The sequence below is a fragment of the Dermacentor variabilis genome, chromosome 8, assembly GCF_050947875.1.
Source record: "Dermacentor variabilis isolate Ectoservices chromosome 8, ASM5094787v1, whole genome shotgun sequence".
Lineage (NCBI taxonomy): Eukaryota > Metazoa > Arthropoda > Arachnida > Ixodida > Ixodidae > Dermacentor > Dermacentor variabilis.
In genome coordinates this window covers 15,016,374-15,088,462 of record NC_134575.1, presented here as the reverse complement: position 1 = coordinate 15,088,462, position 72,089 = coordinate 15,016,374, and the positions used below count along the sequence as shown (strand labels likewise).

Sequence of the window (72,089 nt, the reverse complement as noted above, 5' to 3'; positions counted from 1 at the left end):
CAGAAGTGAGTCATATACAGAGTTTGCGTATAGGCTTATGTCGAACATGCAGGAGTGGCTCAAAGAAGAGAAAGCGTTTGGTGACCACGATAAAGTTCTGCAGTGTTTCGGGCTAGAACAGTTTTATAGTCGGTTACCGGAGAACGTGCGATACTGGGTCTTGGATAGGCCAGACGTGAGTACGGTGGCTAGAGCCGCTGAGCTAGCCGAGGAGTTTGTGACGCGTCGAGCTCGCGGAGCTAAGGACGGTCAAAAGGGTGAATTTGGCTCGAAGTTTGAGAGGCCGAAGTTCACGCCCATGAGATTAAAGGGGGACACGCGTAGTGCGGATGCGAGCGAAAGCAGTCCGACCAAACGTAAAGAGACGGCGGCAGCCAAACGCAGAAAGCGGTTCGAGATGAGGCGAGCGCGCTTGTGTTATACGTGCCAGAAGCCGGGTCACTTTTCGGCGCAGTGTCCGGAAACAACACCAAAAGTTGTGTTTTTTTCAATAGGCAGCACTGACGAGAACATGAAGCTTCTCGAGCCTTACATGCGAGACCTCCTCGTGAACGGGAAAGAGTGCCGAGTGCTTCGCGATTCCGCAGCTACGATGGATGTAGTTCACCCGTCTTACGTAGAACCCCATATGTTCACGGGCGAGTGCGCATGGATCAAGCAAGCCGTGGAAGCTCATAGCGTGTGTCTGCCGGTAGCAAAAGTGCTTATTGAAGGACCTTTCGGAGCGCTTGAGACGGAGGCGGCAGTGTCATCTATGCTGCCACCCCAGTACCCGTACCTATTTTCAAACAGGTCCGATCACCTCCTGCGCGAGAAGGGGCTTTTGTTTGGTGAAGCTAGTGTTCAGGCCTTAACCAGATCGAAGGTTCGGGAGCTCGCTGCAAAGGCGGTAGTTGCGGGGCCGACGTTATCAAACAACGAAAAAGGGTCAGAGGCGCAGCAAGCTGATATTCCGAGCACGCCCGAACTGAATAAACTTGAGTCTGTAACGTTAAAGGCGCCTGATACTGGAGAGGAAACGCCCGACGCGGGAAAGTTAGAAGAGCTATCTACTGATTTGCTCATCGCGCCTACGTCAGACGGACTTGATAGGTTGCTAAAAGTCAGCCGGACGGCTTTGATAGCCGAGCAAAAAAAGGATGGCAGCCTGGAAAACGTGCGCTGCAATGTCAAAGAAGGTATCGCCAGACTATACAAAAGGGTTCACTGTTCAGTGCGATGCTAGTGAGCGAGGCATGGGCGTTGTACTGTGCCAACGGGAAAATGGAGAAGTAGAACACCCCGTCCTGTATGCTAGTCGTAAGCTGTCCAGTCGTGAGCAGGCGTATAGCGCCACCGAGAAAGAGTGTGCGTGTCTCGTGTGGGCCGTTCAGAAATTGTCATGCTATCTAGCCGGCTCGAGGTTTATCATTGAGACGGATCACTGCCCTCTCCAATGGCTGCAGACCATCTCTCCCAAAAATGGCCGCCTCCTGCGCTGGAGCCTCGCTTTACAACAATATTCCTTTGAGGTACGTTACAAAAAGGGGAGTCTCAACGGTAACGCCGATGGCTTAAGTCGAAGCCCCTAACGTAGGAATCAGCCTCAAAATTGTTTGTTACTGATGTTTTTTTTCCTGAGGCAGGATTTTTTTTAACATATTGCTTTTGTTTAGTGTTTCAAAGTGATGATATGCTTTCTAGTGCAATTTTTCAATTTGTGGACGCGTTCTGAGTGATGCTAGACTACTGTAAGGAACTAGGCAGTGGTATAAAAAGGGGAAAGAGCCTGGCAGGGCTTAGTGAGGGTTGTGCCGTGCTTGCTGACTGAGCGGTTGAGTTTCAGCGTAGTTCTAACGCTTGCCGGGAACGAGAACAAAAATGTGAACTCTCCCGAAGTCACTTTGCAGTGTCCCGTGCGAACCTGAACGAGAGAACGAGGCCTTCTCTGTGCGCTGCGCTCAAGAAACGTCGAGGGACGCCCGACTTCGGTTATGAGCATCATCGAGCGACATCCCTCCGGACAGCGGATGCAGTCCCCTGTCCATCGGGATCTCCTTCCCCCGGCGGGGCGGTCTGTTGCGTTTCGCCTGCGACACGTGGTTTTGCCGGCGCGACTGCGGCGGGGCGGCAGACATTTTGGCCCGATCGTCGTCGCCACAACACTCATCGCCAGGTGTTTCCAGGCGCGACTGCGGCGATGCGACCGCCTAGGGATCATCCTCGCATTCCAGTCATTGTGCCCGAAACAGGCGATGCCAAAGCAGGGATCTCATTCCAGTCATTGTGCCCGAAACAGGCGATGCCAAAGCAGGGATCTCGTTCCAGTCATTATGCCCGAAACAGGCGATGCCAAAGCAGGGACCATCCTCTCATTACAGTCATTGTGTCCGACCGGCAGCGCCACGACAGGGTGCTACGAGATCGTGCTCGACATGGTGCTACGGCATCGCTACGACAGTGTGCGTCACCATTAGCCCATTGTACATTCACGTGCTCGTCTTTTGAGGGGTTCCTTCTTGCCCTCAACTGCGAGAGTATAAAAACAGCTGCCCCCGGACGCCAAAAGGGAGGGCTCCGATTTCTTCTGTTGAGTGAAGTGCTCTCCCGTCTCTCTACTTCGGTCAACCTGACCGCCAACTCTTTGCGATGTTAAAATAAACAAGTTGTTTCGTTGTTACCAGTCGACTCATGCTTTGCCGGGACCTTCGGATGCTTCCAGTTGTACCCCAGGCCGCCAGGCCAACGCTACCCTTGGGGCTTGCGACCCAGGTACAACCACGGGCGTCAGCGCCGAGTTCCCAACAGATCGTACCAGCAGTCGGATCCAAACAGCGCCCAAAACTTTCGCGCTCGCTTTGAAACAGTTGGTCGTCTGTTCTTGCTTTTTTTCGCTTGATCATGCATCGTAGGTGAGTAAAGATGTAATATGCGTGAATGGAAACATCTTATGAAGATTTTACTATGACAACACGTTATTTGCGTAGCCATATCCACGTTTTAGACGAAGCCTCTTACAACACCAGCCAACACGAGCCTCGCAGACACATATACCGTCATTCCCATGACAGCACGGTGCCCCCTTGAGAAACTCCCATAGACGGTGGCGCCAGATTACCCTCTAGGTTTTATAGTGAGAAACTCTATGTCCATAGGGCTATAAACGTTTTTTTTTCATACGACACCACTGTATGAGAGCTTTGAAAGCACAGGGACGCCTATGCCAGGAAGTCCTACAGTATGGAACAGGTGAGGTCGACAACCAGCTTGCCGTTTTACATGACCGAAGTAAAAATAATGTACTTTCGAAGAAATGCAGCTGGTAAGAGTGCTAAAAGCACAGCATAGCCCAACTATGGGATTTCTGTATGAAATTTTGTGTCGGTCCTCAAGAAGACAAAGTCCCTTGTGCAATCAGCTGAGCCGTGTGCCCTGTAAGGACTTCGCCTTATCTAAATGCAGGTCAGGGACGTAACTAGCCTTCTTTAGAAGCACTCTGGCAAGTCATGAAAGGACAATGAAGAAGTCGTCTGCTTTGTTATTTCCTTGAGTCTTGCTGAAGAACAGGATCCTGCGAAAGAATATGAACAAAGCTGCTTGTGTTGCCTTGAAGATGAACCTGCTCTCCAAATATAGTTATAGTATTCGTGAACTACAGCAGTGTCCATAGTAGCCAATTACTGTCCTGCTTAAAACGTATCGGACTGTATTTGAAGATTGTTTTTAATAAAGGTTGCGAAGCGATATCACATCAAAGAAAGTGTGGAATTCAATAGGAGTCACCCATGATAAGTTTACATCCATATATAAAACAATTTTGAGTGCGCTGCAGTTTGTTCCGCTAATAATTTTCCCTTTTCTCTCAAAATTTTGTAATGGTGGATCAGACTCATTTAAAAAATTATATATATATATATATATATATATATATATATATATATATATATATATATATATATATATATATATATATATCTGCTGACTGCGTCTGTTTGCAGATTTTTTTGTTGTGCACGAGCATAAGCTCGGTATTCTCACAGTGACATATTCTGCTTGCTGGAAAATATATCTCTGCATGTTTTCACTCACCATGGCACTATGCAACTTGAAAATTCAATACGTACAAGCTTTCTACAGCAAATCAGTTATATAAATTGAACGTCAACGCCTGTAATATACAAACGGTGTATTCCGTCCGAAACGCGGGGTGATAACGTGCGAACAGTTGATTCGTCTCCAACAAGCCTAATTTAACAAATGCAAGGTGCCAAGACAGAAACAGAATTGTATAAGCGTAGCTTAAGAGAAACATCAGCGTTATACGTGCATAAATCTAAATATGGCTCAGATTGAGATAGCTCGTTACACTTGCCTCCCTCCGTCTCCCTCTCCCCCAGTTTCATCGGTGATTAAAGTTCTGTGCCAGCATGCTCACTCAAGAGTACACTTGCGCGTACTATATAACATTCTGTTTTACTACAACAATTCATCGCGTAGGACATGTTTCTGCAGTTGGGACAGAAATTGGGATGTGAGGACAGAAGTTCCGACGTGGCAATAGACGCTTTCTGTCACGACGACAACGGTTATGGCATTATTAGGTGGCAAAATATTCATCCATTTGACTTTAGCACGAAGCTAGAGAGGGAACCTATACCGTTTCCTCAATAAAAAAGGCTTGGCACTTTCGAAAAGTTCGTACTGATCCAGGGGATCGAACCAGGACCAACGTTTGTCCGAAGCGGTGGCTCTGTAAGCACAACTAATGGGTCGTTCTGACCTCATGACAGCTGCTTTATGTCGCGAAGTTAGAAAGCTGCCATTCTTTCTTGCGGTGAAAAAACAAAGTACTTACAACGTGGCAGAACAGTTTCCTTCACAACTGTTTTCCAGATTTCCTTGCAAACCTTAAAGGGACACTAAAGCGAAACAATAAGTCAGTTTAGACTAACGAAGCATTGTTTCAGAACCGTGCGGCAGTCATTTCAAAAAATTAGTTTGATTATTAGATGAGAAAATGAAGGTCCAAGTATCAGTATTTGCATTTCGCGCCGAAACCCCAGCGCGGTACGTCAGCGTGGCGTCAGGGATTCTAAAGCATGTTTTCGCATTTGGGCCGCGTTGGCTAAATAAAGGCTCACGAAACTTGCCATATTTAATATTTGGTTCCTTTAGAACACGATTTAGTCCATCTGTACCGCTACATTTAATTAGTAGGCCCTAGAATATACCATCAAAATCCAAGACGTCACAGCCCCCAGGTGCGGGAACTTAAGTAGGTGTCGCCACCCTTATTTAGTTCTTGCGCTTTTTCTGGCTTACCAAACGTCTAATCATTGTAAGAATGGTGTTTTTGGTGTTTTAGAACGGTAATTTACTGCTGCAGAAGAAATCATTTTTTCACTTTATTGCCCCTTTAATATCAGTATCATGTAGGTGGTGCATTGTAATTTTGTCTTACGCTGCATTCAAAGGCTCGTTCTCGCCTCTCGCAACGAAAATAGCACTGATGTCCGCACTGATGTCAACGCGGCCAATATAAGCGATTAATTGTAATTGTTTCCACTACTACGCGAAAAATACACTGACTGCACAACTCCTGGAAATAATCCCTTCGACACATCAGGAAATACAACATATTCATTCTAAGTGCAACAGCTAGAAGTGCAAGAAAAGAATACATTTAAATCATGAAAATTACAACGATAAAAGCATTCGACGAAATGCCTCCATTTGTGGCTCGTAATCAAATTAGCAGCACTCACGTGACTGCAGTGGAACTCGCATGAAGAAAATGCGCTAGATAACTAGTGAAGGTAACTAGCATTGGACAGAAACAGCGCACAACAAGGAGATGCTAAATGATCGACACTAACACTCATCAATATCGCTTAAAAGGTGTATGAGAATTTTATGCGGGGAGGCAGTCGTGGCAGTTATGCCACGTTCGTCAAAACGATTTATGAGCATTGTTGTCTGGAATGATAGCAACTTATCGCCATATTTTGCTGGGCAGGATAGCAGATGCCAGGGATGCTGTTTTCTATGGCAATGCTGCAAATGTCCGTGCGTAAAATTAAACAAGACAATGCATTAGCTCTGTGTTGTTGTGGCTAAGCGGTATGCCCAGGACAGACGAATAAAGTAAATCGGCCCGACATACAATATTCAAAAAATAGGAAGCAAGTCAGACGTATGGGCGCGTCGAAAATATTTGCGAACGCATGAACGACGCATCTTGGCATACAAGTATCTTGTATATATTTGAGTTTTATGTAATGCCCCAGTCTATACTATGTAGCCGTAGTTGAGAGAGAGAGAGGGAACTAAACTTTTATTTTCCGAAACGATAAACCGAGTCAGAACACGGTTAACCCTAGGTGGGAGGATTCCTTATTCCAAGAACCCTCTGGCTTGGGCTGCGTCCTTGGCCCGGGCGACGAGACTGCGTTAGTCGTCCAGGTCATCAGAGGAAAGCTTGGCCGCCCACGCTTCAGTTGTCGTATGAATCTGTGGTGAGTTGGGGTGCTGTTTTTGTTCTTCTATGGGGCGGCTTTCGTTGGAGTCGTCTTGTAGAGCTTGTGAGGTAGGGTCTGCGGATGTGTCACGCAGTCGGCAATCCTAGACCATATTTTGCAGGGTGTCTGGAACGTAGCAATGGGGGCATGTGTACGAGTACTGCGTAGGATACAGTCCGTGCATGATTATTCCGTGTACGTGGGTGTTGGTCTGTAGGCGGCGCAGGATGACTTCTTCCTCTTTGCTCAGATTCTTGTGCGGTAAAGCGTATGTTCTTCTGCTCAGTCCGTGGCGTTGCAAAGGCCACGAGTACTTTAGGGCGATGTCATCAACGTTGGTGGCCGGCTTAGTGTGGGATGGCAGGAAAGCCCGGCTGGTATGCTCGCGGGCAGCGGCGTGTGCCGCCTCATTTCTTGTCATGCCCTGATGGCCTGGAACCCAGTTGATGTAGGTGTCGGGGAGCGGGGCGCGTGCGATGTGATTTCTTAGTATTTTGAGCGCGGTTTCTGATACGCGTCCTTTTTGATAGTTGCGAGCTGCTGCTTGGGAGTCTGTTAGTATTACTGCTACATCATGGCAAGTTGTTATTGCCAGAGCGATTGCCGTTTCCTCTGCAGTCTCGGGGGCTCTTGCTCGGATGGTGACAGCTCTTGGTTCTTTGCCTTGGTGATCCGTGACGCTTAGGGCAAAGGCGTTTCGTTTAATATACCGGGCAGCATCGGTATACCTCGTATCAGGGTCTCTCCCGTATTTCTTGCTGAGTGCGCGGATTCTGCTTTGCCGACGCTCCTTATGATAAGTTGGATGCTTATTGCGCGGTATACTTGCAACGCTGATGCAGTCCCGGACTGCAAGTGGGACTCTTGCTTTCTGGTCTGTGTCTGCAATGAAGCTTTCTTTGTATTTGTGGTAGCGCGAAAGTGCACGTCCGGCGGGTGTGAGCTTGAGCCGCTCTAGTTGGCTGATCTTATGAGCCTCGATAAGCTCTTCCCACGTATTGTGGAGGCCGAGCTTGAGGAGTTTCTCTGTTGATGCCATGGGTGGGAGCGTCAAGGCTACTTTGATTGCCTTTCGAATGACAACAGTTAGTTTCTTGATTTCTGCCGGCTTGAGCGTCAAGTATGGAGTTCCGTAGGTGATACGGCTAGTTAGGAGAGCTTGAATTATGCTTAGTGTGTCGTGCTCCTTGAGTCCGCTTCTCTGGTTTGGGATCCTCTTGACGAAGTGCGTAACTTGTGACAGTGTGCGTTGGAGACGCGGGAGAGCGCCCGCCCCTGATCCGTCCTTGTGGATGTGAAGTCCGAGAACGCGAAGAGAGTCGACTGTAGGGATCTTGGTTCCGTTGAGCGAGACGCTAGGATCGGGTTCGATATAGTTAGGCGGTCTTCCTCGTGTCCGTGCTCTCAGGACGAAAAGCATTGCAAATGACACATTTACCGCCAATCGGCCTAACGCAGCAATTCCTATCAAAGAGTTCAACGACATGATACGACTTTCAGGAGGCGTTCCGAACGCGTACTTCTCATGACAGCGTATCTAAAACACCGAGTGCCTGAAACTTGCTAACAATTATAATGGCGTCATTTCCGAGGAGTAACATGCGGGCTTCTGGTACATATTTGGGTTTCGAGTGACGAAATATAGCCTGAGTTTTCTTCCCAAGAATTACAAAGTGATTCCGCTTGGACCAATATAACAATAGTATGAGCGACAATTTACCAAACAGACCATTTAGTGTCGTAAAGACCGCACAATATACTAACTATACAATGGCCGGGATAGAAAGAATGCCCGCTATATGATCATGACCTGTCAGCGCAACACCGCGAAGAAGACGAAAAAGTACAGACGATCACAGCCACTGTTTTTTTGTCTTTGTCTAATTGCTGGGCTGACAGATCATAAACATATTCCAACTGACCCAGTCCTTCTTACATGGGCCCTATATATAGCAGTTCACATGAAGGCCAAAAGTGAGCCACCCTGTTGTTCTTCCGAAAGAAGGACTTTTATTTTAAGTTCTTGTCTCAAATTCCGGCAAAGCGACTACTGTGCTGCAAGTGAAAGCGCAGTTTATCGCTTGCACTTCCTTTTACTATATTTTCTTCAAGATTTCGTAGTACAATTTCATGATACGTCTAGTCAAAGGCTTTTCTAAAATCTATCTGTGTGCCTAGTACGATTTCTTTATCTTGCAAGACATATTTGATGAATTCTTTTTGTGCGAGTCAAGATTGCTCAGGAGATTTTTGTTTTAAGAAACCACACTGAGGCTTTCTTGCCGACAACGACAGCAACCAGAAAACAACATTATTAACTGTGATAATGCGTGCGTTTACCAAGAAGATTAGAAGTGGTTGTACCACCGGTCAGAATTCGTAGCAAGCTATCGTACCGTTCTTACTCATTATTTTTCACTTCGAGTGTCCGACGCAGGTGATAAAGGCGAAGCGAGTTTGCAGAGCCAATGATGAAGGGTGGAAACAATTGAACCCAAATGTATCACTGTAATAAATGGTTCCTCGGTCTAAGATGTGAAGCGGATTATCTCGGCTGGTTAAGCTAGTAACCGTCAAAGAAGAATCGTGGTTACCCCCAGGCGAACACAATAATAGCAACAAGGTTAGAGGAAGTACTCTAACGATGTCGGCAAGATGACGTCGAGGCATTGTCCCGACAGAGACCTCGAAACGTGCTACGAAGTCCGATGGCTTCACCTCTGCTACCGGTGCACGAGCTTCCCTTCTCCGACATGGTACGGCGCACTGTACATTCCTGCAAGCCGAAGAAAGTGGTTACCGCGACTGTGGAAAGTCACCCTGGTTTAGATGGAGGCACGAAGCAAGGGCCTGATGCTTGACGGCTTCTCTCCTGTCCCGGGAGCACTTTCAAACTCATGCAATGCAGACGTAGATGTAGATCATTTCGATATACTGGCACGTGCTCAATGGCTGGCTCCTCTTTCTCTGCCGTATTCGTTTTTCTTTTACAGCAAACTCTATATGGCTAGCTGATTCATCCGCCCGCCCATCCGTATGCCGTTCCCCTGCACGCCGACAACTTCTCCGGCACTACCCCACGCGCATGCGCGAAAAAAAGAGAAAGAAACAGAGGCACATGATTAGCCAACACCACCTAGAGAGCACAAGAATTGTTTAGTCCAATCCCTGACGTCACGCTACCTGGCCCGAAATTTCATTAACAAGGTTGGCGTGATGAAAGCGGTGACGTCAAAATCACTGCTGCCTACTCGGGAGCATCCGCATTAGATGCTATGGCAGTCGAGCCAGGTAACATGACGTCTTGGATCGGACTGAAAAGGCCTGCCGATACCTAGGTTGTGCTCGTTGAGCTGCACCAGTAGTGACGTCGTTGCTCTCCGTCGCAGCCTAGCGCGCGCCCAGTATCTCTCCGGCTCCGAAATGGGTATGCCACGCGTCATAGCACTCCTGAGGAGCAGGCAGCTTTCGATCACCAACGGCGCGAGCATAACCGGGAACGCGCTTGTGTAAGCTGTGCCGTTGCTGCAGCCCCCGCAAGAAAAAAGGCTTGTGCAGCCGAGCGCAAGCAGCAACTGCGTACCGAGGATCCGGCAGCCTACCAAGCCGTCGTCTATGAACAGTCTGGATTAGCCCAGTGATAAACACCGGGGCCGCACGTTTCAGCTTCGCTGGTTAACCATCCGTGCGGAGTGCTTGGCAATGATTTTGTTCAAATGCGAAGCTTTGTTTCTGAAAACATACGAATGGGTATACTATGCAGCTTCGTGCTACATATATGCGGATGGATGACAGTTTTTACAGCGAAACTGTGTATGGATAGGATAAAAAAATGCGTTCGTGATGTTGACAAAAACGATAGGCAGGAGTGTTGAACGTTGTTTCTTCATGTCTCTTCCGGACCGTTTGTGTGCTAAGCACTTAGCTGAGCACTCCACGGTTTCATTTAGCGCCTCATGCAAGCATAATTGTTGCCATCATCGAAGTATTACACTGGGGTGCTCGAAAAACTGCTCCAGTATGTTTTCATCGCCTTCTTATGGCTGGCCCGCTCAGATAACGACATTCGCGCCCTTGACACATCACAGGTCGTTGGGTCTCGTTCCCTGAGTGTAACTTTTCAGTGACCCTTTCTGATTTGCAGCTTCGGTCACTGAGTATCTGCCATTGGGCAAGTGCCGCTCTTCACTGAACCTCTCCGACACTAACCTAGGTAACTATGTGCCACTTAGTATGCGTCGTACTTCGATGGCTATAAAGATATTTAAAGATTTCTTCCGTGCTTGTGCGAAATTGAAATCGCGTCAAATATATTCAGAGAAACTTCTTTGAATGCATATTCACCCAAACATCAGGCACGGACTTCGCGGAGGCACCGCGGAATGACCCAGGCTGTTCACAGGGAAGCGCGAGAGATGAGCCCCTGATGAACCCGCCTCTCATGCGTAATGAGTCTCTGCAGTCACAGTATAGCGTGTCGCTACTTTTCTTCATTGCTACTCGCATTAACATGGACTTATATCGGCAATTGGATTGTGTCTTAATCTTTTTTGTCATACCTTAGAGAAATGTTTTTATCACCTTTGTTTTAGCCACGCCTTATAGAAATGTTGCACACGTGTCTGCTTTTTTTGAGGAAAAAAGAAAGTGCCCGCGTTGTAACACTTGCCTCCAACAATTTTGTTTTGAAGCTTGGGTGGGCCTGCTTGTTGGGAAACTAAATGGTGAGAGAAGACAGGTGGCGGTTTATTCCGTTTCAACGCCTAATTTCGAGTATTAAAAATAGATTTTTTTCGCTTCTACTGAGCCATTGTGCCTTACTTGCTCAAAAAAAAAACGAATCGAGAAAAAGCGCATAGCATGCACACTTGGCCAAGCGACGATCAGTTTTGTTAGGATTGCAGTACAATAACACCAGGCAGTCTTAGCAGCGCGACTCAAATGTACGTCATCGCATTACTCTGACCTTTGCTTGGGCAGAGGCTGTGCACTATTGTGCTATTGACGCAAGAGAAAAGTTTTCTGGGCCGGATAACGTATCATCGCATGCGGCTGATCTTTACACAAACGCAATACCGTTAAAAGAACTGAAGCTGAGTAAAAAATAATCCGAAGATAGCCCACAAGCGCTTTGTGATTCTATTGTTCAAGATAGTTCTTTCGGTAGCTGTATTTAATTCGATGCGGCAGCAAGCTCTCCATGCTAGCATAGAAACCATATGCGCAAAATCACATTGTATGGTTGCAATTGAAGCAGAGATGTCAAAACGGAAATAAATCTTTTTTGGACCGAATAAGACAACGTTCACTATGTGTGCCGGTGTACGTGAGGGAAACATTCCGCCGCACGCAGCATATGACCTACAGTTTCGTATATTCGATTCCTAGCTCTTTCCGGCAACTTGGCAGACACAACTTTCCATTTGGTTTATGCAGTATCAGCACTCACGCCATTGCGGGAGCGATCAGCTATTGTGCATATTTTGTCCTCGTTGCTTTTCTAAGCGCTGCCCGTGGATTACTTCCTTGTATAAACTTGCGCACGTATGCACACTCTCACAGATCTCGGAGAAAAAAGCAGGAGTTGCTGGCTTCCTTGCTCTGACCATCCTGTAACTGCTTGATCAGATGTCAAACTCAAGAGGCTCGCACAGCCGCCGATCACAAGAAAGTAAATGACAGGAGCTAGAGGCAGTGCACCGCTGCCAGTGCCCGACCCAGCTCAAAAAATAAAAAGAAAACAGATTAGTTCAGGCGCGAAAGAAAAGGCAATATCTATTTATTTTAGTCTTCATTCATTTAGTATCTACCTTCCCTCAAATATCTTTTGTTTCGTAAAACGATTCGTTTAAATGCACAACGCGAAGTGACCCAAATTGTCGCCAAAGGGGCTTACTGAAGAGTGGCACATTCCCAATGGCAAATGTTCTGTGAACCAAGTAGGTGTCCGAGGTTGATCAGGAGCAGGCCATAACCAATTCTACAACGCGAAGTGACCCAAGCTGTCACCAAAGAGGCTTACTGCAATGGCAAATACTCTGTGACCTAAGGAGGTGTCAGAGGTTGATTAGGAGCAGGCCATAATAAATTCTACAATGCGAAGTGACCCAAGTTGTCGCCAAAGAGGCTTACTGAATATTGGGACATAGCGAATGGCGAATGCTCTGTGACCCAAGTAGATGTCAGAGGTTCATTAGGAGCAGGCCATAACCAATTATACAATGCGCAGTGACCCATGATGTCGCCAAAAAGGCTTACTGAAGAGTGGCACGTGCCCAATGGCAAATACTCTGTGACCCAAGTAGGTGTCAGACGTCAACAATTCCACAATACCCAGGCGTCAATGGTTCAATCAAAAGTGGCACGTAACTACTGTCGCATGCCTAGTGATACAAGTTGGCCTGATGCTTCCAAGTTCCTTCAGCACAGCAATCCACTGCTCTATCTATTAGACCATGGACTACTTAGTCACTCAAGTTGGTGGCAAAATGGTTAGAGACCTAGACAGGAAGGTTGAAAGTCGCCTGAAAGTGCATAATAATAATAATAATATTTGGGGTTTTACGTGCCAAAACCACTTTCTGATTATGAGGCACGCCGTAGTGGAGGACTTCGGAAATTTTGACCACCTGGAGTTCTTTAACGTGCACCTAAATCTAAGCACACGGGTGTTTTCGCATTTCGCCCCCATCGAAATGCGGCCGCCGTGGCCGGGATGCCCGAAAGTGCATAAAGTATCCTAAGAGTGCTGCTGATCGCACAAAGATATATATACATATTATGTTAGTGCGATCATGATGATGATGCTGATGAAAAGCAATCGTGAGCAAGTAGATCGTGGAGACGCATTTGGGAAATCCTAAGAAGCTACTGAATATTTCAACCTCGTAAACCATAGCCTCGACGTCCTGATCTTAGCATCTTACATTCAAACCTTGGGACGTTGAAATTCTCATACAAAAGGGGCTAATATTCAGCTAGCTTCTTCACGAATGTGACCTATAGTTCTTGAAAACTAACTTCATTAAAGTTAACCCGTTCCACGTGTGGTTGAAACGTAAGGCTGCCCTGGTCCTATTGCAAAGTAATTTAGCCAGGGTATTCGGAAATATCAACAAACACTGAACAATTGTTCCATTTAAGTGATCTCCTACTATGACAAACCTATAAACGCCTACTTTACAAACTCTTAAGTAATGCTCCCTAAATAAACGAAACTGCTACAAGTGCGAAAATATATGCTATCGCCCTAGTGGACATTATCATGTTGTGTAGTGTTAAAGACCCCTGCGAAAAGAGGTAATCGTTTCGTTCACTGATTAGGCTTAACGCCCTAAAGGTACAACGAATCCATTAGGGACGTTGAAGTGGCGGCTCGGCGAATTATATACAACCACAAGGACATATTTAATGTAGCCAAATGTTTGTTACATTACAACTTATACATTAAGCGCCGATGAAAATGCTGCCACCGAAGCCAGGAATCGATAAAATAACCTCTTGGCTTGCAGCACAACGACTTAGGAACGTTTCTATTGCGGCAGATCCTATGAATTGTTCCTTTGTTCAGTTCTAATAAAATTCAATATAAAAACGACATATTTTACCCTGATCCTTAGATATTGTCTAAAAAACAGGATCTTTTTTTATTCATGATTACCTGCAGTGCATTCAAAGCCCGAGCTTTGTCTTCAACAATTCTATCGCACGTCTCGCCATATCGTGCAAGTTTTAGGATGTCTGTGTGCCGCGCACACAGCCTATGATGCGCAATAGAAGCGGCAGCGCAAGTTTAACTACGCATAAAAAGCTAGAATGGTTGGTTGTTCAGCAAACATGCATGAGTCAGCAGAATAAACGACTATAGGGTCTTGTGGGAAGGATGAGCGCAGTCATTTTTGTGAAACGAAACGCAGAAAATAGCTCTCATAAATGAGTTACTGATTGCTGGATACACCTTTCGGTCGGAAAGTAGATTATTATTGCCGCTAAATATCACTAAATTGCCCAGAAAAGGGCATACCGAAACGTTCTTTTTAACTTTAATAAATTTTATGGAAGCTTGCGTTTCAGCATTACATTTTTTTAATCGAAATGTAAAAGGAGCTGTAAGTTTGGTATGCTACCAAACTTACCAAACTATTTTAAAGCAACCCGCCCAACCAAAAATCAAAAGCTACTAAAATGGAGAACAGGAACAGATCTCGCTATAAAATAGTTTGCTTGTGGCGCAATAAGCCGCAATATTGTGCTCCAAATAAACGTTCTGCGAAATTAAACTGTTGTATATAATGTATTCTATAAGCACACTCCAGGTGAATTTCACATGTCTTCGTCGACGTATACATATAGAGATGACGGCGTCGATGTGCTGGTTCGTGTGGTTGTTTCGGTATACTAGGTAGATAGATGTTATCTTATTGAAACACCAAGGTTCATCTGACCAGGTTACTGGTCTTGACTATTTAATTGTGAAAGTTGCGGCGATGCCAGCGCTAAAGGGACTGTCATAAAGCATTACCGTCAAGTGTACAACTTTTACTGTAAATTGTTAATAAATGCATTATAACATTAGGGCTCAAAATCTGAAAGTCTCTTTAGTAGTACTGGCGGCAGTGCTCTTTACCGTCCTAAGATTTCACTGCACCCTGATAGCGTTCACAGATTCCCGTCAGTCTTATAAGAAAAGGTTTAAAAATATGACCGACGATTACGCTTCTTGGTATTGCGATCTTTGAGCGCAGCTGCTGCCTTATTGCAACAACAGGCAGCCGTATAGAGAACACGCAGTGCCGAGCGGAGGCGGTTCTACGTTGCGGATTGGGCAGCACACATCCGCCGCTGTCGAGCCGGCGCTCCGGCGACGCGCCATCACGCCATCAACATGGTCTGAGGCGGGATGAGGAAACGGGTGGAGAACAGGGGCATTGAGTAGAGGTCACACACTCATTCACTGACAGACAGGCCTCAATGTGGCCGCACAAGGTTGGGGTGGGAAGTAGAAGGGGACGAAACGCTACAACTGTCTTTCGAGTCATCGCAACGGCACTGCGCCATGTAAGGGGAGGTATAGGGCAAGAGTGGAGGCGGGAGAAGGACAGCCAGGCGCAAGCACTGCGAGAGGAGACAGATGCCACCGAGGAACGTGCCCCGCAAGCGGGGAAATGAGAGGCAGGGCTGAGAGCCGCACAGCCACGCGACGCGGAAACAGAGAGGCGGAGCACCGTGGATCACGCATGAGGCTGCAAGGAGCGCCGCCGCCGGCACCGCGGCAGTGCCGCAACAGCGCCAGAAGCGACGGCAAGGGCGGAGTGGACGGTAGCGGCGAGAGTCACCGCAACGGCGCTGCGCGGAGGGAGGGCGCGAGAGGAGAGGCATGGGTGAGATCACACGTGATCCGGCTTTGGAGGACAAGGGGAGAGCAAGACTCACGCCGCGGGCGACAGATGGCAGCTGGAGCGTGCGCCGCTAGAGCAGCGCGCGGATGATGAGATTGATGACCGTGATTACGGCGCGGCCGACGGCGATGTGAAACGCGGGAACGGGCGCCATAGAGCTCCGCTCTAAAAATTCACCGGCAGTAACCACACTCCGTAATGTGAATTTTGAGCGTTAGCTGTTTAGTCGTTTGGAATTCGCGATCTATTGTGAGAAATAATTTCATTCTGGACGACACGGTCCTCTCGGCAGCGGCGCTGAGCTTCTGCTCGGGCAGTTCGTGTAGCAGCAGAAGAAGCATTTCCACCGGTTGCGTCACTCATTGTTCAGAAATAAAACGCGAACAAAGAAACACGTGGCGCGTCCGGATCCTATTCTCTAGCGGCCGCAGCGACGGCGGCGGCGGCGGCGGTGCTATGAGTTCGGCGCCCACTCCAGCACTATTTTTCCATAGTGCTCGCGCATGCCTGGTCGCCACCGTTGACCACGTCTCGTTTGGGGATTTAACTTTCCTTCTCACGTGCCCTTTCGCCATACATTCACCCTCTGATTTCCTCCTCGCGCTCTCTGCGCTCTCGCCGTCTTTCATCTGCGTTAACAGTAAGGTTAGCTACAACGCATGGCAAGACGATGACAAAAGAAGGCTCTTTTGTGGACAAAAGAACCTTCTTTTGTCTTCGCCTTGTGTTGCGCTGTAAGGAACCTTACTATGAATCCCAACCAACTGGCCCAACTTGCCGTATTGATGCATTATCTTTCATCTGCAGCTGCGCTCGTTCGCTCGGGTACGAGGGACGCCGACGCTCAACGCAGGAGCGGGCACCTAAGAATGGCGCTCATAAAAAGTGAAATTTTCAACTTCGTTAGTCTGATCTAATGCTGTATTGACGTGTGACGAGGACCCGCCATGGCGATGCGTTGCAAAGCACACGGCTATTCCAGCACACGGTAACACGGCCATGGAATGAAGTAGTGGCTATTTGATTGGGGGGAAATGCCTAGGCGCCCATTAACCATGCGTAGGATGAATGCTAAAGAACTACAGGTGGTAAAGATTGACCCGGAATTCCTCAGCGCGGCGTTCCTCATAATCAGACCATGGTTTTAGCCTGCAAATCCCCGTAATTTCATATTAACGCGAGACGCCTGTAACGTCACCGGCGGCGTTCAGGACGCTCCACACGTTTCTGTCGGGAGCCACATGTACTAAATGTACGCCGCCATCAAGATGATGATGATGACGATGATTTACTGGCATCCCCTTTGAAACGGGGCGGTGACAGTCACCTAGCCTGCTTAATTTAAACAGGCATGCTATACGTGCTTTTACCTAGCATTTTTGTACATCTCCTCAATCTTCATTTCTTTCCTCTTCATGATCTGCCTTGTACTAGTAGCTATGACTGTAAGAGATCTGGTCGTAACAATTTCTTCCCTACATTTTTTTCTCCATTACTAGTGTCTACGGGAGCTGCAGTGGGGGTGGTTCAGCCAGCATGGGAATTATGGGAAGTCCAAGCCCATTTGCCTAAACTTCGTCATTCTGGCTTCAAACGGATTCGTAACATTGTAAACTCGTCACTTTCAATAAAGCGCGGCGTAATGAATGAATAAGCACGCTACGTTATTAAAATTGTGCGACGGTAGGATTCGACGCAGCACCTCTAGCACAGAAGCCCGATATTGAAATTATAAAGATGAAACCACACGTCTATAGTGAGGGGGTGGAAACTCCCTCCTTCCCATGTAGTAATGTTTTGTAATTTCATTGTATGTAATGAGGGTCAAAGCATGCAAAAAGGAGATATGCACGCTTGAACATATGCTCTGGGAGTGTGGGTCGCTCGGCCCTGGCATTTCCCGGAATCGGTTTTTAGGAATGATAAGATCTCCAGATCATATCCCTCAAGTCCTGGCTGTCCAGTACGCCCGTGATAGGGCTAGGAGGCTTGACCTCCCGGTCCCAACATGGGACTAGCCAGGCGGGTGGCAACACCTTGTAGAGGACCAGAATAATGTTCTTTCCTCCTCCTCCTCCTCCTCCTCCCACACGTACGCTTGGCGGCGAGCTCGTGTCCATGCGCCTCGCGCATTCGCAGAGGGCGCAGGACAGATCGTGCGCGTCGAAGCAAGGCGCAAGCCCAGATATCCTCTCCAGACAAATATAGAACTCCAGCTCACCAGTAGCTTGCAGCACTGCCCAAGGTACGAGGCGTGTACAGGCAACATCCTTGCGCAGCGGTAAATATTTCCGGGCGTGACTGACTGATTGTTCGCTCACTAGGGAGCTTTGTTTTTCCTTGCTGTATGAAACGGCACAGCGATGCGTGACATGTTGTGGCCTTTGCGCGTGCACGTCGTATACTTAGAATTAGTGAGGTGGTTACCACCGGTAACCACAATAGCCACACCAACCGGGGATCACCTATAGCAACATGGCAGCGCCCTAGCGCGGCGACCACCCGCTTCGATAGAAATTCGCGCTTGTTACTTGAAGAAGTGGCAATATCAGTTATCGTTTAATCTCATCTCAAGCTCATGTCAAAAGTAGTCGGCATGTATTGTCGTAATTATTCAGACTGGCTTTTTGTTTTCACGCTGTGAGGACTACAGACACGGTGCCAAGACTTAAGAATGGTTTGATTTCTAGTTATCAAACGGCGCCACGGCATGAGCACTGGAAGAAAGGTGGTTTGAGTCAGTATGCGAAGCGAGCGGTGCAGCTTTTATCTGTAGGTTGTGTGTGCTAGGGTCGTAGCTACACCGTCTAGAGCAGCAGAATGACAAGCTAATAAAGTGGATTAGAAAGCCAGAAAGAGAACTCAAGCAGGAACAGAAGCAGAGAAAGGAAGTAGAAGAAAAGCTAGCCAACGTGGAAATGAGCCTTCATGATTACATTGCGCTTAGTGTTACACTGACGAACGTAAAGGACAGGACGCGCACGTACGTGGCGCGAACTACCGACTGTTTATTACACGTAATAAACCATTGGTAGTTTGCGCTACGTACATCCACGTCCTGTCCTTTAGGTTCGTCAGTGTAACACTAAGCGCAATATCCGCAACGTCCACCAACTAGCCCAGTTCATTGGTTTTACTAAGTGGAAAGGAAACAGAGGGCCCCTATTCCCCAAAGCAATGGTGAACGCTTCGATGCAAGTACTGGGAATGGCGCTGGCTCCGAAGCAAGAACAGCTAATCAAACCGAAACTACCATCATCAGCATCATTTATTTTTTCTTAAGGACCCCTGTCGGGGTATTACATAAGGGGTGTTACAGAAGATAAGGACAGAAACAAAGATATGGTTACAATTTCTTATAAAACTAAGCCTGTGGATTCGTATTAGAACAAATAAAAAAATAAAAAAAATGAATATAAGGCAAAAGCAAATCAGCAGAACAGTCACAATGTGAGACAATCGCAAAAGAATGAAGGCACAGTACGGTCATATAAGGTTAGGTTATAAGTGATTAGTAAGCAGCTGATTGAAGATAATGGGGTTGCGCTCATTGACAACTCTATCTGGTAAGTTGTTCCACTCTATAATGGCGCTAGGCAAAAACTATTTATTAAAGAAAAATGTCGAACCATGCAAGCGCTGGATGCTGCAAGAGTTAAAAAGGTGACAAGATGTACGGGTTGCTGGGATTAGAAGCCTTCCACGCAGTTCTGTGAAGTTACAATAAAGTCGCTGGAAAAAGCACAGTTTTGCAATTTTCCGATGCAACACCAATGTTTCGAGTCCTAGAGATTATTTAATTGCACTGACACTTTCTTCACGGCTGTACCTGGAAGTGATGAATCTAGCGGCAAGATTTTGCATTGATTCTAATATATTAATTAAGCAAGCTTGGTGCGGGCTCCAAATAGCTGAGGCGTATTCAAGTTTACTTCGGATAAACGTTTCCACGCCGGAAAGCAGTGGCGGAAACGTTCGTGGCGGTCACGAAATGTCTGTCACTGACGTGCGGGCCTCGGAAAAAGACAACAAAGCAAAGGGCAGGGATTAGACAGGAAGGGAGGGCACCGCAGCCTCATTTGCAGCTCTCGGCGACGAGGAGGAGCAAATCAGTCGAGTTGTCATTGTTGGGGATTCCAACATGCGTATGGTAGAACCGATGATACAAAGAAGGTATGTGCAGGTAAACGAGTCCAGGTTTGCTCGCTTCCGAGAAAACCGATTAGGGAGGTGATAGCGGAAGCCAAGGAACACATGCGCGACACTATGGAGGTGGGGCACGTAGTGGTGATAGTGTGTGGAATGATCGACGCACTTCATGGACGAGGGGCAGCGATCGCTCAGCAAATAGCCAGAGGGGTCACCGACCTGCGGAATGTTTCAAAGGAAGTACAAATAGCAGTGTGCTCGGTGCAAAAGGTTGAAAGACAGGGGTAGGCAATTGAAAGGGCAGTGTTTGCAGGAAACGTAGAAATTGGGACGGTAATGGATTGGTAATTGGAAGGTAATGAATTTTATGGTTGTTCACATAAACCCAGAAGTCCACCGAGCACGCCGCGAAGGCGCTTTTGTGCATGACGGGACACATTCAACGAAATTGTAGCAGCACCGGTTGGACGGCCATTTGCAGTGAAGGCTGCAGCTTTTTTAGACGGGCCCCAGGCAATCAGGAAGGAACATTAAGTATTGAGCAGTAAAGCGCTGAATTAGACCACTAGCAGTTAGGAAAAGACGCACAAAGGATACGAATAGAGAAGGTAAAATTTGTTACATAAACACGCAGGGCGATCGCAAGCAGGAAAAATGGCTGGAAATTCAAACGCACCTGATTGATGAGGTGATTAGCGTGTACGCCGTGACTGAAACCCATCTACGAGATTTGTAGCAGGCTCCTGTCGTTGACAATATTATATGGGAAGGGTGCAACAGAACCACTGGGTGAAGGAAAGGCCGTGCCGTAAGCATGCTTATTAGGCGAGGTCTCAAGTGGTAAAGGGTAGAATAGACATGTAGGACGCGATTATGGATTAGCGGCACATGACAAGGCAGAAAGACGTGGCCGGATCGCGTAGTTTGCTCTAGAACAGTAGAAAGCCCCGCAATCACCGCGGCTTTGCGGAAACTACGTGCCTTTTCTGCACGAGATGTCGTGGTGCTGACGGATTCCAAGTCAGCATTACAAAGATTACATCGGGGCCTACCTCTAGAGAAATTGACAAGGCAGTCTCTGGCACTGATTGACGACCTCACGAGCAAAGGATTTACCATAAGGTTTCAGTGGATTCCATCACACGTAGGAATTGATGGAAACGAGGAAGCTGACGCCCTTGCACGCCTAGCGCTGACATGTGTCCCAAAAGTGAAAGCTCCAAAAGCTTTTCAAAACCCTAAGGATGCAATCCGCCTTCACTTTAGACAGATGCACAAGAATCCACATGAATCCTGTGTGACTCATGGATTTACACGCGAACAAGCGACGCTTTTATACCGCATCAGGACCGACTCCGCATACACCCCAGCTTGGTTATTCAAGACTGGGCTTCGCGCTTCCCCACTCTGTGTTTTCTGTGGTGACATTGGTGACATCGAACATTTCATTTGGCTATGCCCACAGTTTGACGCAGAAAGAAAAGCGTTGGTCGACAACCTGCAAAAGAGCGGTCTCACGCACAGGACCTTTGAAGACGTTGTTTTCCCCGGAGGGCCCGCGGCATTCAGGAAGAGAGCGCAACGCCTGCTGATAGCCTTCCTGCGAGACACGGGGCTCATCGACACCTGGTGACACATCCCTGATCTCAACTTGAAGGAGGATCAGGCGGAACAATTGCCGGCTATGTATGCCAGGCTAACCCCGCCTGCTACAACTTCACCACCACCACCACCACCACCACCTACCTCACCTATGAATAGGTAGTGGTAGCACAGATAAAGATAAGGAACTGACTGATTGCTTCAGAAGTGACGTTAGTGAAATAAAAAAATTAGGCCAGGTGATTTCACCGGGAGATATGAACGCGCACATGGATGATTCGGATAGATACACTAATTACAACGATTCTGTAGTGCTGAATCTCTGCGATGAACAGAACCTTATAGCAGTTAACAGGTAGAATAAGCGTCATGGACAGGTAACGTGGCAATGTGGAAAGATGCAGTCAGGTATAGACTACGCCTTAGTCTCAGAACTTGTGTATGAACAATTAGAGCAAATGATAATTGACGAACATGGAAAACAGCCTGGGTAGTGATTATAGACGTTTAACATTATAGTTTGAGAGAGACAGATGCTAACGCAAAGCACGAACCAATAGCACCACAATATCTGAAAATGAATGAAAAGCAAATAACACAGATCACAAATAACATAGAGGAGAAAATGGAGATTTTTCCTACAGCAGTCCGAAAATTTAGGGAACTGGTAGACGTTATGCAGCGGGAAATAAGACAGGCATGGCAAAAAATTCTTTTTGATTGTAGTGAGGAAACCACGTAAGTGATGGAACAAGGAAATAAAGCCGGCTATAGACGAGCGTAAGCAGGCGTCTAGGGATCACCGAGAAGCCAAAAAGTTGGGATTACATGAAGTTATGTTCCTTAGAAGAAATATCGAGAAAAAGGGTCGTAAATGAGCTCGGGAAAGAGAAAATTAAATGCGCAAGTGAATGCACAACATTCGCAAAAAAGACAAAGCTGCCCAAGAAAGATTCTGGAACCATGTAAGAGCACTGAGAGCTCCAACTTAAAATTCGCAAACGGCCATAAGGAATGAAGGACGTGACATCTAAGAAGGAGACAATGCGATGCAGTACATCACAGACGTTATTAGGGATAGCTTCGGCACAGAAGAAAGCGTAGTTCAGACTCAAAAAGACCCCGCAACAGAGGAGCCTGAGAGATGAAAATGTATCATAAAATCTTTTATTCAAAAAAGCAGAAGAAAATGTGCTTAATAACACGGCAGCGGGAGCCAAAGAAATCATAATACAGCTAACCAAAAACCTTTATCCAGAAAGCAAGGCACTGCTCACTAATGCCATAGAGCAAGTGATTAGAACTAAGAAAATTAACAGTTGGAGGGAGTGAAAGCAAGATGGGCCTCATCTAAAAAGGCTACTGTGATAAGGATAACATGAGCTCGTAGAGGCCAGTTACTGTAGCGTCCGTAATATATAGAAATGCAATGCAAGCCATAAAATTGGAACTGTTGAAGTGGGTGGAGAAAAATGATGTACTGGGGGAACTGCAGAATGGGTTCAGACTAGACATACGCTTGCATGATAATGTGTTTGTGCTGACTTAGTGCATAGAAATTTCAGTAGCTCAGAGTATACATTTATCGATAGCCTTTCTAGATTTAAAGGAGCCTATGACAACGTAGACAGGGAATTGTTATGGGATACACTTAAGCACGAAGACACAGAGGACGATTCTGTGGAGCTGCTGAGGAAGTGGTATAGAGACAACCGAGTACGAGTTGTATGGGAAGGTCGAAGCGGCGTAGCAGTGGTGAGAATTCACCTAGAACTGAAGCAAGGACCTCCTCTGTCCCCGTTGTTGTTCACACTTTCTGTTAAGCGCATATAAAGACAATGGAAAACAGCAGATTAGGGTTTGATTTATTCTACGCCGGCGAATAAGAAAGACTTTCCCCCTATTTTTAGCGAATTTATGGCTGTAAATGCGAACTCAACATATCCATTCCCAGCGGTGTACCTTTCTTGGACCGGCCTGGTTTTATCTGCCGGTAGCTCCACGGCACAGCGCTGCTGTCAGTTGTTTTACATTGTTGATGTCACAGCGCCTGCCCCACTACGTTAATCAACTGTGCGCCCTCAAGAGCACTGATGTGTCATTCATCTGCCCTGGAGCGAAGCAGACATATCGGTTTCCAGTAGGACGTACACCCATGAGGAAAAGTATACGGACCACAGGATCACCGAAAGAACATAATTTCTTTGTAATTAACATGCATAAACGGAAACTGACGAGTGCACTAGAAAATTCGTAATGCTAAGTTTGTACTGCAATTTTTACTTTCAAGTTGCATTCAAAGACAAAGGAGAAAATTGGTTTTATTGCGCGCTCCCTGGTCAGTAAACTTTTGCTGACGGATGTACATTTGGTTGTTAACATGATTGCATAAGCTCGCAGTTGAAAGGCCGTTCGACATTGCACGCCCACACTGCAAAAATTGCGTATTCCCAACAAGCCGCGGTACGTTGTGTATATAAGGGGCCCGTGAGGCGTGTTCAGGCATGGTGTTATTGAAAACATATTGCGAATGCACTTCTGTCCTGGGCCTACACTCGAATTCCTGAAGCTTAACTAAATTCCTTTTCCAGGTACGGCATAGCTAACTAGAAAGATGGCCTCCTGAGGTACAAGGATACCCTGACAACTGCGGAACATCGTGTCGAAGTATTCAACTGCGGCCTTTTTGTAGATCCGTCAAGGCCAAGGTTTGGAGCATCGCCTGACGCCCTAACCTTTGACGCTTGTGAACCGTTTCCATGGGGGACAGTACAGGTGAAATTCCACGCTCCCTCAGACATGCCACCAGAGATGTTCTCCTTTCGGAAGACTTCTTCGCTCCATTCGATGAAGATTACCGACCTGAACTCAAAGTTTCCCATGAACACTTCAAACAGGTGATTGGAATGATGAGGATAACTCCAACACAGTGGACAAACTTTGTTTTCTTCAGACCGCACTTTACTATAGGGCAGCGCGTGCGTTTTGCCGAAAACGAGTCGAACGACATGGTTCATATCCTAGATAATTCTTATTTTGGCGCTTTGGTCCCATTCCTCGTACAGCTGGTGAGGACATGAATGTTGCACAGAGTTGAACATTTATGCAATAAAGACAAGCGAACTTTTGCAATAAACAGAAATCCATTTGTAAGAGTTAGCAGCAATAAACCAATTCGTCCCACCGGTCACTCACTTTCGGCGATCAAAGGGGTTTGCATATTGCTCAGCATGGCACACAGTGACCATACCTGGTTAATCAGTGGACCCAGGGAAAGTGGCACTGCCCTATCAAAGATGGGGTAGCACTTGGCTCGTTGGGTTCGTCTTTCGACATGAATGCGGAGTGAAGCGATTTCCTGTGTCCGCTCAACGTCATCCTCCTCAATTTGTTTTTGTGTCAAGAAAGGTAGTAGATTCAGGCCGATCTCTTTTTCTTGAAGTAGATCCTTGATCTTGAAGCCCTTGTCGGCCATGACAGTGTCGCCGGGAGCAAACTTTAGGTCCAGAAAGCCACTTCTCATCATTACTTCGCAATCGGAGAGCGACCCCATGAAAAGTTCTGATGCGAACGTAAGAAGGCCATTTGGCACCACGCCAATGAGGGCCTTGAACGTGTTCGCCGATTTGTAAGTTGAGTACGTACTGATAGCAAAGCGAGGGAGCTAGGTACTTCTCACTTTCACCTCTGTGGCGTCGATTTTCACCTTTGTGCTTGGGTACAGCTTCTGAAACGCAGGAGCCATGTGCCTGTCAATCTTACTGCGTGGTACCCACAGAGGCACAGTTTTCAATTTCATCAGTGTGAGACAAGGTTCTTCACCAGGCTCAAGCTTCCGCGGGCATCCCTTAACGTCACCGGGTGTGCTTTCACTTTGAAAGTATACATTACAGGCATTTCCACCCGGCTTCAGGTATAAAAGGATGCATTAAGAGTGCATGTAGCTAGATAATTCAGTGTAAAACTGCATGCTGTTGTCGTTACGGAACCTCACAAGCGAGAATAGCTTTCATTTTTTTTTAATGGAACTTGTTGCTTGGCGAGTTGGTTGTGGTGTAATGAATACATAGTTGCGCCAAAAAAGGAAATTAAGGACTTGGGAGGGAGAGTACGAAACGACAGTTTGAGCGCTGATTCTTTTTTTTTTCGCTCGAGTTTGTGGGCTTCAGCCGCTCATTGCATATCTTGCGGCTGCTTTTTGGCAGCTCAGATATTCAAGCTGCTCAGTTAGCTTTTTGTTCTCTGCAATCAGCTCAATGTTGTGGTCGTTTACTGCGATGATGTCCTCTTTGAGCTTCCTTGCCTCACCTAAAGCACTTCTATGGTTATGAACACGAGCATACAGCTGTGCTACTTCTTCGCACCTTGCTTTTAGCTCCAGTTGAATTATTTAAAAAGTGGCAGTGCATGAGAGGCAAAGCACACCTGCAGCAGTGTTTTGCGTCGCACGACCCTTGGCTGGTCGGCCTGCATCTTCGGATTGCTGTGAAGGCTCCCAGGTCATATCTTGGTCACTGTTACATTCACGCTGACTCAGATCAGTGTCGGTGCTTGCTGCTTGCAAAAGATTGCTTGCAAGGCTCTTGCTGCGGCGCAGTGCTCACTCTTTAGGTGGTCGACGCTGTTTCACAGGCTTGGCAAACACAAACTGCGTCCGCGCAGCATTCTCTCTCAGAAAGCGCCGCCCACTAGTCACGTATGGGGTATAGTCATCCAGTTGAAATATTTGGAGCAGACTGATCGTAAACTGGCCGACCACGAAGTTTGGCCCTGGATCCCTTCTTATGGCGATTATCCACTTTTTGAACATCATCTTGTGCCGCGGGAACTTGTGAAATGAGACCTGCAAAAGGTAACTCATGATATGGTTGTCCAAAATGCCAGTATTTCACTAAACGAGCTGGGTCACTAGCCTTCATTTTCTTACGTTGCCATGGGCGCCAATGCAGCTGGGCATTGTGTTTTTAGCACTGCATGCTGTTCACACGCAAAAAGTGGTCTCTTCGCATTAACTTCATGGCACGATTTTAATCTTTGGTTCATAAAAAATGATCGTTGAATTTTTAAATAAACTACAAAGCGCAGGCGAAAAAATTTGATATTTTTTTTCTGATCGGGGCTTTGACTTATGAGGAAACTCGGCAGCTATAGGTAGACCGCATACATATTATAGTTGTCTGCCACCCACACATTTGTAGCACGTCGTACCAGTCAGGCTGGCTAAAGAGTGCGACGTTCGAGATACATCACGGTGTAATTTAGGGTTGCACAGACTTTTCGTCGGTGCAAATAGTTCACCGTATAGCTTGCCTGTGCCTGTAGACTGCGGACACTGCGACGAAGTCCTTAAGTTTACCGTGTTGTCAGTAGCACACTTGCTCCGCTAAAGTACAGCCGTACTTTCAGCGAGCAACAGAGTCTCTAACCCTTATATAAGTGCCCCAAACATTAGCGTCCATCAAAATACGAACACATGCGTGGATAAAAAAACCTTTTGCAGAAACATACCATGCGGTGGGAAACGATGTTCGATCAGCTAGTTTTACGCAGCGTATGCGAAGCGTGGTTTAACACCGGCATGTAGCGCGCGCTCACACACGCACACACGCACACACACGCGCACGCACGCACGCACGCACGTACGCGCGCACACGCGCGCACACAACGCCGTTACCATAGCCTCTAATGCGTTCCCACAATGTTTCGCTATAAAGCTGAATAAGGCAGTGGGAGAAGTTCGCTCTAAGCTTGCTTATGCGGGGTCAACGCAGCACGACAACAGTGGCATGCCCGCGAACAACACCCGTAATGAATGCACGCACGTATACGTACCTTCTCACCGCCTTTGCATAGGTATCACTGCTGGTGATATTCAAGAACCTAGCAGAAGTTGATCACTGCCTAATAAAACATTCTTAACGCAGACGTGCCAGCGCAATCAATAAACGTATACGTAAGAGCCGTGAACGACACGACGCTTTGCTTAATCAACACAGCTGTGACAGCAGCCGCAGCTGGCGGTACCTCTCAACATGTCGGCAGCGCACGTAGTTGCGGCGGCTGCCGCGAGCGGCGTACTTGTGCAAGGGGTCCATTCTGCCGTAACATCTGGTGGCCCACGATGGTTCGTTTTGGGCCCTCTGCTTTTCTTGATTTCCTTTAGGGATCTTCCTACATGCCTTTCTTCAAATGTCGGACTGTTTGCAAATGACTGTGTAGTTTACCAGAAATTTACTAACCATGGCGATTATCTCAATCTGCAACGCAATCTAGACAGGTTATGTGAATGGGGCAGTAAATGACTCATGACACTTAATACAACTATATGTTAAAGCATGCAAGTTTCTCGCCCCACCACTAATCATTGTCCGCGTACTTATTCCCTCAATAATATTCCGTTACCATCGGCTGCAGTTATAACTACCTTGGTGTTCACATTTGTTTTAATCTTTCGTGGAATAGGTTTGTCGAATATGTAACGACGCGAATTGCATGCTTGGTTATCTGCATCTAAACTTTTTTGATGCCCCATTGTCTTTGAAGTTAACAATTTACAAAACCTTGGGACGTTCTAAATTAGAGTATGCATGCGTCATGTGGAATCCTACTCATACTACACTCATTCGAACTTTTGAAGCCACTGAGAATCGTGCAGCACGTTTCATATTATCGAATTATTCCCGTCATTCCAGTGTCACATGTATGAAGGAAACCCTAAACTTGCCTGACCTTTCGTTGCGTCGAAACTATCTCGCGTTAACCTTTTTCACAAAATCCATTATTGTAACAACCATTTCAAGGACGTCCTGTCGCAACCTCTTCATTATATATGTTCAAGGAACAATCATCGCTTCAAGGTGGGTCTACCGTCTTGTCGCACGAAATTGTTTAATTATTCTTTTCTTCCTATAGAAAAAGCGTCGCATGGACCCACTTTCCCTCCCCAATCACCAGCATAACTGATGACAACGAGTTCAAGATCACTTTACAAGATGCCTTGTCATTTTTTTTGTTCACTGCACGTCTTGCCATTTTCCCACACTCCTTTCTGTAGTGCCTTTGGGTCCTGCATGTATTTTTAATAACTAAACAAAAAAATAAACTTGTGGTCGGTCACCGTTCCCATCACGTTCCCATTAATCATAACGGGGTAGTAGGCCATTAACTTCTGTGTGGCTACAGAATGCCATGGCTACAGTTTTTGTTGGTGAGAGCTGTAGTCCACGAATGTTTTGTACGTCGACGTTATTGACACTGCACGCTGCAGCCTCGTTTGCACTTACAAGTACGTTAAGCTTGTGGTCCTTATGCAGATGCAATCTGCGTACACAGAGGCCTAGACTGTGCCTGCGAGTTCTTTTATGAGTTCAACAAGAACGACATTGAATACAGTTGGGCTCAGTACATCTCCTTGAGACAACCCACGATAGACGGGCTGGTTCCTTGTGTCACCGTCTAGAGTTGTCAAGAATATCCTTCTCTCTTGAAGAGAGCTGGCTATCCAGTGATGCATACGGCCACTGATGCCGTATTCTTCAAGGGCATTTAAAACGGCATCATGTATAACATTGTCAAAAGTACCCTTGATATCGAGAAACACAGCAGCCGTTAATCGACGAGGACGTTTCTGTTATTCAACAGTTGTTATTTGGTGAATAATTTGGCTATTCATTATGATGTGCCGAGTCGTTTCCAAGCTTTCATTGCAGCACACACATTCCTTATCCTGAGGCATATATTTGCTGAGGTATATCTTTGCACTCAGGCAGCCACTCGGGCCTCAAATAGCAGGGCACTGTCATTTGCGTTATCACACAAATTATTGCTCCGAATGACTCTCGCCATTCTAATGCAAAGCGTGAAATGTTCCATTCAGCAAAAAAGCCTCGCCTGTGTCGTGTGTAGCAGCGTAACGGCACCTGAGCTCCTATTGCCCTTGGCTGCGACGCCACGCCACGACCATGCATCGACGGAGTTCCCATCAGTGCGACGTCACGGCACAAGCGCGCCGTCACGCTCATGCTGCTGCTGTGAAACAGGTGCCATTCCGGTTGCTTTCAATGTATTGCGCTTCTAGCAAAAATGTTGTTTTTTATACGTCTGATACCTAGAGGGCTTGCTAGGTACGCTGTCTTATTAGCAGTGCTGCTGTCCTGTGTGTACTTTTACCAGCGCAAGTTGGAGAAACAACTTTATCAGCCTTTCCGCTCTTTGAAGGAGGACGAGCAGCGAAGCTGTAGTGTGTTGTACCTCAATCGATGACGGCGATTTTACCCCAATAGACGGGAATTCCACAATATTTACAACAAAACTGTGAACTACGTAATTAGGAAAAGTAGATGTAACTCAGCGTAATGTTAGAGTCATCTTATCGATTGATTGCAGTGTAATTTATTTCGACATAGTTTTCATAAAGCAATAGTTATAGCCGTTTTTTGTAACCACACTGCCTCCGTAGACGGCCATGTATTGACAGCAGACAGGAATTTTGTAACGTTTACAACTTCACTGTGAACTAATTACAAGTAAATTAACCTCGGCGTACTGATAGAGTCGTCTTAGCAGCCAATTCCAGCATAATTTTTTCCAAGATACCTTCATTAGATTGAGAGCTACGGAGCACTTGCGAGAAACTGGAGACGAAAATTTTTTCGTGCCGGCGCGACGCATACACCGACGGACATCGACCACCGCAGGAGGGTAGCTATATAAAGCTTCGCTTTAAAAGTCGCAGTGTCGCCCAAATGGCAAAACATCGATTGCAATAGCAAATTAGTGCACAGCCACACGAAGCAAGGATGGGTATTCTAATTTCTTGGGCCGTATAAGCTTGTAGACATAGACATACTAGCTAAATTAACAATCATGGTTTGAGGCGCGCACGAGCAAACATGAGCACATCTCACTCGATGACCGCGGAAACTCGCTGGGAAGATGCTGGAGTGAGGAAGCGTGGCAGCAGCAGCGAGCGAATTGACCTTCGTGCTGCGTCTCGCATCAACGCGAACTAAGTCGCGAGAACACGGCGCGCGGCGGACTGCGTCAGTGTCGCCGATGGCTTTCAAGATACAGCTGCCAGGCCGGGTTCGCGCGGCCACCCGGGCCGCCCAGAGTAGAACGGGCCCCACTTCCGAACCCTCCCCGCCCCCCACCCCCGAGCTTCGCGCGACAGAAGACGGTGCGCTTCCTTCCCGCCTCCCTTCCTTTCGTGCGCGATATTGAACCGTAATCGCCGGCCGACCCTCGCACATAGAGCACACGGCGCACGGCGACGATGTCATCGCCTTTGGATTTAATGTGGAACCTCACAGCGACGCCTACGCCGACGGCCGGAATGCGCCTGGAGTGTCCATATAATTTCTATCGCAATTTACGTTGGGAAATGTTTTCTTCACGAAATGTTGAGTGTTCCTGCAGCACGTTCAGCAAATCAGCCCAAAAATCAAACGGAAGCCTCATGCTCCGCTCAGTGAAGTACGTCATTATTTTAACTATGCATCGAGGCAATGTAATCTTGCAACAAACCGAGACCCGTTTCATCTGGCCCACACAGCTATCGGTTAATTACGCAGGACGAGATGCACTCGCACGATGCGCTTCTCACTTTGATTGTGCAAGGTACATCAAACCATTTGTTCAAGAATTCACCGAGTCTTACCCAATAATAGTAAAAAAAGAAATCTGATCCACACTTTTCGCCCCTGAAATTTTCGGCATATCGTAATAGTGGGACAGTTTTTGATCGTATGGTACAACTCACGCGGTCACGAAGTTGTGTTGAAATGCAGCAGAAAGGCGGTTTTGCTGAGCTCGAGCGCTTTCCATTGTTCCAAAACTATTTTTGTCGTCTGTTAAGCTGCGTTGTGTCTTCTGGTAAGACGTCACACGCACCGTGCATTTTCGGCAGAATAACCATAGAGAAATAAGAAATGAAATATGAGCGGTAGCTGCCCGCCTACGATTTCTTAGTGCTCCATGGCTGTTATTTTTTTACAATATAGAACGGCTTACGCCAGAAATTTAGCGCACCTACTACCCCACCTAATGCAATATCGCTGCCAGCTGCAACCTTTATGCTAAAAAGATGCGTGCTTGGTTTTTTTTAGTATTGTTCAAACGTTTATATAAAAACGTACGAGAGCAAGCGGGAACGACTTACATTTACAACCCTTCATAATGACTAAGAGCAATACTGCAATCCGGATTCCTATTCTTCTGGCCATTTCTGCACTTATTCTTCCCACCATAGATCAAAGAGGTCCTGCTACTGTTATATCATTAGGATTTCTCGGGGCAGCTGCGTCTAGGCCGCAATACCAGAGACAACATGGTCGACCAAATGGAGGATCTTGGGGAAGTTCAGGTAACAGAAATTTTCGGCCCACTCCAAGTTCGTATATACTTTATGGGCGTTTTTCGTAAACACATATTTTTGAATATGGAGCAATAACTTGAAATCTATTGGAGCAGTAGACACAGGTTGCGCTCTGATATTGAACGATGCACCGCGATAATCTTAAGGTTTCCAATGACTCATGCGTTGGATATGAGAATTCGATTTTTGTCTCTATGAAGATAAGTCGATTGTGAACGCGCACGTGAAATAAATTGGGGCGGATTCAAAAGCATCAATGTGAATCGCCATTGTGTCTTGTAGTTTCGCCAGCATGCAGTTTCACTAATACATTTCAAAAGTCGTTGTATTATTTAACCAATGCAAAGTGCACTTTGCGAATAAATAAAATACTTTTGAATGCCCTTATATCTCGTTGGTAACGAGCGGCTCTTTCCAGGGATAACGCTCGACAATACCGAAATACGCATCACGTTGACATGCGCGCCGTATTGAAGTACGTTATGTACTCACCGTGTGCATTTTGATCAGAGCCTTTCTCATTTACCAAATATATATAAAAAGTTGCGATGCATCGAACTGAAACAACAACTTTAATTGAGGTAATTTTGTTTCATGAAGTACTTCCAACCCTTTTCTCTACCTCTGCGTGGTCGATGTTCCGTTTTCGTCGGGCTTTAAACTTGGGTCATCTAAAGAAAATAAATGGTTAGTGAATGAAATTGTCGACAAATTTCTCAAAAGCAGCATTCTAAATGAGAAAATGTTAGTTAAGCCTGTGAAAGTGGCTCTTGATTATTCCCGAATACACAGCGATCATAAAATTAATCCTCCCCATAAGGAATGCTTGTGCATTCTGAACTTTAGATTGTACTCGCTTACATTTATAATTTTAAAGTTGCAGTCTTCATGTATCGCTTAAATGCATTCGGTCTGCTGCCGTTCGGCGTGCCACGTTTCATTCGAGAAGCTCTTATATACATTCAAAGTGTGCTCCAAAATAAGGAAAGAAGATATCAGAAAGAAAATAGCGGGAGCTTGAGAAACGCTAAGTAGATATTGATGACTGCTTTTGTTAAATATGAAATTTACTAACATGAATGAAATTCAGATATTTCATAGCGGGCAGCTCGAGGAACTAGGAAGTCTTTGTATATTATGAACATTATTGACGATAAAAGAAAAAGATATTGGACTCAACTTTCGCACTGGGCTTGCACATCCCGTCTCGATCCTTACGAGTGCACCGGAATGTCACTTTGGCAAATAAACTTTATAATCAAGGTACAATTTTCTTACATATTATACAAAGAAGGGCGCTTCAGAATGCTGTTGTGTATTAAGTTTACTTGTTTGTGCGCGCATTTTTTTCTATCTTCATTTCCCTACATTTTCTACTTGTACACGGTAGCCAACCCGAAACTTCTACGTCTGGGTAACCTATCTGAATTTTCTTACTAATTTTATTTTCGCTCATCATATGGAAAAGAAACAGAGAAAGGAAAGCATAAAGGAATGCAATCATCTTGACAAGAAATGCCTGTGATTGGCTATTGTATGCTTGGCGAGAAAAAAAAAAAGAGACCAAGATACCACGTGCTGTCCTAGCGGTTCACAGAAGGCTACATGCGGCTGCTCGGTCTATAGTGGCGCTGTACACATTCTTGTACACATCTGTGTAGCACATGTACGCATCTGTAGAGCACATATGCGTAAGGGTATGGGTGCTAGTTCATTCGTAAGAAGCACGCGAGCCCAGGCAATTCGACAGCAACGAGAAGTAGATGCCGCTCTAAGGAAGCGGGGGGCCAAAGCAATCCGGCACCTGTGGGTTGCTTAACCGCGACGAAGGTCAGGTGCACGCAGGACAAGCTTCGCTTACGCCCATTTTCCGGTAGGGGAATGGTTCGTAATTTTTTTATAAAAATTTGTATAGTCTAAAAAAACACACACTTTATAGATTTTTTTCTGAAGCCTCGTTTTCAGTGTGCTTACTAAATAATCTTCATGAACACTGCCTTCTTGACAGAAAAGAACGTTACGTTGTTTTCCTCAGTTGTCGCTGTGGTGGATCAGAAAAGCAGCGTTAAATTGCACCACTTGTCTCGTTATCCTAAGTATATGTATAAGGATCACACCCTTCCTACTCTGTTTTGATTTTACGCAATTATTTTAAAGCAAGTCACAGCGACGAAGAGTCAGAAAGCTACCCTACCATGTTCCACCACCGTATTGCAATGGCAAAGGCTTTGCCGATTGTTTGCGCCAAGTGGTTACGTCTATGGCCCGTCAAATATTGCTTTCCAGCGAAGTGAGAAATGTTTACTGTATGAAAACGTTGGGACGTTGGTTATAACTCCAGTGTTCTGGAGTGATGCACATCGTTTAGGTACGGGGAAGGAAAGCAGACGCAGTAAGTTAAGATGATAAGGCGAGAAAAGCAGATGCGCATGAATAAAATCAAATCCTAAACACTTATTGAAACATCATGTCCTGTTCACTTTGAAAAAGAAAGTCACATTGGCCTCAATGGTCTCACACGCCGAGTGTGTTTTCCACCGATTCAAAAGAAGACACCCGGTTGTCCATGCCTGCCAAATATGCAGCCATTTATTACGTCTATCGTAACTATTTCGTCTATTGCCAAATCACCTGGTCTATTGTCTTTGGCACGGTACAACTTCAGCAGTGCGGGCTGTCCACACGGACAATATTGTAACATTAGTGTCGCAAGTCCCACAAAGTCAAAATCTGAGTAGATGTTTTGAGCGAAGGTATCGACATGGCGCCCAAGTTGATACGCGCCTAAAGCTGAGGTTTCTATTACAGGAAATTGTAGAAACAGGAAGAGAACGCGCCCAAAGCTCAAATGTCTAGATAACGACAAGGAGAGTTATGCTCAAAGTTCACCTAATATATACCATATTCTAATACGCTTGGCAATAAATAATTTCCTAAAATTGCTGCTTGTATTTTGGGAATCTGAAATGTAGGCATAATTGATCTAAAATACGTCATGGCACAAGTAGGAATCAGCTAGAGGAAGACGGGGGGGGGGGACAATTCGAGAGCGCGGAGAGAGGCCTTCAGTGGACATACAATAGGCTGCTGCTGATGATGATGCTGTTGTTGATGCAGCAGCCGGAGCTGATAATGATGATGATGGTAAAGCAGCCGCAGATGATGATGATGATGACGACGAAGAAGAATAAGTCAAACCAACTTACACAACTGGCGCAACCATGGCCACTACTGTGTCAAAAAACAAACGCTATAAGACATTATTGATTAAGCTCTGATGTAATCATCCGGCTGCGTGGAACCAGAACACACTTATCAAAATCGGTCAATATAATAATATACTAATAATAAACAGCATATAGTAATGCTGTTTTCTGCTAAGCGTAATGAGCGCAACAATTTATAACAACCTACATAGTCGCCGTTTGCCTTTCTTACATTGAAAAACAGTCGAATATAGCTGTGATACTGTTGCTTTGCAGAATAGTGCCTGCATGGCGTGCACTACTACACCTGCAGAAAAGCATATTTTTTAAGTTTGCTTGTTTTTTGCCTGCTTTTTTTACTTTATAGCGATTAAATGATATGATCCTTATTCAGTTTTTTTATGAGTTGTCGGGCATAGTAGTTTTGATTGCACAATCGTAATACGAGTACGTACCCGGAGGCCAAATTTTTGCCGGCAGTCCCCGCGCAGCAGCTGGCGCTCTTCCCCGCTTTCTGTGTATTGTGCCTATATTTTATCATGTTCTTTCTCAAGGAAGTCAGAAAATTAATTTTTCCTTTCCCGTAGGAGGGCGCAGAGGTGGCGGAGGCAGCAGTGGGTCTTCACCGAGTAGCACCACTAGAAAGCCAATAAGAGTGTAACCTTCGCCATTGGCCGTGTAGAATGGTGCACCATATTAGTAGGGGCGAAAACCACATCCACCATCCGAGCAGAATAAAAAGATCTAAAGAAATTTTGAAAGCAATATTTTAATGGCAGTGCCTTTGCCGCTTCTCCGGCAAATAACATTTCTGGTAAGCCAACTTTTTGCCTCCCAGCCAAATTATGCTTGGTTCTGACGTTATATTCTGCATGCGATGATGCTAAATCATTGTGCTTCAAATGGGGGGGTACCGGTTGTTTTAGTTCTGACCTTATTGATAAGTTCTTTATTTTCTTTACGTCATGGTTATAGGAACGTCTCGTGCAGCCGTGACAATTTGGTATTCAAGGAGGAACACTCAAAGACGGTCTAGATTGTGACCAAGCACCCAAATTAGGTAGACAAAGGAGAACCTCAGCTTCATTTGTTGGATCCAGTGCTTCGTGAAAAAGCTGCCATGACGCCATCATTCAAACAGCGGATAGTAAGTGCCTAGCTGTATATAGATCTTAACAGCATAGCTTGACCAATACAGATACGTAATAATCCAGACAACAAGTATTTATTTTAAAATATAGATCTGAAAAGAAAGAATGACATGGAATTACAATATAAAATTATGAAAAATAACCTGTACAAGATGAATGCTAAGCACCCGAGAAGGTAAAATAGAGAACTTGTCAATATCGATATCAATCCGCCAAAGCTTGAATGAGATAGCTAAATATGAGAAGAGTAAATCACACTAAAAAAAAAAAAAAACATGCAGATCCCTCGCAATGTGGGAATCGACGTAAGCAAAGAGTTTTGTGCCGGTTGATTTGATTGATAATAATTAGGAGTGATGCTGACGGCTAAAGCCTAATTTCTTCAACGTTTAGTCTAACACGAGAGTGTTGAGTTGATGTTAAATGTTACCTTGTGTGCGTCACTGCTGTTTGTCTGCGTAGTACGCAGAACACACATGGAGAGGTGTTTGCCTGAAGCGTGGTTGTGTACCTTATTTCATAACCTCTGAGAGTGTAGAGCATTGTCATTTGCTCAAATGGCACATGGCATTGTCGCAGAAGTATTAAACTCGAATTGGATTAAGGGGGTGTAGATGCCAAAACCACACTGATTATGGGGCAAGCCGTAATGGCGGACTCCGGAATAATTTTGACACCGTGATGTTTATTAACGTGTTCTAAAATATAAGTAGAGGTGCGTTTTCCATTTCGTCCCCGTCGAAATGTGGCTGCCGCGGTTGGAATCAAATCCACGGCCTCTAGCAATGACAAACCCGCAAAGCTACCGCGGCGGGCGCAGAATGTTGATTTGATGGTCGATCGCTCCCTTGGTATCACCTGGACCACACAGTGCGCCTTAATTTATGTGGCTCTGCTTCTGCACGCCCTGCGTAAGTTACCTGCTTGACATAATTTCATGGTGTTTATGGTGTTTATTTTTCAGAAATAGTAGAAACGTAATGTGTCGTACCTTGAACTTAAGCTCATCCAGTTTCCCCGCAACCGCTGTTGTATAGCAGTAGGGCTTCCTTGCTTTCTCACATCCCGTCCCCACTCCCCCAATTGTATGGCAACTGCTTCTACTCCCTCCTCTCTACAGTTCTGTCTACGTCCCCTCTTGACTGACGTGTTAGCAGAAAGGGAAGTGCTGCAGTTTCTGCAATGCTTCTGAGGGGGCTCACGGATAATTACAGTTGTGAAGAGGTTAATGTGGCCACGCCCTGGGAGCTCCAGAGGGCATTGGGCACATTGGACTGGGTGGGGTCTAAACGAGTTTCACGCGTCGCCTTTCCTCTCCGACTCGCTCCTGTCATGTATACGCACGCTCTGAACCACCCGCGACGAGGTGCGCCAGACAGCACCAGCCACAACAGCAGCAGCAGTGGGAAAGTCAAAGGAAGAGGCAAAGAAAGCTTCGCTTTAAGAAGTAGGAAAGGTACTTCCAATACGTAAACAGGTGATCTAAAATCTATGCTTCATTTTGGTGGACTATTGATAAAGGCCCGCAAGCGGTAGGTATTAAGCTACGAATGCTATAGTGTTGCCCATCGTCTTGAATTTCCATCTCCCGCATTCCCCGTGTTTTTCCTGGATAGTGTAAGAACAAATGCATTTTTTTTCATTCATTGCACGAACTTGGATAAGCCATTCGAGGCACTTTACGCGTGTTCGCGGGCTTCTTTCGCACTCGGAAAAAGGCTTTTATGTAGCACGTGTTGAGCAACAAAAAGCTGCATGGGGAGTTTTTCTTGTTGCTCTAAAATTTTCTCGCTGAACCTGTTAATTTACTTATAATATTTGATTAATTGATTATTTTTAAAACTAACTATCCAATTAGGCAGAATGCAAGAAATAATCTGAGCATCTCCAAGCGACGGCAAACAACATTACCTTAGTTCTGTCTAGCTACTTGGCATTTGCATAATTTTAAATCTTGGTGCATGGTAGTTGGTACACCCTGTATAGTTAAAGCCGTTGTATAAAAAACTTATTCAAGCGGTCCACAGCTCTACAAGGCAATTTAAAAGACCGCAGTAGAATTTCCCCCAAAACTTGAAAGAATTCAACGCGCCACAAGATAGACTTCCAGAAGGCTGAGTTTGGTGAGTTGGAACGGTTGTGTCAAAGGCGGTGATTTCATGTTTGCTTGTGCGCGCGTCACATCCCGTGTGTTAATTTAGTTAGTAAGTGAAACTTTAGAAGATTATAAGGCGGATAAAATTACTATTATTACTTTGTATAGTTCTCTACAAGTTTTCTGCCGCAATGGATGCTGCGGCTTTTGGGCAAAACTGCTACATTTTCATTTTCTCTTTTATAACACGCCAATGTTTATTCCACACTGCTCAATTGCGTTTGACTTGTTATAGTCTCTGCACAACTTGTTTTGTTGGTAATGATATCCTCTCAAATCCGCCCTATATCCGTTCTTCTGCGATACAAGGATTTTCTATGTCCCCGTTCCTCTTCGCCCATACTTAGAACCACTCTGAGCATCAGCAATGTTTGTGGTATTTCATGCCCCAGATAATGAGGCCAAATTGTTACGATACGCTAGTGACCACGCATTCTCCGGCACGGAAAAATCCAGCATTAATAAAGCTCCTTGTATCATAGAGGCGTCCGGTAGCGTCTGCGGTGCGAAAATGAACTTTCGAACTCAGACCTACGGGTTTGGATCTTGGGTCAATACACCATCGCATTATGCGCGCATTCAATGGTGTTAGGCCGTCACATCTAAATATATCGGTGTTCCTCTGCATGCCTATGAGTTATTTGCACACTACTGCAATTAGATTGAATTGAATTGTATAGTTTTACGCGTCAATACCGCGATTTGATTATGGCGGGCCGTAGTGGGGGACTCCGGATTAATTTGGACCACCAGGGGATCTTTAACCTGCCCCCTAATTCACGGGACACAGGCGTTTTTGCAATTTGCCTGTTTCGAAATCGGCCGCTGCGGCCGGGATTTGATCCCACAACCTCGTGCTTAGCAGCGTACCGCGAGATACGCTAAGCCACCGCGGCGGGTCACACAACTGAAGAAAACGCGTTCTAGCCCTTGGGCGCCAGACAAATACCTTTTATTTATAAGAGCAAAAGCCTGTGAGATGTTCTTGAACGCCAAAATTTTGATGTACTTCAGGTTTCTCACAGTTAAAAGCGTTACATTAAATATTAACAGAACTTTCTCAATCTTTGTATGGTCTTCAATTTTGAACCTGTAAGACACGATAACATTTTTGTACCAGTGAGCGCTGGACAGTTAGGGTTGACCATTTTTATGTTCTACAATTACTCTCTCGATTTCTATTTTTCTTCTTTGCTTGCAGGATAGCTCTCATCAGATATCATGAACCTTCTTGCAGGTTAGCCTGGTTCATGTCTGCCAGAATTGGTGGTGTCTTCGAGTTCCCTTTCTATACCTTGTCTATAGTGGTTCGTGAAGGAGATTTATTTCTTCAATTGATTTTACGAATGTTCGATTTGAGAAAGATTAGTCGTTTACTATTTATGTCACGAAAAACATCTTTAGATTTATTATTGATGTTGTTCCCGCTACCATTTCATTATTCATTATACATGAGATTACCACTTCATGATTTACTTGCATGAGTGAGCAAATGCCAGTTTCCCCTTCTACATAAATGTCGCTGTTTCGCCCATATGTCGAAGCATTGATTGTGACAGCGAATTATTAGACAGCTTAACTGAGTAAGGATAGCTGTTTGATCGGCCGTATTGACTTATAAACATTAGTTTACTAACTAAATTAGCAGACATGGTTACACGCGTGCTCAGGCAAAGATGAAGCAGCGAGCGAATTGCTCTTCTTGTTGCCTCTCGTTTCAACGTTAACTAAGCGGCGAGAACACAAGGCACTCGAAGCCATCAGCCCTCAGCGCGCCTAGGCTCTAGGTTCACTGGAGACTGCTTTCGAAATAAGGCCCGCGCCGGCGTGCTCAGCGCCGCCCGAATAAAACGCCCCTCGATCCCCGTCGCTTCCACTTGGCTGCATCGAGCGCGATGGAAGACGGTGCGCTGCCTCCCCACCTTCCTCCGTTGCGCACGCGAGGTCGACCCAGCATGCTTCCCGGCTCACGCTTGCACTCGCAGCCACAGCATACTGCGCGTGGTCGCGATGTTATCGCGCTTGAAGAAAAGAGCGCTACGAAGACACGGACTAAAAGAGGAAGATGGACGACGGACAAGGCGCTACTTCCAACTAAATGTTTTTTTTGAAGAAACAGGCTTTTAAATAGATACAACTTAGAATGGCCCATCGTGACATCCCGACCTCCCTATCTCATTAGAAATGCTATCTCTTTTTCGGTAAGCGTCACTGAAGGGCAGCTAATGCACGTGCCCTCGGCCTTTGCAATGTAGAAAGCTTCTGGTACCTCCGCTGGGAGAGGCCGCTCTAATAAGACCGCTGGGAGAGGCCTTCGTCCTACGCGGACACCAATGTAGGTTGACGATGAAGATGGTGAAGAGACTAAAGAAAAGCGGTTGGGGCCTAATGCTGAGAGTATCTGGTTGCTGTTCCATGGGGTGAGGTTTAGATTTCCATCGCAGGAGACATTTTATTTTTTCTAGAAGTGTGTGCCAATTTACTCGACGATCACGCCACCCGCGAGCGACCGACCCCTGCAAAAACATAGAATAGCAGGCAATGACAGGTTTGGTTTAAAAATGGCCTGCAGCCTGGGCTGCAAGGCTATTAAAGGTGGTATAGTGGAGAAATGTCCTCTGCTCTATCTCAGTTGGCGTCTGCAGGCAACGGCGTTCTTGGCGCTTTAAAAGCGGCGCTCTTAAGTGCCAGATCCTGCGTTGAGCGTCGGCGTGCCTCGAGGTCGTACCTCGTAGTCGAACAACAAGCACAGCGAAGGATGAAAGCAAACGCGGAGCGCTACGGGAGGCTAAAGAGAGAGCACGAGGAGGAAAGTAGAGGAGGAACAGTGGGGAAACGGCCTGCTCATGCTGTGTCTTGTTGGTAGCTTTCAGATTTTACTTGATACCGTCTCCAGCAGCCCATTAAAAATTCATCGACGCCAATGTGCTTCCAAATTTACGGCCGCTGAGCTGCCGGCAATCACTGCATCCGCAGCCGCGTAGGTGATCTCATCTGCGCTTCCGAGGGGGGGGGGGGGGGTAGGGTAGGATTGCGTGAGGCGGGAAGGGCTGCGCATGTCCGCGGCGACAGCTGCTGAGGTCTGTCCACGGTACCGGCGTGCGTAACGGAGATCATTGCTCGTGAAAGAGGCGATGGCGAGCGGCTACGAGTAAGGTTTCATGTTACGCTCTCTTGAGTGTTGTCCGCGATGACACTGGTGGCCCGATTTCTCCGCGATGAAGGGGCGCTCTCGTCATTGGTGGAACGAAAGTGTGAGAAGAAAAGCGCTTTGCCGCGCAAGACGGGCTGTGCGGTGACGATGGTTACGATATGGTGCCGGAGTAGCGCGCGTCGTCTCAGTGGAACAAACTGGTGCATGACCGGAAGTCTATGGCGGCTGCTGTGAATCGCGCCCACGCGTCACCCACGCGCTGGCTCTCGCGATATGCCAATCAGCGAGCCAGTCGCGCCACGCTTGGCTGCACTTGCAGTGTTCCGCACGAACAGATTGTCTGTGTCAGCTACGCGACTCACTTCCTAATGTAAACCGTGTACCAATATAATCATAATACAAGATAATGACGCGCGGAATTGAAACACGTAGAGAGCTGCGCTCAAATTTTGCATTAGGCAGTATCGTAATCGTCGGTTAGTTTTTTGGAAGGTTACCGCCAGACAACAGTCACCGATATGTGGCACCGCGGGGGCTCACGCCGTTTTCGCACAGCTGGTCATCTTGAAACATGTGTGTGGGCGCGCACGGACGATTTCAGCGGAGCTTTTACGACGCCAATTCGCCATGAACGGATGAGCGTCAGATCAACTTATGACGCCTGGTGGCCTGCGAGGCATTTTGCAGCAGTACAAGCTCTGCGTGGCTGCTATCGCGGTCATTCCTCCACCTTTAGAGGGAAACTATTTAATAAAAAAATGTGAAGATTGATAGACTTGCATTTGCGATTGTGCAATGAAGCTACCCGAGTTTCTTACAACTGGGTCATAACACGCGTAACGTCCCAGACCCCGAAAGTGACCATCGCCGGTCCTCTTAGAAAAATTAGGCCACTTGGTGATTGTGTGAGTGAGTTTCGACCAAAGCATTTTTCTGTTAAAAATTTGTTTCGTGACGTAAGCGCTCCTTGAAGTTTCCGCGAGAAACAAAAGTTAGTTTCAGGTAATTTTTTTAATCAAGCGTGAAACTAGGTTCAATGACAAATCATACTTTAGAATGCTCTACTTGTGTGGTTGTTTCAGGTGACATCATAAGTGAACATATTTATTAACTTGCCGCGTTTAAATGAATCAGTAAAAAAGCAAAAAAAGAAAAACTCCCCGTACTCGGATTTCTTTTTTTTTTGCACAAAATGCATTAACGTTGCAGCCACAATCTTTCTTTTACTATTTTTCGCCATTGGTATACGTTAAGCTGAATATATTATCGTGTCGTGCTAACTGAGTTCTTGCAGAACCTATGAACTCCTTAGGCATAAAATTAACTGTTTACGCATAAAGCAGAGCCAGCCGAATAGCTCGCTCTCCATTCTCTGCAAGATTCATTTTCTTTTTCTTTTCTCTTTCGGCACGGTCGTGTGCTGAGTACTTAGCTGAGCACTACATGTCTTGATTTAGTTCCTCATGCAAGCGTCGCTGTTGTCGTCATTGAAGTATTCCTTTGGCGTGCTCGAGCAACCACGCTAGCGTATCTTCGTCGCCCCCTTATGGCTGACCCGCTCCGATTACGACACTCGCGTCCTTGACATATCGAAGGTCACTGGGTCTGGTTCACTGAGTGTCACTCCTGAGTGACCCGTTTTGATTTGCAACTTGGGTCACCGATTGTATCTCCCACTGGGTATGTGCCGCTCTTCGATGAACCTCTTCAACGCCAACATAAGTAACTATGTGCCACTTAGTATGTGTCGTACTTTGATGGCAAAAAAAAAAAAATATGTAGAGATTTATCCTGTGCTTGGGCGAAATTGAAACCGCGTCATATTTACACAGAGAAACTTCTTCGAATGCATATTCACCCAAGCAACCCGCGTGGACATCGCGGGTGCGCAGCTGAATGACCCAGGCTATTCTCAGGGAAGCGGGAGAGAGGAGCCCAGCTGCCCCCCCATCTCTCATATATGATGAGTCTCTGTTGTCACAGTATGGCGTGTCTATACTTTGCTGCGTTGATAATCGCATTAATGTCAACTTATATCGGCACATGGGTTGGGCCTTATTATTTTTGTCATACCTCAGAGCAATGTTTTTATGACCTTCGTTTTAGACACGCCTTATAGAAATATTGCACACGTGTCTGCATTGTTCAAGCAGACGACAAAACGCCTGCACTCAAACGCTGGCGTCAAACAATTCTTTCTTCTTTTTTTTTGTTGTAATTGTTGTTGTTAAAGTTTCGATGGGCCTTGTTCCTGAGAAACCAAGTGGTCAAAGTATACGGGTACCGCTTATTCCATTTCAGCGTCCCATTTCGAGTATTAGAAATAAATTTTTTTTCTCTTATTCTGAACTTTTGCGTCTTACATGCTCCAAAAAAGGAATCAAGACGAAGCGCATAGCACGCACACTTAGCCAAGCGACGATCAGTTTGGTAAGAACGACAGTACAATAACACGAGAGAGTCTTAGCAGCGCGACAAGAATATGCGTCATCGCATTGGTCGGACCTTTGGTTGAGCAGAAGCTATGCGCTATTGTACCAGTCACGCAAGAGAAAGATTTTCTGGGCAGGCTAATGTATAATCGCATGTCACTGACGTTTACACAAACGCAATGGCGTTAAACAACTGAAGCTGACTAAAAACCAGCCGACGGTAGTCAACAAGCACATTGTGATAAGTTCCTTTGATTGTTCATGTTAGTTCTTTCAGTAGCTATACTTAATTTTATCCGGCTGAAAGCTTGCGATACTAGCATAGAAACCACATTCGCAAAAGACAGGTTGTATGGTTGCTATTGAATCATATATGTTAAAGCGGAAATAAATCATTTTTGGACCCAATAAAGAAACGTTCATTATCTGTACCAGTGCACGTGAATGAAATATTCCACTGCACTCACCACATAACCTAAAATTTCGTATATTCTATTCCTAGGTCTTTCTGGCGTCTTGCCCAGCACCACTTTATATTTGATTTATGCGGCATCAGCACTCACTTTATTCCGGGAGCGATGACCTATTGTGCAGATTTCGTCGGAGTTGATCTACTGAGTGGTGTCCAGGGATTATTAACTTGCATAAAATTCTGCATGCATGCGCGCCCTTCCAGAGTTGGGAGGAAAAAAAACGCAATTTTGCCGGAAAGGCGAAGCATCAATTGCGATAGCAAGTTAGTAGATAGCTGTACGAAGTAATGATAGTAGTTTTATCGGCCGTATAAACTTGTAAACAATCGCTCACTAATTAAATTAACGAGGATAGGAAGCGCAAGCGTGACCCAACGAGGACGTATAAAGAAACAGATAAACAGAGATAGCGGTGTCTTTGTGTGTCTGCTTCTTTCTACGTCATTGTTCAGTCGCGCTTGCACATTCTATCATGAATTTAAACCTACTAGCCGGTCAACGTGCTTCAACTAAATTAACCAGCATGGTGTCACACGTGCACAGGTAAACATGAACACACATTGCTCGGTGACAGCGGAAACGCTGAAGTCTGTGTAAACGCTGGAGTTGGAAATTGCGGCAGCAGTCGCGATCCAAATGACTTCCATGCATCTGTCGCTTCAACGTGTACGAAACGTAGAAAGCAGAACGCAGAGGAAGCTACCGGCACTACGCGCCCTCTGCAAACATCGTAGATCGCTTCGAAGACGAGGCCCGCACGGGCGCGCACTTTGGCGCAGACGGCTTTCAAGACACACGAACGCCGGCAACGCGTCCCTATGGGGTCCGCGATTCGCGTGGCCAACGCCGTAGTAGACTACGCCTTCGGTTTGTATGGAGTGTTGGGCGAGGAGGACATCGAGGCACTACGGCAGCCGCCGGAGAAAAACGTCCCTCGCCCCTCGCCTCACCACCCTTCCTCGGTGCCACAAGAGAAGGCACGCATCCGGGCCGCGTTCCCGGCGCCCGCACGCGACATTGAAACGTGTTCGCTTAATGCCTTTACGTGCGCCGGCTCACCGACTCACCCTCACACGCTTTCACTCATACGGAACCTGACGGCGACGGCAGTAATCCGCCTGGAGTGTCTCTATAATTGATTTCGCAATAAAAGCAATTGTCAGCGTCGTTACCCTGACCATCCTGCAACTGTTCCTTCGTTCGCCTCAGGCGCTTTTGCCAGATGTCCAACTCGAAAGGCTCGCATAGCCGCCGACCGAAAAAAAAAAAACGAAAGGAGTTAGAGACAGGGCAACGCTGCGGGCTCCCGGCCCTGCTTAAAGAAAGCGAGGAGTTGAGGGGCAATAGCAACCGCAACACACACACACACACACACACACACACACACACACACACACATATATATATATATATATATATATATATATATATATATATATATATATATATATATATATATATATATATATATATATGTATATTTGTGTGTGTTCGTATGTTTACATATTCATTCATTTAGTATCCGCTTTCCCCAAACATTTTGTTTGATAAAGGAATTTCTTTAAATGCACTATACACTCAAGTGCTGGAGCACCTTGAATGCAATCCTGTTCAAAACTTCATTACTATTTACACCTCACAGATGTTCATTGGATGTCCTCAGTTGATGGGAGCGTGGCAGCAATGCCTTAATAAAACTGATTAGTAATTTGGACAACCGTACGCATTCTACAAATAAATTTACAAGTTTGCAGTTACCAAATGGTATTCTGTAATCAAATTTACAGTGTGAAAATTGCCAACCGTTCCCCTACCGGGAAATGCGCGTAAACGAAGCTTGTCCTGCGTGCACTCGACCTACGTCACGTTTAAGTAACTCACAGGTAACGGTGCCGCATTGCTTCGGCCACCCGCTCCCTCAGTTCGGGATGTTCTTCTCGTTGCTGTCAGATTGCCTCGGCTCGGCAGCTCTAAAAGCACGTTTATGTCCGACGTTATCGGCGCGCGGGAGAGAGAGAGAATAAACTTTATTCAAGAACCCCGGTCCGGGTTCGCCCGCTTTGTTCTAGTTGTCTGCCAAGCGGAGCGTCGTGATGAGCTCGATCATGGCACGTACGTAGTAGGAGGAGGAGTCCGCCAGCCACTCCTCTAGTGTCGTAGGTCTACGGGTGGGTGAGAGTTTGGCAAGGCTAGCCTGAATAGCGAGACGGCTCCCCGGACAATCCCACAGAATGTGAGCATTATCCGGGAAGCCGCCATATGCCATGCAAGCAGGTTTACCAGGCAAACCTTGTGTGTATTGTTGGAAGTGTGGGGACAACTGAGAGTGAGTCTGTGCAAGCCTCCATAGTGCCGCTTCTCTTCGCTTCATGTGTGTGTCTGCTTGTGGATACTTCATGGAGTTCTTTAGTAAATCGTCAAGTTTTTCGCGCCTTTCCACTCGCGCGAAGGCATACTGCTCATTCAGACTCAGTGGGTCCGGCCACCACAGACGAGGGCCCGGAAGATTTTCGCGGGATGCGGCATGTGCCACTTCGTTCCCTCTGATCCCTGTGTGACTCAGAATCCACTGAATCCGCACTCTAATGTTAAGGTGTGCGTTGAGGTGCGTTGTTAATGCTGAGTGTAGTGCCGCAGAAACGTTTCTGGCTGCGAGTGCCCTGCATGCAGCCTGGCTATCTGTTCTAATGAGCAGATTTCGTTTGTTTGGACTTGGCATGGTCACGGCCTCCACGACAGCTGTAAGTTCCGCTTAATGTTGTGATGTAATATTGCAGTGTGCGGTACTCCCATGGTAAAGGTGCAGAGTCGGTTGCCACCCCTGTGCAGGAACCTTGATTATTTGGAGAGGAGTCCGTGTATAGGATCCAGTCCTCGGTGTCGTCCTTGAGGTGTAGTGCTTGATTTTGTCGTCTTTCTGGTTGTGTGTCTGCCCCCATATTTCGAGGTATTGGGTCGACAGTAATACGGCCTAGCATGTCCCACGGGGGTTATTGTTGTTCTCTGTCTGGGCATTGTGGGATATCGTAGCCTAGATCACGCATAAATGCCCGTCCCTGTCTTGATAGCTTCAGGCGACTAAATTGTGCCTCTTGGTGGATTTATTTCAGCTCGTCCCGGTTAGGCGGCACGGCCCTCTCATCGACTCGGTTGGATGGCGAATATGCAGGTGTACCTAGTAGCGTTGTTAGATGCTTGGCGCGTCTGGGCGCCTTGGCCGCGGCCGGTTACGTTAGCGGCGCCAGCGCGTCAAACCATTGGTCGAACTATATACGTTGTTGTTCGCGCCAACGTGACGTAACGTGTGCGCGCGTTCACGCTACGTTGGACTATATTTGAGCCTTAACAGCATCATTGACACTCTTTTCTTTTAACACATTTAGCATCCTTTCCGTACTACACCCACTTTGAGGTATGAGGTCGGTATCTAACTTCTTTCATGCCTTCTTCGGTCACTGAACATGTGCTGCAGGGTGTGTACTGCTCTTCAGTGAGCTTTTCGAGCCAGCACGAGGCAATTAGTACTTCTAACTTGTTGTGTGTGCCCTCTTCAATAAATTATGACGCTTCCTAATTAATCTTACACTAGGCAGAATTGAAACCGCGTCACACGGTGTTTTAAGCACTGCAATCCGACTGTTCAGGGAGCGGCACGACAAATGCGTGAAGCCAGTGAGAAGTGGCACCGCTTTTGCCTGCATAGCGCAGCGGGCCCAGAGAAAAACGCGAGAGAGCAACCCACCCACTCCAAGTTCCTCGCCAACATTTTTTGTTGTACGTGCATAACAAAATATTCTCTGCCTCGTTAATTCTATCAAAGCAATCATCTTTATATTAATCACAACATAAACACATATATCACCAATGTGGTATAATGTTTGTAAACAGGGATAAAGTGCCTCAGAAAGGCTGGCCAACGTTTTCATAGGAGGACCTATCTTCGTCAAAGGCGGCCTCGTCATCCTCGGCATGTTAGTTTTAAAGGGTTAGTGCAGTGACGTCACGTGCGGATGTTGTCGCTGGTGGCTGGTTTTTAAAGGGAGAGACTTCAGAGGTAACGAGCACTGTCGTCCGACGTCTGTGAGCTTCGTTCCCAAGACGAGGGGACAAGAGCGGGAAAGTGGGAACGCGAGGAGAAAAGAAAAGAAAGAAAAGAAGAGAAAAAAAAAGCAGGGCGACGCCAAGACAGAAAGAACAAGAAAGAGAAGAAAAATTTTTAAGCACGACGGGGGTCTGGGGGCGCGTTAGGGGGGCGAGAGGTCAGGAAGCACTAAGAGGTGCCGTTGCCGGCATGTTCTTGTGGCATCAGAAGAGCCGGTCAGGCGGTCAGTGCGCGAGTAACACCAAAGAAAAAAAAACATGAGTTAAAAGAGTGACTTGAGTAGCATAGCAGCAATACGTCGAGTAGTTTTGAAGGAGTTAAGATTGTGACGAGGAGTCTGCGGTGCTATGCATGGGGTGACTGAAAGGCAGCGGCATGGTCTTTCAAGGGGTATTGCCCCAGTCGCTCAACGTAGGTGTCGTTACGGCGGCATCCAGAAATGGCGATACCCTGGGTTGAGGCGCCGAAAAAGGCATATTGACTTCGGAATGTGTTGGTGAGGGTGTTTCAAAAAATATATAATAAAAGAGAAAAGACAGGAGGGGGGATCCGAAACCGGAATAACAAATAGGAGTGGGGCGTGCGCAGAAGCGGGCCGCGGCAAGTGTACGTGGAAGAAGGGGCTCGTACAGTTGATATAAACGTAAAAACCTGAAAGAGTATATTAAATTGAGTAGTAGGCAGGAAAAAATTTTCGGTTGGACATTCAGTTTAATGACCCGCTGCTCACTTACCAAGAAATCACCTCCCACTATCGGAAAGGCAGAACCAAATTCCCGCTCCCACACGCCAAACTCGAACGCGCGCAGGCGGCCGCGTTTCGAGTGCTACAAACGGACTCGTATCCATCACGAGGCCTACTAAGTCACTATAACTCCGAAATCCCGGCAAATTGCCCAGACTGCCCAGAACTTTATTGCTCACTCTCGCACATGCTATGGCAATGTACCGCGTTACCAAAGGGCCCTCTCTCCAGTGAGCCCTAATAGGAAGAAGCCCTCAAAAGCCCGCACCTCAAACTACAACTCAAGGCCGTCCAGAGGGCCCAAGAACTGGCGGAGCGTCACCACGTTCCCGTCCCGACTTGGGCGTCGCCTGCGGTTTCTGCCGGAGGAGTTCCCCGCGTGGGATCTCCAACGGCTTGAAACTCCTCAGGACTTCAATAAAGTTCTTGACTGACTGACTGCCTGAAATGGAAGAGTAAGTGAGGTTAAGAATTAAGGTTAGCTGGTGGCATAATGTGTTTTGTGTCTTGGTTGATGATATGAGAATTTCAGATTTAAGTTACCGCTTTTAAAGATTCTAAGTTGCCACGTGCCAAATTAATTCCCGTCGGGTGTAGGCAATTAAACTTGTGTATGAGGCATGATTCCGTATATTTCCTTTCGCGAGGGGAACGGAAATTTGTTTGTAGTATATACAGCCTTGCTTTGTCAAATATATGACCATGTTCATTAAAGTGGCTGGCTACTGCTTTAGGTAAATTGTGTTTTGTGTCCGCGCGGTCACCGTTTAGTCTTGTATGAATTTGTTGTCCAGTCTCACCTATGTATTTTTTGCTACAAGCGGGTCATTCTAGACAGCAGACTACGTTGCTTGATGTGCAGGTGAAAGCCGAAGTTACCTTGTGTGCGTAATTCGACGCTGTACTTTTTACTGCAGTAGTAGATTGAATATGCATGTAGAGCACCTGGGGCGGCCCCAGGGACTGGTTCCCAACTTCCTATTTGTCTTTAGTTTGGATTGCACAAGAACATCCTTAAAATTAGTGTTGCATCTGTAGGCTGCTCTGGGAGGGTCAGGAAAAATCTTGTTTCTGGTTGCTGGTGAGAATTGGGTAGTATTTACTGAAGATGCTATTCGCGTTTGGGAGTGCGCTTGAGAATTTAGTACTAAAAAGAGGCGTTGTTCTCTTGTGATCCTCTGGCGGGGCTTGACGACTTCGGCTCGATCAAGTTTGGTTGCAGCGGTGTAGGCTGTTTGAAAGTCACTGTTTGGGTGGTTCCTGTTTATAGGGTTTCTTTAACCTGATCGAGTCTATCTATGTAGTCTTGGTTTTCAACGCAAAGGCGACGTAGCCGTGTGGTTTGGCCTTTAAAGATACCTTGTTTGCAATGTGTGGCATGGTGGCTGGTATATTCTAGGTACTGTTGTTTGCCGAAAGGTTTCCTATACAGCGTTTTCTTTAGCTCCCCATTGTCAATGTATATTGTTGCGTCCAGAAAGTTTATACGCTCAGTTGAGGATTCTGGTGTGAATTTTATTGTTGGGTGAAAAGAGTTTAGAAATGCTACATATTTATCTGGACTGTCTTGACCATGTCCCAATATTATGAGTATGCCGTCTATGTATCATAGGTATGGGTGGGGCTTGTCAGTGCAGCGCGATAGGAAATCTGTTTCTAGAATCCCCATAAATATGTTCGCGTAGGTTGGTGCAAAAGGCGTACCCATGCTTGTACCATGTATCTGTAGGTAGTAACTCTCCTCAAATTCGAAGTAGTTATGTGTTAGAACTAATTCAAGGAGAGACAAGTAGACTTCAGTAGAGTTTTGTGCATTGTGTTTAGACAGCGTTTGTTTTATCGAAGACAAACCACCAGGGATTGGAATGTTGGTGTACAGCGCCGTGACGTCTAGTGTTGCGAGAATGGTGTTGTGAGGTAGTGTTCCTTTACTATTAATGTCCTCTATAATTCTCAGCAAGTGGGGCGTATCTCGTACAAATTATGGAAGTGCTTTTGGCAAGTAACAAAGGTAGTGGCTAAGGAATGTGGAGATGCTCTCTGTCGGGGTGTTGTTGTTTGATACTATCGGACGGCCTGGGATAATAGCAGTGTATAGTTCAGCGGATGGAACTTTATGAATTTTTTGAAGGAGGTAAAAACGCCCGGCAGTTTCATTGCTTGGTTTAAGAAATTTTTATTCTGACGGTGTTATCAATTCATCAGCCAAAAGTGATTTGAGCCTGTTGGTAATTGTCACTGTGTAGGACAATATCAGATCGTTATCTAGCTTGCGGTAACGTTCTGGGTTGTTTAGTTGTCTGTAAGCCTTGTGCTTGTATTTTTCTACTGGTCAAATAACTATACTTCCACCCTTATCTGCTTCCTTAATAACAATGTTAGGTCCTGCTAACAATGGTCCTGTTAGGTTTTTATGGTTACAAAAAAAAAACAACACATCTCATGAATTCTATTTCCTTTCTTTGTAGGGCAACCAACGAGTCACTGCAACACGCTTGCCTTTCTTTTTACCAATAAGAAAGGCCTCCAGTACCTCCCCTGCCAACTTATCGTGACTTCTGTTCAGGATCCTGATACCAACAACCACCTACTCACAATTGCATTCGTTGCTGTGAAGAGGCAAATTCGACTCAGTTCATTTTTCTAACGGTTTATCGTGCTCGCATGCTCTGTCGTTGATAAATTAGCCCCTTTGGCCGATATAGACCCGGCCACATTTCAGTGGGATTTCATAAACAACACCAACGGCCCAGTCCACCAAGGGCCCACCATGCTTCTTATTGCACTGGAGCTGCTGCTTCCTTCCGATACGCGCGCATAATCCACTCAGCTTTCTTCCGGCTGAGAAAAAAACAGGCACTTCGCACCTGACAACTTTTTTACAGGCTGTGCTCCACGCGGTGCGTATAGGGGACCAATTATGGTCGCCTTTGTCTTGGCTTGGATCAGGTTTTCTTTCTTCCTTTCATTTTATTTTTGTAATAGGGTCTCTGCCACTGCAGCTACGAAAGATCATGGGAAGCCGCCTTTCGAAGCCTGGCAATCTGAATGCTAAAGCTAGCTTTAACCCCGTGAGCACAGGACTTGGTCAAAGCAGATTCTAGGCAAAGAGAGGCGATAGCCCTCTTAACAGTCTTCGATTGTATGGAACCATAGGGGACCACGCAGAGCTCTTAAGAGGAAGCTTTAGCTCAAGTGCTCCTATCTAAATACATGTAAAAGGAGAATTCGTTTTTCTCGGCAACCACTGCACCTAATTTGACGAGGTTTGTTGCATTTAAAAGACAAACTTAAAATCTAGTGACTGTTGGTTTCGAATTTTTGAGTTAGATTGTCAATTTTTTGTTAAAAATTGGCAAAAATCGAGAATTTTCAAAGAACGAAACTATCAAGTTTACAACTCTGTATCTTAACCACTAAAAATGATAATACAATTCTGTGAATTGCACCTAATAGTACATCTAAAGCGGACAAAATTGATATGTTACACATGAATATAAAAAATTTAATAATAGAGAAATACAACTTTTGCAAAACCGTTGTAACCAACGTAACAAATTCACGTAAGATGTAAAATGACATATTGAATTTGTTCGCTTTGAATGATCTATTGGATGCCGTTTACAGAACCGCGATATCGGTTCTTGATGCAGAGCTATGAATTTATAAACTTCATGCTTCTATTTTTTTCAAACGGTCAAATATTTGAAAATCGTTTTAAGAAAATTCAAGCCCTAAATCGAAATTCCGCTTCCAACAGTCACTAGAATTTAACTTTCTCTTTCAAATGCGACAAATTTCATCAAAATCGGTCCAGGGGTTATCTCATAAAAACGTTTTTGCGTTTTACATGTATTTGAATAGGCCGCGTCGGAGTTGGGCCCGAGCTAAAGCTTCCTCTTAAGGAAATTTTCCCTGTCCGCGGCTGACAGTGGCCGACAGAAGACATCTCCAATTTACGTAAATCAACAACTTTGCCCGCATATGAAAAAATTGCTAGGCATGAGGATTTTAAGGAAGAATGAGGCGAACTGGCGTTTCACATGGTTTCAGGAGAGGGAGGACGTTTGCCTGAAAGGCTGAGACCTCTGCTCCACTTCATATCGCTAGCGTAAGCGACATTTGATTGATAGACTTATCAATTTCAAGCGCAATAGTTTCCTCTTTATGAATTCAAAATGGATAGAGGAGCCCAAACAACCCACGAGCTCAATTTATCTTCGCCAAACACAAAAAAGAATATTTCTTGTTTTCATATTAAAGCCCAATCTGCCAGAAATAAGGAAGACGAATTCACTGCACTCTTCTATACTTTTGATTTTCGCAGCTACGCAATCATCATAACTGAAACTTGGTATAGAGACGAAGCCAAAGTGCTTAAAATTTCTGGCAAAACTTCTCATTTCATGAACCGATCAAATAAAAGAGGCGCCGGTATCATGATACTACTTAGTAATAATTTGACTAGCAAGAAAATGTATGCTTGTTTCTGAAATCAACGATGATTATGAAGTACTGACTGTCAAAAGCTATAGCTTCATTTAGTTTACTGTGTACCGGCCACGTACCGGGATCGTGTCTGGTTCTCTTTTGTTCTTACATACCTTTTTTGGATGGGTTAATAAAAGCAGCTACGCATTAATAGCGCGTGGTTATATGAACGTTGATTTATTGTTCCTTGCCTCCGTGTATCGACTTATGCGAGATGCTTGAAACACAGGCTCTCAAGAATGTCATAAGAAAATCAACCCGCACGCAGCGTAATTAATACATCAACGCTATTCATTACTGACAATACGAAGGAGCGTATTTACTCTGGTGCTTATGCGACACATACAAGTGAGAACCTGCCTATATACGTAGCGGTTAGAATATAAAGATATAATTTTGGGTGTTGTAAAAGTAATCTATTTACATTTAGGGATATTAGCAAGATCACATCGGATAATTTTCCTAAGATGGCAGTTAAAAAAAAACTGGGAAATTACGCGGATTTGAGTTGCATCATTCTTTCTATTCTGAGAAATTTACAACAATATATGGTAATATGCTAATATAGGTTAATCGTAATACAGATTTGCCATGTTCGCAGAAGATGGCGGTGTGCGCAAATGATACAAATGTGGTCTTTACAGCCGATACTGCAACAGAATTACAGCGGGGTGGAAATGAATATACACTTTGTTATCTGACCGATGAATAACAAACTCCAGCTGAGCGCAACTCAAACAGCCTATATTATATCAGGATGCCGAATAAAAGAATTGAGGGTAGAAGAAAACGGCATAAACACATCAGTGTAATATATATAATTGCACGCCTGATCCCTTGTGGCTGTAATAACAACTGTACAATGAGCTTGTTTACTAAACGCTTTGCTATTAAATATTGGTTAGGGGTACGTGTACAACCACGAAAACAAACTGCAAAAGTCGACTACCTTAAAACATTTTCGCTTATATGCACATTAGCATAGATTGGCCACACCAAACAACCAACGATAGAATTCAAGAAATGTATATATGAAAACATTTTCGCGTACAGAAGGTTCATGTCTCTTTGGGAGATATCTTGACAGCAGTGATAACCGAGTGACAGTGGTCCCTGGTAAAACGCAAAACAACGTTCGCGAGACATTGTACTAGCTGTGCTACCACCTAAATCATATTTCTTTTCTGGTTTGGTTAGCTGGAAGTATGTTGCCAAATGCCGCCTATTTTTAGCTTCATCTTCATGCATTTTGTACAAAATTTGAGTCCGGAATATTTCATAGTGCCAGCTGCGCCACAGAATATTTCTAATCCTAAGCAATCCCAAGCTCCGTAGCGAATACACAGCCTATTATGCGTAACACAGGCGACAAGACAATAGCAACCAAGTGTCTCGCATTTCAAAAAAGGGCTGTTCTTCCGTAAACATGCACCAGTTGGTCAAGGAAACGTCTCCAGCGCTCAACAAATGACTACTGTGGCAGTTCTGTGAAATTTAACGCAGACATCTGCTCTTAATACGATATTAACAATTCGACGAAAACATTCCTGGTCAGAAAATGAAATAATATTACCAGCACGGAATACTGAATGGTAAAAGAGGAAAGTGCATCTAATGACTAGGAGAATTCTAATCGCTTGGGTAATGTTTACCCTTAACTGTTTACAGGGGACACTTTTGCTGTACGCAAAACGAGCTCACAGTTTGCTACAGCTGAGAAGGACAGATGCTAAGCGCCGACCCTGTGACTATGCTGTTATAATAAAGAAAAAAGTGGCATGATGCCGCGCTGGAAGAAAGGACGGGTTGAACACATGCGACTTGGTTTTACACGCCTAAATAATTCCTAACGCGCTTCATAGACCATTTAGGAGAAGCCACTATCCAGAGTCAACTCAACTAATTGGAATACATTTTTTTCAGCTACAACAAGAAAGAGTAATTTTGATGGAGCCTACCGCTCTTTTTTTTTTTTGCCATTATTGCAGTGTATCGGGAATTGACGGTACTAAAGCATATTGTTTAAAAATCCGTAACTCCGGACCTGCAACACATATGGCACTTCTGCCAAATGAATCACTTAGGGGGAATTTAAGGCCACATAGATTACTTCACTGCTTACTCGAATTAGTTTAATTATTTATGTGGCTTACAACAGTCTTAACCACAAATTGATTGAATACTTCCGAGTGGTGTATAATAAACGAATTCTTTTCGTGTTAGGTGTGTCAAAAATAGGTATTTCATAAACATGTTCTCCTTCGATCGTTACTACTAATTTAACTGTTGCTAAACTTCATGCAATACCTTTTCTTTGTTTTCAGCTTTTAATTGTTCTCAAAATATTCTTAGGACAGATAAAGGTTCTACAATGCAGTCGTCAGACTTATGCTTTCTTCTTTTTAGATACAATAACATCTCATCAAAATAAGGAGGTTGAGTTAAAAAAGAACTATTTCTACTTTCCATGTTATTACATAAGAGCAACGCAAGTAATAGTTTGCATTATAATAAATAAAGCGTTTAAAGAAATATTATTGGTCTTTGAAGCTTTCAGTGAAGCTTATGTTTATTTTCTCAATAACAGAATAGACATTTTAGAGACATATCTGTGTTTCAGAAACTTGTCTTTAGCTGAGTAGAACTTGTTGCTGGGCGAGTTGGTTGGGATCTAATGAATACATTGTTGCGGCAAAAAAGGAAAATGAGGACTAGGGAAGGAAGAGCACAAAACGACAGATTGAGCGCTGATTCAGCGCTGAATCTGTCGTTTCGTACTCTTCCTTCCGAAGTCCTAATTTTCCTTTTTTGGCGCAACAATGTATTCATTGTCTTTAGCTGCATAAGCTGGAAATTCACAACATCAAAATTTCTTCTTTGTTATTTACATAAGCATAGCTGTTCTTCTATAACCGCGAGGTACTTGCGTGGCACATTTTTGCGGCAACGTAATGTCAGTCTAGAAAATACATACTGCCGCTTCGCCAGTTTCCTTTGTTTTTAACCAAAGGGGGAATAATATTGCAGACTAAAAAATATTATCCGTTGAGATATCGGTTATCCTTCAAAACAAGTCGTTGACTTCCTCATAACGAACAAATGCTTTTTCGTGCGAAGTGATTCTCAGTTAGATCGCTGCAATGTCATTGTTATTGCAAATACTGAGAGAGCATAACATCATAGTGTATCAGCAAGAAGAAGCTACGCCTTGCAAAATATCGAACTGTCGGCTGCATTTGTCGCCGCTGCAGAGATATGCTCAGGCTATTAAAAACCACAGAAGCTGCGATTGTACCGAACATACTGCGCACCAAAATTCACGCCCATCCAGATAGTGTCAAAAAACAATACATACGCGTCCTTGCGTTTTCATCTTTTTTTAAAATATATTTCTATAGCCGAAATCGGCTTTGTTCCTGCAAAATCTTTATAGCGCAATGTGTCTGTGACGCATGAAAAAAACAAAAACATGCAGATTCCCCGCACGGTGGGAATCGATGTAAGCGAAGCTTTGTATGCTGTTTGCGTTTATTGACGTTATTTGGAGGTGATATATTGACTGCATACGACAGTCATAACTCGATGCCAAATGTCACCTTGACTATTCCGCTTGAGTTTGTTGTTCTTTCCCCGCTCGACGCTTCATGCGAGTCTTCGTCTCTTCGGCACTAAGTGCACGCTTCGGCGCCATTCTGGTTTGTAGCGTTGTAGCTCACAAAACTGCCTCTATCTATCTATCTATCTATCTATCTATCTATCTATCTATCTATCTATCTATCTATCTATCTATCTATCTATCTATCTATCTATCTATCTATCTATCTATCTATCTCTATTCCCTCGCTAACATTCTCCCCACCCTCTCCCTCTACTTCATTGTGTTGCGGTCGAGCACGGAGGCAAGCGCGGCAGCTACCGCACAGCATTTGTGAGCGGTCACGCCTAGTTAGGCGTCCAGAGGGCACTATGCACATGCGACGCGTAATGCCCCTAAACAAAATAGAGGTAGCGCCCTCTACCCTCCTCCTGTAGGGTGCCTCGATGCATCCTCCTGCGCCGACGTTGGCACCCCCTACGCGGAGCCTATAACTAAGAGACGCTCTCCGAATGAAACGCTCTCGTTACGTGTCGCTCGCGATTTTGAGGCCGTATTTTGATCGGATTTTTTTACGGTATATCGTGACTGGCTGCCGAAACATCAAGAAAGGCCGTTTAAATTTCGCGGCGCTTGGTTGACTCGGTTGGCTCTACTTATTCGTGTTGCCAGTCTTGTGTAAGTGCCAACGAAGCGGCCAGGACATAGCATTTCAGCTGCGTTTCAGCAACGCCGCACTGAGCCACTTTCCCAGATGGCTTTTCAAGCCACGGGCCCGCGTGACTCTCTGCAACGCTAATGAGAACACAAAACGCGAACCTATATCAGCAGTCGGCACTCTTTTTGGGCATCGCAGATCGCTTTGAAGGTATGACGGCCGCACCGTCACCGCTTCCTAACCTACGACGATGCCCTCAAAAAGTGCCGTTCGCATACACTAATGCCAAAAAACGACGACGCGATCGAATGTGACACGGCGTAAACCATGACACGAGCTTCTCGGGTCGTCTGTCCCAGTCTTTCATTTGTGCCACACTCCTGTCATGAACTAAGCCGACAGCACTAAGGGCTCCGTGTCGCAAAAAATCCGGTGTCGACGCCGCGGGCGTCGCTTGCGAATAGTCATTCTGAACCACAACCGCGCAGGCCCTCCACGTGGCGCATACGTTGCCTTACATCCTAAAGTTATTCCGTGGAAATTTGACAACGACAGCTCACAAACAAATGTCATGAAATAACACACCGACAGCACATGCCTTTTATGCTTTTGTTACATGGCCACGTCTCAACTACGTCCTGACGTGGCCCGCGTCATCGGCGTGGCGGGCAGCAGCAGCCTCAGCAGCCCACAGCGACAGCAGCAGCAGGAGCAGCAGCAGCAGCAGCAGCAGTGGAAAAGTCGAAGGAATAGGCAAAGAAAGCTTCGCTGTAATACATCATCGGAAGAAGAAAATTCAAATACCAACTGTTCATTTATTCTCGCACAGTGCTCCAAGACTGTCACAAAGTATATACCTGCTTACACTATGCTCTCATTGGACTAATACAATGCCCACTTCAATATATGCAATATTGATCACTGCTGCAGACAGAATGCCAAGTAGAGGACTGATACAAGCGGTCTGTATTTTCTAAGCGTTCATATAAGGGCCTCTAAGACCAAAGCTGCAATACTTGATTTGTGCCCCGGTGTTCAATGGCGAATAATTATAGATTCGCGATTATGGTAGTTCTGGTTGTGTTGGCGTTTATTCTTCCGACCACAGACAAAATATCTTCACGGTCTGCTATCGCACGTGGACTCCCCTTGCCAAGTAAACAAAGGCCGCCACTTCAGAGACAAAACGCGATCACAAATGACACGTCAATACGCAAGGGAGGAAGTTCGTCACTTTCTACATCGCCTCTTGGAAGTGGGAGCGGTCGTAAGGAAGGTTTGTAAAGTCTTTGAAACCTCTTCGATTTCGGGCTGCTTGTCAACTACGCTGCGATAACTGTGCTTTTATTAAGCCAACAAAGCGGGCAATTCACAGCAGCCTCTCGTCTATCGCCAATGCACCGCGATAATCATGAAGCAATGAATTTTTAAGGACCCATATTTGGATCAACGTCTCTATAAAATTCCCTTAAAGGTCACTAAACATACTAAGTCATGTTTCTTGTAGCATTTTTGGTGGATATAAACATACTTCTGATGAACAGAATTTATTGTTGCTTGCAGTTTTGTTAGTTAGATTCGTCACTAAAAATTGTGTCTTGTGTTTTTTCACAAAAGGTCCACTGTGAAAAGAACTGAGCGAATAAATGTCATAAAGGCTTTATGTCGCTTTAACTTGATAGTGGCGAGCCCCACTATGATAGATGTTTGAAGACGTCAAGTTATACCCACATGACTAGCTTTTATGAAGCCGTCGATATGTGCGACCTTTACCTTCTTTCAGAAAGCTTTCCTTTTACCATAGATTAACTTTATGAAATGTACTAAAGCTACACAGTAAAGAGAACTTGAAGTCAGTTAGACATAAAATAATATTTTTATTAAAGGGTTTTAACCTCTCCAACCTTGTGTTGGATTAGTATCTTTCTTATTGTGCCATACGCACAGAATAATCATTTGAACAACTCGCGAGAGAAGTTGTATACATGTTCCAATAAAGCAGCAATCAACATTAGATGAACGTTTTCTAACCTCCGAAAGTGATATGCAACGTATTACGCATTTCTCCTTTAGCGATCTTGAATATCCTTAAATGGACCCTGAAACGCTTTTGACGATTTTCTGCAAACGTATTGAGTCGTTAGAGTAGGTCCTTCTGATCATTAATTGACACATCTAAGTGCTCTGCGTAAAGCGTGTAATTTATTATAAGGTTTTAAATATGCACATCGCTGCCGATCGCAGCACACTGCTCGACGGAATTTTAAGCCGCCCCTACCCATATGACGGAAATCACCCATACGACGTCAGTGGGGCGAGCTATCCGATTGGCTGACAAGGGCGCGTGGTCGATAATTTTTTCAATTTTATGGTAAACAAATGATCTTCGTAATAGTTGGAATGTTAGTTAATTTGTTTTTATGAAAAGAAAGTAACATAAAGAGAATGCACAAGAATAATTTTTCAGTATACTAGTTTAAGCACTTCCGGCACACAGTGTGTGTCGTCTGCTTGTGTTACAACGTACTCCATTTTGAAGAGAGCTCCGCGGTCAGAGTCGGTCTCAGTCTTTTCGCGAGCACTATGATTCGACTTTGTTGCCTTGTGGACTGCAAACGTAGCGACTGGCAATATGTCAAGCTGCGACATCGTGTCCCTCTGCAAGGCAGCGTACGAGCCAACTGGCTGCTGCGCATCGGACTGCCGCTATCCGATCGGCGCCAGGATTTGCGCGTTTGTGGCCGTCACTTTACACCGGAAGATTACTAACGCAATAGCGTTTCCCGAGTCCGGTATTAGGGAAAACGCAAGCGCAAGGGGACAGAGTCTGGCCGCTTGACTTTGCCGTAACGGGATGAGCCATGAGATGAGCAGAAGGGCAAATGCGAATGGTCTGCACGGTGCAGCCACCTGGTGGCACAGAGCTAAACCATACACAGTAGCAGCAACGAAGTGTATTCATCTTTGCTGCTGGTGTGTATTTTTCGCAGGAGTGTAATCATGAACACGTTGTTTTTTAAATGTTTAAAATGTTTTAAACTTGGTTAGAGCAATATTAGCGCTTTGTTTGACTGGTTAAACGCTGCACCAACAAGTGTATGGACCGTGCAGACCGATCAGGCCGCTCACGTACGTCTACGCTAAAGCTCGTTCGTCAGCTTGAGTTTATGCCTACAGTCATTTGCCGAAATGACCAGCTTGCCTGTGGTTACCGGAATACTAGACACGTTCAGCGCTACGACAGAATGCTCGCAACGCACGCTGCTTCGATAGCTCTCGCTTGGGGTCAACGGCCAAGCGGCTAGCGGAGCGGTCTCGTGCGGGCGGGGGCGGGCTCCAAAGCAACCGGAAGTGGACGATGTGACGTCGCATCGTGACGCTGAACCAGTGAAGGCGGAGCTTAGCCCCGCTCGCTCGGCGAACGAGTTGAGGAGGAAAAGCATGGCTAGGGAGCAGGGTAACTTCTAATCGCTTGTAGCTCCATTAATACGTAACGCTTCACTTAAATTGTGGTGCGAATGTTCTACTTAAGCTGTACTCTACGCGTCTACAAAATTTGTCTGAACCGTTTCAGGGGCCCTTTAATCCTATAACCAATGGTCTCCTACGCAGTTGTTCTTACCGTTATTTGTTGCAACGTTCTGCTTTATTATCTTCGGTAGTTTGCAGAAACTGCATGCTGCTTTCAGTCCAGAATACTCTGTCCGGTTCACTCCGGCGTGCCACCTCAAATACAATATGCTTGAGGCAAACAAGAAAAATTGCGAAAGCATGAGAAGCTTTTCAACTGGCAAAGATATTTCACAATATTATGAAAGTGCCTATTTTAAATATAAAATCTTTTACTAAATCCTGAAGATTGAAAAATTCACGGCGTGCTTATCCCCGCGAATCTAGCTTTTCCTAATATTTTAAAACAATTTATACCAACAAATGGAGCAGCAGGTATCCTGAAGTGAAAGGCACGCAGTTACCGTACGCCGCCAATGGAAATTTTCTTGAAGTGACTTTTCCACGGCAAATTTATCATAACTTAGGGCAAATGGTATGTAGTCCACATAAGGTATCTGAAGACCAAAGCCTCCTGACCTCATCTTTTGCCTCTTTTGTGGCAACGGTGTTGGCTGCTAGGTTGAGTCACTTCATCGAATATATGTTCATAGCATGGGTGGGCGTATGCTTAAATTTGCGAATACGAATCGAAAGCTTCACGCGAGCTATTCGTATTAGTATCCGAAGAAAGTTGTTCGCTATTGACGAATACCCGCTGCTAGAAAAGAGCGCCAGTGGGCCGAGGAGCACAGTCGCACCTCACACGAGCTCCTGCTTTTCTCGCTATTTTGTGTGGAACATTGCAGGGAAACTCAGCGAATTTGGTAACCTCGGTTTCCTGAAGTTGCAAGGCATAGTTTGACACCAGCCACGACGCAGTGAGTAGACCTTTACTCGAATAATCGAACCCTGAACATTCTGTGACCGTGCGCTCCAAGATAAGCCTAACGCCGGGGCACCCGTGGCACAAGCGGGCGACCAGCGCCTCGCGCCTGCAAGCCTGCGTTGCACGCGCACGGTGCTCTCACAGTAGGTGTGAATCACGCAGAACCAGCATCTGAGGCGAAGCGCGCACGCTTTTCTGTAAACACAGATGGCGAACGCTTTACAAGAAGAGCTGACAACGGCGCGAATGCAGGTGACCGGGGCTGACTCCGATACCATACCACAGTGGACTTACGACGCGAACAGCGGCAAAACGACGGGTAAAGCCCACATCAAGTGGCTACAAGTTGGTCGTAAAGGCAGATCAGCAAAAGAAGACAATAAATCTGCCGAGGAAAGAGCCAAAGAAGTCCTGAAACCAGACCCCAAACCTCAAGCACAAGCACTGCCGCAGCGTCAACGCATTCTGATGATGCGACCCTTCCCTACTGACGACTTCAAGATCGTCGTCCGCCCTCAAGCAGGACTTGACCTCTCGAAGCACACACTCATCGCAGTGACACATGCCATCGGAAGATCCAGTGGTTTGGTCCAGCAAGAATTTCACGATAACGTCCGAGTACAAGTGCAGAAACTAGTAAATGTGGTTATCGCGAGCACGGAAAGTACGGAACGAGCTTCAAAATTGCAGCACATCAACACCATACAACTCGGTGGAACCGTCTATCCCGTAAATCCCCACATTCGACATCCAGACGATGTGTGCCGTGGAGTGATATACGGCCTCGAACCGGGTACAAGTTCCGCGGAGATTGCTGCCGGCCTTCGAGTGGACTCAAGATACACGTTCTCGGTGCGCGAATGCTAGGATCTACAACAGCAGCGGTTATCACCTTCGACGAACAGCACGTCCCTTATTACGTTACGTACCAGAGCGTTGACTACAGATGGAAGCCCTACCGAAAATCCGTCCAATACTGCAGAACCTGCGGCGCCATCGGACACCGACCGGATATCTGTCCTCAGCCGAGAGCCAACTTCTGCTACACATGAGGGCGCGATGGAGTCACGGAAGAACACGATTGACAGCCGATGCGTAAGATTTGGGGCGGAGACCACGAAACGGCCGGCAAGGAATGTAAGAAGAAACTCCGGAACAGCCCGCCCCCCTACCAAGTAAGAAGACAGCAGCCTGACAACGCTCGCGCCCGAGAGAATCACTGGAGCTCGAGCAATGAAGACTTCCCCGCGCTGGTTACCACCTCTGACAGCTCACGGGGGCCCTCGCCTCAACAAAGACCTGGCCGGAGATGCTCTCGCTTTATCCTAAGATTGGGCTCTGCCTCGCGCTCTCGGCCACGGTCTCGCTCCGTTAGGCGAATCACTTACGTCACCGCAGCGAACGGAAGCAGCGCCTCGAATTCCTCACGCAACCCGAGCCGTTCGGGCGAGACAGCGATGATACGGGCTCTCGGACATAAAGTACAGGACCTACAGAGGACCATACAACAACAACAGGTAGCCGAGTGCGACACGCCAGAAATTTAGAAAAAAAGTAGCGAAGAGAGTATAAGAAAGCATACTAAAACAGGTAGAAGCCAGAATAATGATGCGGGTAGACGAACGGCTGCAAGCACATGAAGCAAAGATTCTTGACCTTGTTGAACGACGCCTTCAAGTTTTCGAGGAAACCCTCACAACAAAACTTCTCGCATCAGCAGACAGAAACATACAGGCATTGGTAACTAAAATGACGGAAAAGGTAGAGCCACTAACCCGTACGGTCACCACACTCGACGCCAAACTGGATGGCTTCATGGCACAACAACACAACTTCATGAAATATGCTTACAAGAATTTTGTGACTCATGAACATCTAGTGGAGCAGTTAGGAACCAAACGCAAAGGACGAAAGACAGCACGAGTGGAATCCGCGGAGGATTCTAGCTCGACAACACCAAACAACCTCAAACGATGGCGACACCAAAATCTCAACCGCAAGCTCCAACGCCGAATTGCCCTATTAAGCATGCAGGCACAGGAGTACGCTGAAGAGCTAGCCAGACAGAACTGGCGATCCTTCTGCGTCCAACTTCAAGGGACCCTCAGCACAAAGAAGGCTTGGCATATACTTCGAGCCCTGGTCGACGACACCCGCACCAAACCCAACAAAGACATACAATTCACAGTCTAATCCACAACTATGGCGGGACAGAGGATCAGCTACTCCAAGAATTTCAGACGAAGCTACACAGCTCAGCTAACCCACAAATCTCTGCCACCACCTTTCCACCCCCAGGGAGTACCAAGGAGTGCCGAACGAAGAACTAGATCGGCCTTTCACACAGGCAGAGTTACAGGCGTCCCTCTCTAGGCTAACACGCAATACGAGTTCGGCCAAAGACAGTCACCAACAAGCACCTTCGACAGCTACCCCCTCGGGTGCTGACGGCTCTCCTTGAGTGCTATAACGACTGCTGGATTGAGGGTGAGCTACCAACAGCCTGGAAACACTCGGAGGTAACCATGGTACCTAGTCCAAACAAACCCATCTCCATCGCAAATCTCCGCCCCATCTCACTTACATCCTGCGCCGGGAAACTGCTTGAACGGATGGTCAACGAGTGGCTCACCACACATCTCGAGGAAAACGATCACTATCCGCACACCATGTTGGGCTTCCGCCAGATGCTCTCCACGCAGGACATCCTCTTCCAGCTAAAGGAAGACATTCTTGAACATTTGAGCAAACACAGCAAGTCTTCGATTCTAGCTCTAGACCTAAAGGGCGCATTTGATAACGTGAGCCATGAAGCCATTCTCCGTAACCTAAAAGATATCGGCTGTGGTGCCAAAACATACGCCTACGTGAGCGCTTTCCTCACCAACCGTACGGCCACGGTGGGGATTGCCAACCTCCGGTGCAAGACATTTCACCTATCTAACAGGGGTATGCCACAAGCTTCGGTAGTCTCGCAACTCCTCTTCAATGCGGCCCTCCTCAAACTTCCCCCCTCCTAGACACCGCCCCAGGGATATTCCATGCTCTATATGCAGCTGATATCACACTGTGGACGAGAGGCGAGAGCACGGGTGCACAGGAGACCCGTCTTCAGGAGACGGTCAACATCATCGAACGGTACCTCAACACCTGGGGCCTCCACTGAGCCCCGAATAAATCCGAACTGTTAGCACTCGGGGCACGCACCCGCGGCCGGCCCCTAAGCCACGACGCACCGGACCCACAAGTCCTTCTTCAGGGAGTCCCGATACAGAAGGTCGGCTCACTTCAAATTCTCGGAGTCCATATACACAAGGACGGATCCGGCACGCCACACTCCCCAGGCTACACAAAACCGTGGCACAGCTTACTCATCTGATACGACGGGTGGCCAATTGCCGCAACGGCCTCAATGAGCACGACACCTTGCAAATGGTTAGAAGCCCTCCTTTACAGCCGCATTACATACGGAACTACTTACGTCAACCTGAAGACAGCCGAGATACAAAAGCTAAACCTCCTAATACGAAAGGCCACGAAGCTCGCCCTAGGACTACCGACAACTGCCTCCACTGACCGATTGCTTCGCATGGGAGTTCACAACTCCTGGGAAGAACTCGCGGAAGCGCACCTCATCAACGAGATCGAGAGACTCAAGCTCACAGCCCCTGGCTGAGCAGTCCTCCGATGCACAGGATACGTACCCAACCTATAACAGGATGGTGAACGTAAAGAAAAGATCACGTCGAAGCTCCGAGAATGACTACAAGCTCTTTAGATACCTCGAAATATGCATCCAGAACACTATTAAGGCAGACGGCTCGCCAGGGTAAACGCCATAAGACACAAGCACTGTAACGACCCGCAGACGCGCTACGTGGACGCAGCCAAGTACCCGGGCCGAAATGCTTTCGCCATCAGCGTCACAGACTACAAGGGTAGGACACTGGCGTTGGCTACAATTCTCGCCAAACGCGCCGACATAGCTTCGGAGGCCGCTATAGCACTCGCCACCGATACAAGCGAGGATGCCATAGTGGTCTTCACCGACTCTCAAACAGCGGCACGTAACTGCATGAAGGGCAGGATCTCCATAAAAGCGATAAACATACTGAAACGTGGCGACACTCATCCCCCCTACACCTGCATCATGTGGGCTTCGGGACACGAGGGACTCGAGGGGAATGAAGCGGCACACACCGCGGCCCGCGCAAGCGTCAACAGTGCCTCCCCGCACGAGATTCAAGGCATGTCCCACCCAACGAAATCAGCGGAAGGAACGGAAACCATACCGCTAACTTATCAAGCACTACTGCAGCAATATCAGCTTGGACGCAGGGTATACCCTCCACCACATCCAAAACTAACGATAAACGAAGGCACCGACTACAGGCGATTCCTGAGCAATGCCTTTACCCATGGAAGCTTACTGCATCATTTCCACCCGTCGCTATACAGCTACACCTGCCCACACTGCAACGTGCCAGACAGTCTGGCGCATCTCCTACTGCAATGCAAGAAAACCCGAGAAACCATCACAGCAGCACAACTAGTAGCAGCAGACGCAAACCCAAACCTCATCGCTGAAACGTGGGAGGCTGCGATCTCAAAGCCGGACCAGGTCGACCAGCGCCAACTCGACGCACGGGCTCGGAGCGCGATCCAAGCGAGAGGGTTCCTGGAATAAGGGACCCTTCCACCTCGGCTGACAAGTCACTGCTTCAAATAAAGGTTTCGTTCTCTTTCTCCCGCTGCTAACCAAATATTTTGTAACAACCGAGTCTTAAAGTGTCGTTACAGTTCTGTGCCTGATGAACGCAGCCTCTGAAATTATTTGAAGTTGGACGAAAGAAGTTTTAGAAGCCATCAGAGCCAAAATCTGTAATGGAAACATTGTTTAAGGTTTGACTGCGGAAGCCTCCTCCACAGTGTGAGGCTGTGCTCTGCGGCTGGAGCGTTCTTCGCTAAGGAAGCGCCTCCTTATAGTGAAGGCGTGGAGCGATTTGTTTTAGGGTGACAGCTCTACTACTCAAGGTACAAACCCAGAAAACGCCTGGTACCTTAAATCTGACCTTGAAGCTAAGCCAAGGTCAAATTGGAATGCGCAGCGCGGCGATGGCACCGAACAGCGTCTGTGTGTTTTCCGTTAATACCATCTCGTGTGCTATCGAGGGGTGACACCTGCAACGATACTGGCACGATCATCACGCCAGCCTCCTGTGACGGCTTCAGTGCCAAGCTAAACCACGCCATCGCCCTCGATGCTTCGCCTTTGGGTGAAACAGAATCTTTAACGCGAAACTTTCTGTGTCGCATTCTGTCGTCTGTGAGCACCGAAAACGTACTGCAGGAAAGCCAAATTACACATCTGCTTAGAACTCTACAGTTTAGTTTCACTGTACTGCGCCAGCGTCGACTGGCCGGCCGGTCAGTGCCTTATAACGGCGAGAAGCGACGAGCTCAGCAAGGGTAGCGCATGCGGACAAATTTCATTGGAATGGCAAGTTGTGCCTGCTGAGCACGACACCTTCCCTGCCGTGATTAACTGAGCTTCCCTGCTTATCGGAGATAGCAAGCGCGCGTAAACACTGGCTCGCCTTAGGATCTGGGGAAAAAGAATCAAAGCCCTTTTGTTACAGAAATATGGTCGTACGCCACGCTACACTGACGAACTCTATATGTCTGCACTGCATTACCCTCGTCACACAATGCATTCCCTGCCGTCACCATGGGTAGGCCGCGGGTGCAGCGCACGCAGAAGCAAAGGCTGCCGTAATCGAACGTAAGCGCGATCGCGAACGTGCCCGTAAGGCCGATCCCGTGTATCGGCAACGGCATCCAGAAGCCATGTGGGAGACACTTGTGCAGTCGAGATGCCTGATGGTCTTGTGGTCGTCAGCGTGTACATCAGACCGAACACGTCTCGTTGTGACGCCGAAACGTTGCTGACAGAAACGATGAAGACCTTAAAGCCACATAGTACGCCGATCCTCGTGTGTGGTGACTTAACAGCGATGTGGCGATAAAGCATGGCAAATGGATCGAGAGTTTCATGCTAGATCCCTACTCGTTGAAACTGAAGACGCCAAAGAGACCCACTATGCAACAGCTTTACTGCATCAATCTCATCTTTCCAAGGAGGCTGTGTCACGTTACGATCGCAGAGCCTCTGACCGTCTACCACAACGATCACAAGATAATACAGTGCAAGTGTAGAGCCTTCCGTGAAAGTGTGAGTGTGTGCTTGTAATCAACGGCTACAGGATCTAAATTGAAGGCTATGCAACTTACCGAAGTGTGTCTTCATTCAACTTCAGCGTTAAAAAAATACAATCCTAAACAATTAATCAAATCACATACGCATAGCGTCGGGTCGCTCAGCATTTCTTAGTATCGTTGCGGGTTCGCTGGCTTTGCACTTTGATTCAGTTCCCACTGCGGGAAAGCTTCGCTTTCAACCATCTTTCTTTAAGAGAGGGGTTTTGATATTTTTTCTATATGTATCCAGGATTTTCATATAAAGTTGCTTTTTTGTGTGATGTAGTTATGCATCGGTTTTAATATTGAAAGCTGCAATCTGCCATAATTTCTTTACATCGAGCCCTTTTGCATTTGTGTATGGTGCACAACTCCTTGAGCAGCTTCTTTTAAACGTCTTAGAATTTCTATGCTAACCCAACGAGAAAAGCCGCCCTAGCAGCGAGCGAATTCACCTTAGTGCTTGCTACCTCTGGCTTCAACGCGAGCTATGCGACGAGAACAGAGAGCACACGACGCTGTCAGCCCTCACCGCACTAAGCCCACAAGGTTTCGTACAATAGTCACTGAAGGGAACTCCGACGCCAGTGTCCACGGGAGCTGCAACGGGGCGGTCCAGCCAGCATGCGTATTATGGGAAGTATATGGATTTGCCTAAATGTGTCCTTCTAACTTCAAACGGCTATGTGACTTTGTAAACTCGTCCTTTTCAACAAAGTACTGCGTCACAAATAATGAAACAAACATATTTAAAATTGTCCGACGGCAGGATTCGAACACAAGGTCTCTAGCACAGAATCCCGATAGCGAAACCATTACGGAACGGACGCACGCATCGATAAGCGACATTAAAAGCCCTCATAAATTTATCCCAGGCAAGCCGGTGGTTGGAGGCGCTTGGCGCATATCGATTTGACCACCTTGGCAGGCTGAACCGTTACAATCAGTAGTGATTGTACGTGTTCGCAGTGTTTTCTGCACTGAAATTAGGGCTCGTTTTTTCACCTACACGTCGTGCAATTGTCTACACGAGCCTGCACATCATCATCATCATCATCATCATCATCATCATCATCATCATCATCATCATCATCATCATCATCATCATCATCATCATCATCATCAGCCTGGTTACGCTCACTGAAGGGCAAAGGCCTCTCCCATACTTCTCCAACTACCCTAGTACATGACCGGGGTAGTTCAAGTATGGGAGAGGCCTTTGCCCTGCAGTGGGCGTAACCAGGCTGATGATGATGATGATGATGATGATGTTGTGCAGGCTCGTGTAGACAATTGCAGTGTCGGGCAGAAGCTGAGCCGTCGTGTGCTGCACTTGAATCACTGGGCTCTAACCAATCAGAGCAGACTGCATGTCGTCTTCTGCATCAGCAGACGAAAAGCGCCTGACTAGGCAGTGCGCCTGACTTCACCCTTACTGGTTGCATATGTGCACTTGCCTGAAACTAAACACCAATGTACGAGTTTCCTTTCATCAACAAATCTAGAAAAACAGCAGCGAAATACATCGCGAATTCTCGCTGCCTGAATACAACTTCTCAATGGGTATAATGCAGCACGGAACATGAAATAGACCACACTATCTCTGAGTAAGATAATTTTATCTTACTGGAATATTAGCACACCTTGCTCTGCGAGACATCATGGTCATGCGAGCACTTCGCTTCCATCCTTGCAGAGAATATTTACTATCGTCGCTATATCAGCACCGACAGCCACAGAGAAATTGATGCCACGCGTTTGCTACACCAGCCTGCTTGTTTGTAATCTGCTGCCTACACTCATCGAAACAACAGTGTAGAGAGTGTAGTTTTCATGCTGCGCTACAGCTATAAAATGGTTTCGTGCTATTAGTAAAAAAACTCGAACTTCCTACACTAGCTACACTCGTCTAGCCAGTGTAGGTAAAAAAATTGGCAGTGGCTTAGCTGGGCTATGCCAGGATATACGTAGCGAAAGCTAAGGCATAGCATGGTTAGCCTTGGTTACTTTGATTGCAAGTCCAGGTTAGTCTGGTTGTCTAGCTATGTTGTGGCGTTTAGCCAGTCGTTCCGCGCGATGTTCGTCTGTTTCTTGGACGATTCGTTTCCTCTTCAACTCGTTCCGACGTCGATTCCAGGCCTCCTCCTACTTATAAAAATTGTCGCCGTCCATACCGCCGCCTCAACTGTGGTTGCGGCGCACGCAATTATACCAACAAATGGAGTAGCAGGCGTCCTGAAGTGAAAGGCACGCAGTTACCGTACGCCGCCAACCGAAATTTTGCGGAAGTAATTTTTTAACGGCAACTTTATCATAAGTTAGGGCAAGTGGTATATATTCCATTTTTAGGTATCTGAATACCAAGGTCTTTTGGCCGCATATTTCGCCTCTTTTGCGGCAATGGTGGTGGTTGTTCGGTTGAGTCACTTCATCGACTATATATTCATAGCACGGGTGGACGAATGCTAAAATTTGCGAATATAGATTGAAAGGTCTACCCGAGTTACTCCTATTAGTGTGTGAAAAAAAGTTATTAGCTATTGACGAATACCGGGTGCTAACCAAATATTTCGTAACAACCGAGTCTTAAAGTCTCGTTATTGCTCTCCGCCTGATGAAAAAAGTCTCTGAAATCATTAGGAGTGAGACGACAGAAGTTCTAGAAGCCATAAGAACCAAATTCTGGTATGGAAACATTGTTTTCAGTTTCACTGCTAAAGCCTCTTCCACAGTGAGAAGCTGTACTCTGCGGCTGGAGATGTTTCTTCGCTATCGAAGGGCCTCCTTATGGTGGAGGCGTGGAACAATTTGCTTTAGAGCGACAGCTCCACTACTCAGGGTACAAACCCAGAAAACGCCTGCTATCTTAAATCCGACCTTGAAACTAAGTCAAGGTCACATTCGATCGGCGCAATGCGTCGACGGCGTCGAGCAGCGTCTATGTGTTTACCGTTAATCCCATCTCCTCTGCTATCGAGGGGTGACACCTGCAACGATACTGGCATGCTCATCAAACCAGCCTCCTGAGACGCTTTCAGTGCAACGCTAAACCACGCCATCGCCTTCAATGCTTTGCCTTTGGGTGAAACAGAATCTTTAAAGCGAAGCTTTCTGTGTTTCACTGATTCGTCTTCGAGCGCCCAAAACGTACTGTAGGAAAGCCAACTTACACATCTGTGTAGAACACTACAGTTTAGATTCGCGGTACTA

At 46.2% G+C, this 72,089-nt stretch overlaps 1 long non-coding RNA gene across 3 annotated transcripts; it reads left to right on the top strand.

Moving 5' to 3' along the window:
- Positions 1–31,779: 31,779 nt before the first annotated feature.
- Positions 31,780–55,614, top strand: LOC142589690 (uncharacterized). 3 transcript variants are annotated; one of them, XR_012829909.1, is made up of 4 exons: positions 31,780–32,009; positions 35,815–36,041; positions 36,203–36,374; positions 55,599–55,614. It is a non-coding gene; the product is annotated as an uncharacterized LOC142589690 (long non-coding RNA). The 3 variants fall into 3 exon arrangements; XR_012829908.1 differs by lacking the exon at positions 55,599–55,614 and adding an exon at positions 51,908–54,137 and having other exon boundaries at positions 31,781–32,009; XR_012829910.1 differs by lacking the exons at positions 36,203–36,374; positions 55,599–55,614 and adding an exon at positions 51,908–54,136 and having other exon boundaries at positions 31,784–32,009.
- The last annotated feature ends 16,475 nt before the right edge of the window (positions 55,615–72,089 follow it).